Source organism: Lepidochelys kempii, chromosome 13 (assembly GCF_965140285.1).
Source record: "Lepidochelys kempii isolate rLepKem1 chromosome 13, rLepKem1.hap1, whole genome shotgun sequence".
In the NCBI taxonomy this organism is placed as follows: domain Eukaryota; kingdom Metazoa; phylum Chordata; order Testudines; family Cheloniidae; genus Lepidochelys; species Lepidochelys kempii.
The window spans coordinates 2,997,911-3,055,503 of NC_136392.1; the positions used below are offsets into that span (position 1 = coordinate 2,997,911).

Here is a 57,593-nt window from a genome sequence, read left to right on the forward strand (position 1 = left end):
GCTGCAGAGCCGGAGACAGAACGGTCCCTGGGGCATAACTCCTGCGCCCTCCTGTGGGCCAAACTCCCACTGACCCCAGCCGGAGTTTGCCTGAGTACCTGGGGAGTCGTGCTGTGGGGGGAGTTGAACAAAGAGGGGCTTCCCGGGCAGGGAACTGTCTAGGTACTGCTTGAGGCCTGGCTCTTTGGGTTCATCTCCTCACACCACAGTAAGGAGGGATTCAAAACTACATGAGAACTTTTGGCCCAGTGGGTAAAGTGCTCTGTGCTACCAGTCACCTACCACTGAGCACACAGTACTGCCATGCTAACGCCTCATGCTCACCTGGTTCTGACTCCTGCTGCATAACACAATGACCGCAACATGCCACTGTAATCCCGGGGGTGCTCTCCACCACTGGGAACCACAACAGAACAGCTGAGCCACCATGGGAAAAATGTAACGCGAAGACCAACACTCGGCACCTGCCATTCCAGCACAGACCAGTCGGGGGGAGGAGCATTGTCCCCGCTTTGAAAAAGAGACACAAAGGGGACAGGGACTTGCCCAAGGACCCCCCAGCGGGCCAGTGGCAGAGTTGGGATTCGAAGCCAGGCCTAGAATCTCAGCCAGTGCCTGCTCCCCCTGAGTTGCCAAGGGAAAGCTCTCCAGAAGCCAGGCCTTTCTGTACCTTCTCGCAGGCTGCCTGGGATTACGGGAGAATCTTCTGAAATCAGCCCTTCCCCAGCCCAGGCTCGGACTGCCTGGGCTGGAGAATCCTCCCCTGGTGGGGAGTCAGAGGCAATTCCCTTCGGCTCTCCCAGCCAGCCCTATTTCAGCTCCCCCACTTCCTTCCCTGGGCGTTTTTCAGGATGTATGAGGCAGATACAAGTATTTCTACTGCACATGGGAGCCAGAGACAGGAATGGGCGCCGTCATCCTGGGGCCTGTCCTGATGCTAAGGTTCTGCTTTCCCCACTGCAGCACTTTAAAGGCCGGGGACTCTGGAAGAATGTGGGGTGAGAACAGGGCGCGAGGGTCCGAACCATCACTCGTTGCATGAAGCAAGCAGGTGTTTGAGGTTCTCCAGGGTCCAGATGGGTTCTGTAGTTCCTTTTCCCTGTTCGGATTTGGGGCAGGGCAGTGCCAGGCAGGTACCAGGAGAAAGGCAGGTCTGTCTGTCCAGTGACATTGCACTTCTATTGTTATGCCTGCGTTTGCAGCATTTCTGCCCCCAGCTCTGGAAGCAGGAGCGCTGGCAATCTCACCCTCGCCCTGGGATGTGCCTGGCCCAGATTTACGGGGATGAGAGTAGGAGAGAGGGACCCTGAACAACCCCCTGCCAACCCAAACACCTCCAACGCCTGGAGGCATTTGGAGCCAAGCTCTGCGGCTGAGCCCTGGCTCTGTAACGGGCTGAAACAAACCAGGCTTCCGACGCAGATCTGGACCCGAACATTAGAATCATTTGCTCTGCCCAGAGTCAGGAGGCCAGACGCCCTGCACTGTACCGTGGCTGTCATGGACCCGTGACCATGACTGCGTCTGCGGCTACCCTAGGGGGCTTCCGGAATAGGGTGTTCAGGGGAGCGTAAGCAGTTACTAGGCACCCAAGCCTCAGGCTGGCAGTGGGCATTGCCCGGGCATGGAGGTCTGAAGGCTTGTGATGGGACAGCAGGCACTGCCAACCGCCTGATCTCTGGTGCCCCTTAGGCAGACATTTCCCACAACCCGCCTGTAATGGGAGATGGAAAAGCCTCAAAAGAGAGGTTTGCTCTGTGCCCCGTTGCCATTTCAGAATGGACATGGCACCACATCAAGGGGAACTAGTCAGCCCGTGGGTGGGTGAGTGTGAGCAGAGCGGGCGTTCAGGAACCAGCTGCTTCCTGACCTGATGGGCCCAAGGCCTCTCCTCTGGTCTATTGAGTGTCACTTCCAGGCCGCCGTGGCTGCAGGCAGCATTCTGGGACAGGCTGGTACTCTGCAGGCAGGGCTGAGCGGGGCGAGGCAGCCCTGAGAGCCCCACTCACTAGCCTGTATCTGGGCCCTGCTGGGGCTGGTATCAGCTCCGGGCATGTGGCATTAATGAGCCTTCTCTGCTCTCAGGCAGTGAGTGGGCCGGCCCTTCCTGTCTGGTGGGGAAGGGAAATGCCACAGACGTGCGCTCACACCGCATCTCCCCACCTAGTGCAAGCTGGACAGCTTCTAACTACACCAAACCCGTCTCCCCGCAGGGCTCAGCCCCCACCCTGTGTGCCCTGGATAATCCCTTCTGCTCAGGTCAGTCCAACAACGATCTTGCAGCATCCAGGGCAGGGCAGTGCTCAGAAATGCACGTGCTGGCAGCATTGCCTTGTGGGATGCCTCGGTTGCCTATGCCAGGGTGCCCAGCCTTGCTGCTGGGAGCGGGGGGTTTGGGGTAGTTTGCAAATCAGCAGCACTGCATTGTGGAATGGGGCTACGGGGAGCAGCTGAGCTGCTGAAACTGCAAAAGTTGTGGCTTCCCATCTGCACCAGGCGATCAGACGCTGTGCTGATAGGGCCTGTATACCGCTGTGAGAGGAGAGAGACGAGGCCATTGTCAGTGTCACTGGTTCTGCCACACCTGAGCTAGGACGATGGGATGGCAGACGGGTGGGCACATGGTGCCGTGCTGGAGCTGGAAGCTCAAGGCATTGCAGCCGGCAATTTGTGGCAGTGGCTTGTCTCCTGGGCCCTGGCTACACCCAGAGAGTCCAAACCAGAGCCTGCAGGAGCTGCCCAGGACAGAGCACGCTCGCTGGGAGGCCACAGAGCGACAGCAGTGGAGAGACCCTTCCTCGGTGGACACGGGACGGGGCGGAGCGGAGCCGAGCAGCAGGACTTTCTATTTCACCCGAAACGAGACGGGAGCCTGGACTTCCCCAGGGCTTAAGAAGCCGCATAGCCTCGGAGGCCATTTGGGGCCAAACCTGGCTGTGGTCCAGCCTAGACAGGGGTTGAGGAAGCAGAGGGGTTTTCCAGCTGCAGCCAGGCCCACCCTGGCAGCCGTCACTGCTTCCCCAAACAGGAGAGAGAGAGGAGAAGTCGCACCTCAGGCAGAACGCTCCCGTGCCTGGCAACGCACCAGGTGGGAGCTGCGTGGAGCACAGCCTCAACTCTTCTCGCGCTGCCTGGCGGCCTTCCGCAGTCGGACTCAGCCCTCCGCACTGGCCTGCGCTGAGCTGGGGCTGCACGGCCCCCCTGGAATCCCAGGCCTTCGATGCACTGTCTCCCACAGCAGCTAGAACAAGCGACGCTTCTGCGCTTTCCTGGAATCCAGCTGCTCAGAGGGCAAGTCTCCGTCACTGCCAGCTGCCCAGCCAGGATGGGCCTGGAGGCGCCTGCCCCGGCGTTCTCCTTGGCTGGATCGCTGTGCCCCGGCAGGCCAGAGGGCCAGAGCAGAGCAGGCAGATGTGCCCAGGGTCTGCCTGGGGCCCCTGGGAGCCGCATAGAAATATTGCGCCCTGCCCCATCCGCGTGGGCCCAGCACCTCGCTTTCCGCTCGCAGATGCTGCAGCAGCAGCAGGCTGTGGGAGGAGGCCAGAAACCCCGAGCCAAGCCCACGAGGACCGGGAACGCTGAGCACGGTTTGTGGTTTAGGGGGGGGAGGAGGGAGCCAGCCCAGCTCTGTCTCTCCTTTGTCAGGAAGGAGCCATCTGCTGCCTCCTGCCACCCCTCCCCAGTGGGATTCCCCTCCTGGAGGAATGATGACTTTCCCGCTGACAGCTCAGTTCCTGGTAACAGCCCTGATGAGGCCGTTTTCCAGTAAGGGCGAGAGGCAGCAAAAACGCTTTCTCTGATGGACATGGCAAAGAGAGCAAGAAATCAGTGGACATCCCGGGCACCTGAGACCGACTCCCTACCTGAGACACTCACTCTCCTGCCACATCCACCTGCCCCTTAACATGGGCAGTGGGGAGGGAAGGCCCAGACCAAAGCCCCAAATCAAGGCACCCTGAATCCTGGGGAAGACCCACATCTGGACGGCATGTCTGTTTTTAAAGGTCTCGCATGCACGGGAAGGCAGTAGAAAGACAGCGTAAGGGCGGGGGGTGGCGGGGACCTGAAGGAATCCAGTTGGTTTGGACTGTTCTGAGCTAGACTTCCTGAGACCTAGCATCCCTGTGCACCGTCAGTGAGCACTGGCTAGGCACCGCAGGCTGGCTTCCTGCTGATCTCACCCACTGCCCCACCTGACCTCTGCCTGGACCCCCCACCCCTGTGCTCTCCCAGCCCTCCTGGCTCCACAATGAGCCCGCAGCAGCTCCAGCCCATCCTGGGCAGCATAATGGGACTCGACTGATAAAGAGTTACAGGAGAGTAATGTAATTAATGCCAATCAACGTGGGGTTATGGAAAACAGCCTGTCAAACTCACTTCATATCTTTTTTGGTGCAGATTGCACATTTGGCTGACAAAAGGCATTGATGTAATAGACCTGTTTGACTTGGGACCACACAACATTTGGATTAAAAAACCCAAGTGTGATATAAAAATCAACATGGCGCATATGGACTGGATTGCTCACTCACAGGTCTCAAAATGTAACTGTAAATGGAGACTCATAGCAATGTCAGGCTGGAAGGGACCTCGAGAAGTCATCAAACCCAGCCCATGTGCTGCAGCAGGACCAAGCAAACCTAGATCATCCCTGACTGGAGTTTGTCCAACTTGTCTTTAAAAGTGCCAGTGACAGGAATTCCAAAGCCTCCCTCGGAAGCCTGTTCCAGAGCTTAACTGGCCTGAGAGTTAGAAAATTTTCCCCAATATCTCACCTGAAACTCTCATGCTGCAGATTAAGCCCATTACTTCTTGTCCTGCCTTCAGTGGACGTGGAGAACAATTCATCACCGTGCTCTCTAGAACGGCCCATAGCGGATGGGAAGGCTGTGATCAGGCTCCCCTCGGTCGTCTTTCCTCAAGACTAAACATGCTCAGGTTTTAACCTTTCCTCATCGGTCAGGTTCTTTAAACCTTTGATCGTTTTTGTTGCTCTCCTCTGGACTCTTTCCAATTTGTCCACATCCTTCGTATAGTGCGGTGCCCAAAACTGGATACAGGGCTCCAGCCGAGGCCTCCCCAGTGTGCGGTAGAGCAGGACAATGACCTCTGGTGTCTTCTGTGCAACACTGCTGTTAACACACCCCAGAATCATAGTAGCCTTTTTTGCAGCTGCATCACATTGACAGCTCCTAGTCAGGCTGTGGTCCACGATAACCGCCAGATCCTTTTCAGCAGTACAACCACCTAGCCAGTGATTCCCCATTTCGTAGTTACGCATTTGATCTTTCCTTCCTAAGTGAAGTGCTTTGTACTTGTCTCTACTGGATTTCATGTTGTTGGATTCTGACCAATTCTCCGATTTGTCAGGGTCATCAAGTGGGTGACAAAACCATCACTGATGACGTTTGCAATTGACACAAAAATTGGGGGGAGTGGTAAATAACAAAGAGGACAGGCCACTGACTCAGGCCTAGATGGCTTGGTAAGCTGGGTGCAAGCAAACAATATGCTTTTTAATGTGACTAAATGTAAATATGCACACCTAGGAACAAAGACTGCCAGCCGTACGTACATGAGGGGGGACTCTACCCTGGGAAGCAGTGACTGGAAATGATTTGGGGGTCCTGGTGGATAATCAGCTGAACATGAGCTCCCAGTGCGATACTGGGGCCAAAAGGGCTAATGCAGACCTGGGATGCGTAAACGGGGAATCTCAGGTAGGAGCAGAGAAGTTATTGCACCTCTATACAATAACAGCTGCTGGAATCCTGTGTCCAGCTCAGCTGCCCACAATTCAGGAAAGCTGTGGATAAATTGAAGCAGGTTCAGAGAAGACCACGAGAGTGATTAAAGGATTAGAAAACCTGCCTAACGGTGATAGATTCAAGGAGCTTTATCTGTTTAGCTTAAGAAAGTGACAATTAAGGGGTGACTTGATCACAGTCTATAAATACCTACATGGGAACAAATATTTGAGAATGGGCTCTTCGATCAAGCAGAGAAAGTTATAACACGATCCAATGGCTGGAAGCGGAAGCTAGACACATGCAGATGGGAAATAAGGAGTAAAATTTTTAACAGTGAGTAATTAACCTTCGGAACAATTTACCAAGGGTCATGGTAACACCAGCCTGGATGTTTTTCTAATAGATTTGCTCTAGGACTTATTTTGGGGAAGTTCTCTCGCTAAGGTCCCTTCTGACTTTGGAAATACTGGTCCTGTCCCAACGTGATGGCTCTCCCTCTTCTCAAGGGCTCCTTGCTGCTCATCTCCAGTTCCCTCTGTCCTACAGCCTGCAGGGCTTATCCAGGAAGATAGTAGCGAGCCCTGATAGACTGCCCTTCTGGGAGGGAAATCCGCTCCCTGCTGCATTGTGAGATTCCAAGTCTAGGGTTTGACTAGTTAGGGTTTGACTAGTTATCAGCTGAGTGCAGCCATGAGACTCCAACCACGAGCGGCTCGTCCCCAGGGCTCTCTGCTGCTGTCCTGCAGTCAAGTCCTCATTTTTGCTGTGAAGTCACCAGCACCAGCCCCTGCCCAACATGCTTTCAAGCCTCTGCAGAAGTTTCTCTCTGACTCACTACACCTGTTTGTTCTTCACCTGCAATACAGTGTCCCCCTCGCCCCTCACATGAGAGTAGGGATGGGCCCCAAACACCCCTGAAGCCTGGAGAGTCTAACCCCAAATCGGGAGGTGCTCAAAAGCCAGTTCTGGGTCCACTGTTCCCTCTAAACTGTGTGCATGTGCGCGCAAACAGATCCGAAACCCCACGCACATGGCAAAACACCGCGCGCACAGAAATTTGCACAGAAACATATCAATTAGCACAGAAGAAATTTTTTGCACACATGGCCTGTCAAAAATTAGAGGGAACATTGTCTGGTTCCATGTCTGGCAGCTTGGGCCCCATCAATGTGAAGTTTCAGCCCTACCATAGCATGGCAAGAACCTGCCTAAGAAGGGCCTGGTAAAGCCTCCTACAGCACCAGGCATCTACTGGCTTCTCCACTTACCAGTAACTCCAGCACTTAACAAAAGCTCTGGAGGAAACAAGCCCTTCCACTGGCATGGTCCAGCAAAGTGGGCAGGCAGGAGACCGGGCTTATCACGGGCTCCACCATTGACCCACAGGGTGGCCTGGGGCAAGTGGCTGCATTTTTCTGTGCCTCAGTTTCCACATCTGGACGTGGGGCTAGTCATGCACTTAGCAAGCCACCTTCGTAACGTGCACTGAGTCTATGGATGGAGAGTGCTAGCCCAGTACCATACTATTTACCTGAGCAGGACCCTTCAAGGAACAGCCCTGCTGAGCCGTGATCACCGGGATTTGGCTGCTAGGCCACGTGGGATAGTCAGAAGTTCCCACTGGCTATGTTTGCAGTGTAGCGAAATGCAGCTGACTTCTCAGGGCTTGAATCCTGGTGGGAGTTTTGCACCAGTAGAGGCTGGAAGCCACGGTGAATCGAGTAGTCACAAGCCCTGCTCGAGACCGAGGCAGTGCGTCTATATGGGGGAAGTGCCCTGGCATAACTATCCCGCTCCAAGCCCCAGCAGGCCCCCAGGGCTGAGAGAGCAACTGGGCGCAAATGCATTACTGGGCTCTGCTACCTTTCCATTCAAGTGCTCTGGCCAGCGATGACAGGTCTCACCCACTTCAGCCTAACGACCAACCATCCCAGGGCTTTAAAATACCTTGGCTGGACCAGTCGCCTTTGACAAAGCTGTAGTGGGAAGACAGAGGGGGAATCAAATGGGAAGCCATCCTCCCTCCCAGTCCCCATCCCCGGAAGGTCTGACAGCCATGGGATGGCAGGAAGGGGCCGGGCAGTGGGAGGAAAAGGGCTCTGTTTATCAAGTCACAGGGTGTGGCAGGTAGCCAGGAGCCTGTCTGAGCAGCACTCTTTCCTCTGACGAAGATGAACTGTCCGAGTTTCCCAACAGTGTCTGCTCCCAATCCCTGCTGGAGCTGGGCTAATCACTCGGCCAGCCCAGAGCGAGAGGGGGAGCCAGCTCTGACCCAGGGCTGCTCACTGTATCTTCATAAGGATCCACTCTGCCTCCAGTTCGCCTTCCTGGGGTGGTGGATTCCCTCTCGGAGGAGACTCTCCCAGCCAGAAGTGCCCTGAGAACAGCCTCGCGCTGACGACTGTGCCAGCTAAAAGGGGCATGGGCGCACAGTATCCGGGGTCAGAGGCAGCTCATGAGCCCAGACCCCGGTGACCCCGGGGGGTAGGGGTGAGGTGGCGCTGCACGGTACACAGCTGGGAGACTGGCTCCTGAAGCCTCATGACTAACCTGCCACACGCTGGGTTGTGCTGGGAGCCTGAGACCTCGAGCGCTGGAATGGCTGTATCCTTAGGCCTATTATTCCACAGGGTTGCTGTGGCGTAGGTGAAGGAGGATGGCACTGTCTGCCCCAGCACAGCGGCAGCCCTGTTCTTCCCATGGCAAGCAGCATGGTCTAGTGGACTGAGTATGGGTCTGGGAGCCAGGTACTTTCATAGCTCATCCCGGCTCAGCTACCAGCTGGGCTGGGGACAGGGCTCCCGGGTTCTGTTCCTGGCAAGTCACTTCCTGACTCTGTGCCTCCCTTTCCCCAGCTGTCCGATGGGCAAAGTGTCACTCCCCTTCTTCACTGAGTACTTCATTCGTGTACTGTGCCGAGTGTTGCTACTCCAATCCTGGGATGTGTTCGGCTCATTTGCCTTGGAGACTTAGCCAGATTGTTACTTATGACATTGCCTAGTGGTTAGAGCAGGTGAAAAGAAGACCTGGGTTCTATTCCTAGCTCTGCTGCTGACCACCTGTGCGAGCTTGGACACGTCCCTTTCTCGCCCCAGGCCTCAGTTTACCTAGTTGTAAAATGGGGATAGAAACTTCCTCATTGTAAAGTGCTTTGAAATCCTCCAAAGCCAGAGAACGGCAAATGTTAGTAAGGGATTGTGCTAAAATCCCCAAAGCTCCCACTGTAAGTATGTTCAGCTTTCAGCTGGTGACCAGCTCTAGCCAGATGATAATTTCTCTCATCCCTAGGAAAGCTGTTTGAGAGATTTCACCCTAGTTAGTGATCATGATCTATTCTCCATGTCATACCACACTTGACTCAAGCAGGACACTTTCCCTTAGACTTTAGTGCTTATATCTCCCACGTGCTTGTCCCCTAAGGCCAGGGGGCCGCATTACAGCACGACGCCCCTTTGCAACCCCACAGCAACTGCCCCGAGATAAGAGCTAAATCCACATGTCATTGGTTAACCGCTGGTGTCAGTCACTTATAGCAATAACAACGGGAATCTTGCCAAGCCTGTGCAGGACAAAGGCAAACGGGGGCCTGACGGGACGGGTGGTACTCACAGGGAGAGACAGGTGGGGGGGCCGAGCACCTGTGGTACTAAGCAATAAGCGCAAATAGGCGCACGAGCAGCAGGAGAGGGGACACTTTTGGGTTGTTGGGGTGGCACCTGGTGCCAAGGCCTCCAAAGCACTCATCTGTCAGCCAACCCCCCCCAAGCCTGGAATCTGCTCAGAGACCACAATGACAGGCACAGTGTAAGACAGACAGACACTGATGAGGTGTCTCTCAGAGACACCCCACAATTACCCCTGTCCCCCAAAGCGAGCTCCCCCAGGTCCCCAACCAGCCTCCAGCACCCACAGGCCGATCCATCCACCCTCCCCTAGAGACATCCCTGAACTGAGCAGGCTGCCTTTTGTATGGCAGGGCCGTGGCCATGTGCTGCCCTGCTCCTTAAAGGCCCACGTGGCATCTGTTGCTCTTTGCACAACCAAATCAATATGGAGAACCCACCAGGGCGCAGCTGGGTCCCAAATAACTGGGTTCACTAAATATATGCAAATGGACATCCTGCTGTCTGCCTGGTTTCTGGAGGCTCCAAAACAAAAGAACACAGTGAGGGCCACTAGAAGGCTCGCCAACTATTTAAAGGGATACTGCCCAATTCTTATACACTCCAGTATGTACCCTCTCTTTTAAAGATGAATCTCCCTCAGTTCTTTCCTACCTCACTGGGAATATGCTGGCTCCTTTCCTGTTCCTCTGGAACTCACCACCTTCTTGGATCTTGTCTAAGCTAAATAATTTTGGGTCATCTGCATATGTTGCCACCACATTGCTCTCCCCTTTCCCATTTCATTAACAAACACCCTAACCAACACCAGTCCTAGTAGGAAACCTGGTGGCACTTTGATCATGATGGAGACTGACCCCTGCACTGAAACAGTCTAAGGGTCTGTTGCCCAATGGAGCATTTGCAACCAGGGCTCGGGGCTCCCCAAAGCCCTGACTCCAGGATCAGCTCAGCTCTTGCTAATTATGCTTGCTATTTTTCAGCGTGTATTCCACGGAAAATTTCCGGAAGGAAACAGAGCCATTTGCTGCTGCTCATCACAACAAACCATACAGGATGGAGGCAAAATTCCTCTGAAAGGAACTGCACGATACAGGAAACGCTCAAAGATCATATGGCCCCCACGTCAGGGAAGTGCCTTGCACAGCTCTTCCATTGTGGGTATTTTAAATCTACCCTGGAAGGTTTTTCCATAAAGTTGGCAGGGATTTGTGGACCCCCTGCTTTGCACTCTCTATATGCACAGCACCGCAGCCCCCAAAACCAGGAGCCTGGGATGGGGCTCCCTTGGGAACCCAGCAGTGTCATGCTGTAACCGACTGGCATGGTTGCTGAGATGCGCTCTCTCTCCCCATCTGCCCCTAGCTCCTGCTGTCCCAGGGACTAAGTGAATGGGACTGGGAAACAAAGATGGGGTCTCCCTCCCATTGTGGCACAGTCAGAATGAAACCTACAAAGATCTATTCTGCACAATGAAAGGAAATGCTTCCTCTGTCTCCTCATCCGCAGGGCTGACTGGGTAGGTCTCATCCTGCTTTGTCTGTGATTCCATGATCGCAGCAAATGCTTTCAGCTAGATTCCACCTGGTGTCCAGGGCCTGCCGACACTCACCCACAGCGTCCTCCGGAGCGCTTGGATGGGCTGGTCAGCTCTGGGCTGGGTCCAAGTGCCTTGCATTTACTTGGCTTTGGAGCGGAGCCCGGAGCTGGAGCAGGAGCAGAGCCGGAGCACAGCTCCAAAGCCCTGCTTGGCATTCTACAAATAAAGATCATAACAACGCTCATCCTATAACGCAAGTGCAGCAGCCTCTGAGAACTAGCTACCAGTTCCTTCCCTGTGAGTGACTTCATGGCAGGGTGCCCGGTAACAGACCTAACAGCTTCGCCTTGGCATGCGATATCAAAAGAGAAACAAGGTTGCTGTCAGCAGAGGATAGGAGTCTCTCCTTCCGCCAATTCAGTTTGATCTTGCCTTGACATGAGATGTAAACCCAAGGCGCTGAGCACTTAGGGTTCTTAAAAATCCCTCCCAACAAGACTCTCAGCGAAACTTAGAGGGTTTGCTCTGGCATTCTGGCCAGATTCCAATCCGGGTCGATGCATTCTGCCTCAGCTGGACCCCTGTCTACAGCCTTGGGCCCCCATGTTCAAGCAAGACGAATTCAGACTGGGGCAGGTGCTCCTGGGATGGTCAGGGGATTGGAGGCCTATGGTCTGAGAGAAGACTAAGAGCTTGGCTTGGTTCGCCTAGCAAAATGAAGGCCGAGCGGGGATCTGACCGTTCTCTACAAATACATCCGGCCTGAACACCAGGAGTGTGAAGAGCCATTTAAGCTAAAGGGCAAAGCTGGCACAAGAACAACCGGGATAAACGGGCCATGAACAAGTTTCAGCAACCTATGCCCTAGGGTAGTGCCATAAACAGTGACTTGCACCACTGCCGGGCCGGCTCGCCATGGGGATTACGGCATGTCAGCACAACTAAAGCGGAAGGCTGGGATCTGGGAGGCTGGCTGGGAGCAGAAGCTCGGGGCTCCGGTGGCTTTGCCAGGTGGCAAGCCTGGAAAATGATTAGAAAGGGAAAGACGGGGCCTGGTGGGATGTGCCTGCTCTGATTCTCCTTCAGCTGCTCCGCGCTGGGGCATGAATTGGGCAGCTCCTTGGAGCCAGGCCTCCCCTTCCCCCGATATGCAGCGCTTGTCAGCCAGGTGCGCTGCTGGCCGGATAACGCCACTGCTCACACCCTTCCCTGCTTCACCTGCGGGGGTGGCATGAGCAGCCCCTGAGTCCGCCCTGCCAACATCCAGTGGCTAGGGGTAGGCAGAGGAGGTGCAAGGGGCAGGGGCAGGCCAGTGCACGGCCTCCAGGGGCCCAGGACCCGCTTTCCGGGTTGCAGCTGGAGAATCACAGGCCCAGTTTGGCGCACACGTTTAGCACGGTGGTGAGGGGGGCACAATCAGGATAACCGGACGTGCAAATGGACTCGGAGACCCCTCAGGTGCAGGACTATTATCTGCTGCTGCATGGAAGCGTCTCACGAGACCTGTCTCCTCACTGCCCTTGGCTTTGGGGAGTCAGTTCCACAAGTGGGTGCAGGCCGACCAGCAGTCCGCCATTGCTGTTCGCACTGGTGCAAGGCTACTGTGCCAAGTGCAGGGCAATGGGGAAGGGGGGGGGGCATTCACATTTAAGCTCATTTTGCATAGGTGCAGAAGGAGGGGCAGGGAGGGGATTACTTCTGAATTTCTGGGCTGGAATATACTGAGTCTGCCTGTATATAGGGCAGTGCTGTGGGCCCACATGGCCCTGTCTCCCCCCGGCACAGAGTTTTCTGGAGGCCCCGACTCGCACCATCCCAGACATTTTGCTTTGAAACCAGCCTCCAATCCGCTGCTCGAACAGCTGGCGGCCCGCGGTGCTAGATACACAAACCGGGCCACACAGCAGGCCGGGAACACGCTAGCCAGAGCTGGGGGTGCCCCTCCGATTCCAGGAGCCGGGGGGAGCCGCCAGGGCCTGTGTAATCAGAGTGCAATCCGGACGCGGGTTTGAGTAATTCGAGCCTGGGAGTGGCGCAATTCCACCCGGCGGAGGGCTGAGTGCGAGTGTGAACCTCCGCGTGTCGTCACGGCAGGGAAAGCGGAGGGGCGGGCCTGCGGCCGGGGCATGTTGCAATCCGGAGTGAGTTCAGCATCAGCCGCGCCGGGAGCAGGAGGGAGCCGGAGGGAAGGCGCCGGGAGAGGAGCGCGGCAGCGCGGCACGGGGGCGGGTGGGGGAAGCTAAGATTAGCTCTGGTTTACATCACCCGCCGGGATCTGGGACTCGGAGCCAGGGGGCCGGGCGATGTGAGCCTCCCCGGCGCAATCGGAGCGAGTCCCGCGAACAAAGCGCCCGCCGCAGCCGCACGGAGACTAGCCGCTGGCCATCGATCGCCCCCCGGCCGGGGCTCGGGGCAGGACCCCCGGAGCAGAGCAGCCCGGGACAATGGCGGATCGGGGCGTCTGAGACTCCGGGAGCAGGATCCTCCGGGATCGGCCTGCGGGGATCGCTCCCGACCGGCAGCCAGTCCCGAGCCTCTCCCCCGCCCGCCCCCCGAAGGTACGGCGCCCTGCTCCCCGGGGCGGGGGTCCCCCTCGGGGCGCGCTCCGGTTCCACTCGGCCGGGCTTTGCGGGGAGCCGCCCCGGGTGCCCCTGGCCTCGGGGCAGCGCGCACGGGGTAGGAGCGAGGGTGTGTTTGGCTGGCCTGGGCCGGGGGGGGGGCGACTGCCCGGTGTTGGGGAGCAGGGGGGTGCCCGGCTCGGGGTGCCCGGCTCGGGATGCCCAGTGTTATGGGTGTGTGTGCCTGGTGTTGCCGGGAAGGGGGGTGCCCGGTGTAGGGGGATATGTGTGTCCAGTGTTGTGTGGGGGGGTGCCCGGCGCTGCGGGGAGGGGGGGTGCCCGGCGCTGCGGGGAAGGGGGGTGCCCGGCCCCCCGTCGGCAGCCGTGGGGTAGCAGTGACTAAGCGGCAGCCGCAGCAGGACTGTGCAGCGCTGGCTGGGAGGGTGGAGAACGGCGCCAGGCTGCCCCCTTGAGCAGGCAAGGCCCGGTGCAGGCTGCCGGGCTCGCCTGGCTGCTGGGGGGGGCTCACAGCTGGATGGGGGGGGCTTTCTTCAGGCTCACCCCCCACCATCAGCAGACACACACCACCATTGTTGTACTGTGAGACACACACAGGCTCGCTATCATGACACTGACATGCACTCACCACCGTTATCACATGGAGACACACACATGCACCCAGCCCCCTTATTGCCCTATTAAACACACACACTCATCCTGATTACACAGAGAGAGACATTGTCATGACTCTGACACACACACACACTCACCCGTCATTGTTACACTATGACACATGCACTCACTATTGTTACACTAGGGGAGAGACAAACCCATGCTATCATGACACACACTCACCATTATTACACTGTGAGACCGTATCATTACATCATCAGCCGTGAATGTATGCACACATCCTCCTCAGACACGTACCCGCTGGTGCTGGCTGGCTGGGGCCGTTACTGCTTTGGACAGGACGTCAGTGGGTGGCAAGTTTTCGACAGAAATACTTCTCCCTCGGCTTTGGGTGAACTCAGGCTTAACTTAGGGCTTTCTTCCATTCACTGTAGTAATTACAGTTAATCAGAGCCAGCTGTTCTGAATGCCTAGGCCTTCCTTGGGAGCAGGGAGGCACAAATGTCCTTCTCGGGGAGTTGAAGCAGGTGCTTCTGGCCCGGGTTTGTGCAGACTGTCGTACTAACGCTGCATCTGATTCCAGCGGAATACTTAAGGCTGTGAAACTGGAAACCAAGGGCTAACTACAGCGCATGGCACGTAGGAGCCCCACCCGGTAGATGTCTGTATGGACCAGGAGCTGGGGCTGCTCTCCGCATGCTGGAGAACAAACCTGAGCTGCCAGAGCAGCTCTGTACGAAGCAGATGGAGGTGCCGACAGAGCAGGGGTTTCCTGGCTTGTCTTTCTTGAAGCGACTGGTGTCGCACTGCAGCTGCATCTTGATGCAGCCCTTCCGTCGTCTCGTTCTGCAGATGAGTCGAAACGTTCAGGTGATCCCTGTGGCGTCTCCACTCAGGAAGAAACGGCTGGACTTCGAGGATACCCCTGACTCAGAGGCCTCAAAGCCCAAGCGTCCCCGGTTGGGTCCAGTGTCAGGACTCACCCCATGCCTGCAGCCCCTTGCACAGCCACCTTGTGCCGTGGACCAGGACTCCAGGGTCTTGCGGATTGGACCGTACATCCTTCTGGAGCCCAGGGAAGAGGGCCACTCTTACAGGGCTGTGCACACGCACACGGAGACGGAGTACAGCTGCAAGGTACAGCAGGGTTTCTGGTGCCAGTCTCTGCGAGGAAACGGAGCCCAGTATTCCTGGAGATTGTGCCCTGGGGAAGTCTGTGAGATTCAGATGGTTTCTGGGGAAATGCCGTGGCACTTCATGCGCTGGTGGAGATGCCTGCTGTGGGGACCCCCCTGGGGGCAGCTCTCTGGGGACACCTGTGCAGTGGTGTGCCAGGCTTTCTGGGGCCGCCTGTGCCAGCCCCTCTGGCACTGGTCTGTTCGACTGGTAAAGGGCAGGTGAGCCTCAGGGCCCGCATGGGCTCTGGCTGCAGAGAACAGCATTGGCAAGGGGTTTGTTTGGAAAGTTTCTCCATCCCCATCTGGGGTCCCCCTCAGGTTTATCAGCTCCCCCTTTCAGCCTGTTGGGCGTGGGAGAGAATTGGACTTCCACGAGTGGACAGGGGACGGACGGGCATGCGTCCTCTGATGCTGGGCAGGGAAGATATGAGACCCGAACAAGGGTAGTGGGTTCCTGGTCCATGCCTCCCCTCTCCTTGCTCCTCACATTCCTCCTAAGCAGTGCTGCCCCCTGGTGGCTACATTGTGAAATTTAAGAACCCTTTTCAGAGTAGCAGCCGTTTTAGTAGTCTGCATCCGATGAAGCGAGCTGTAGCTCGCGAAAGCTAATGCTCAAATAAATTGGTTAGTCTCTAAGGTGCCACAAGACCTCCTGTTCTTTTTAAGAACACTTGAACAGCATGGCACAGGAGAGTGAGGTATGGGCAGATCGGAGACCTCCTGCCCCCACTTAGACGGAGCCCTAGATCCCTTGTGGCAGCAGGACTGTAGACAGGAGGGAGCGATTGTCTTGAGGCCTGTGCACGGCCTGGCCCGCACCATCCCCTTGCCTTTCTTTCCGGGATGCTTTCCTCATGCCTAGTGTCGTTCCTCTTTTAGGTTTATCCGGCAAGGAGTTACCCAGAGACGATGGCCCCCTACGGGCACCTCTCGCCCCACCCCAACGTGGCCCAGGTTGCTGAGGTGATCCAAGGGGACCAGAATGTCTACATCTTCTTCCAGCCTGGCAGAGGTGACATGCACAGCCACGTCCGCTGCCGGAAGCGGCTACCCGAGAGAGAGGCCGCTGGGCTCTTCCAGCAGATGGCCGAAGCGGTCGCCCACTGCCATGACCATGGGGTCATCCTCCGAGACCTCAAACTCCGCAAGTTCCTCTTCGTGGACAGGGAGAGGTGAGGGCTGGCGTCCAGCTTAATTCTTCAGTATCAGGGGCCCCGCAGCGGGCTTGATTGGGAGCAGGACTCCTGGGTCCAATGCATGGGAGCCCAGTGCCATTTTCCTCGTCAATACGGTTGTTGTGCAGAGCCCAGCCAAAGCTCTGGAATGAGCTCTCCATGTGTGCGGCTGCAGCAGCCTTGCTGGGACGCCGGCTGTCTGACCCCAGGAAAGCCAGGGGAAGAGAGACAGCAGCTTATCAGTGCTAGTGGAGGGTGGGGTTCCTGAGCCCCACTTCCATTCGAAACCTGCTTCTTCAGCCAGGCTGAGCCCACGTACCCCCTGCACATTGCGGAAGCTCCTGGGGCCTTGTGTTTTGTGTCCACAGGGCCACTGATCACAGCGGCATGGCAGTGAGCTAACAGACCCCTAGGGTGTAGCTCAGGGTCATTCTGGCTTCAGCTTTCGTTCTGGGCCCTATTCCTTGCATAGCTCCACAGAGGTCTGCTTGTGCTGCAGGGAATTCAGACCTTTGCATCCTTGCAGAGTCGCCAGGGCTTAGCTCTAAAGCCTTCTCCGATTGCACCTCCCTCCAATCCCTCCCTGTCTTGGTCACTTAAGAAGTTAGTTCCCACCTAGTTCTCTGGGGCAGTACCATTGTCTCATGCTGAGAGCTGCTGTCTGGGAGTCCGGACTTCTGGGGTCTAGCTCTGTGGCCTACCTACCTAGCACAGTTGGATTGCAGCTGTTGATTTACTTGGAGCTTTCCCTCTTTCTCTGCAGGACAAAGCTGGTGCTGGAGAACCTGGAGGACGCCTGTCTTCTGAGCGGCCCAGATGACTCTCTGTCGGACAAGCATGGCTGCCCGGCATACGTGGGCCCGGAGATCCTCAGCTCCAAGAACTCTTACTCAGGGAAGGCGGCTGACGTGTGGAGCCTGGGTGTGGTGCTCTACACCATGCTGGTGGGGCGATACCCCTTCCAGGACACTGAGCCTGCCATGCTCTTCAGCAAGATCCGCCGGGGGGTCTTCTCCATCCCGGATGGCCTCTCCCCCAAGGCCAGGTGCCTTGTCCGATGCCTCCTGCGGAAGACCCCGTCTGAGAGACTGACGGCCCGTGAGATTTTGCTCCACCCCTGGCTAGCGAGCGGTGGTGCTGCCTCTGAGGACTCGTGCACAAACCCCTCTGGGGAGCAGGGGCTGGAGCAAGTTGTGCCAGACACCTGGAGTCAGGAGGAGGAGGAGGAGGAGGAGGAAGATCTGCACAGTTAAGCATTCAGAGGATCCCCAAGGATGCATTAGCGAAGGGGCCCTCCATGCCCCCAGGGAACCTTAGACTGTCGGATGCCCCAGGCGAGCTGGGGCTGGTGACTGTTTGTCTAAGGGGGGTTGCTGCTCAGATCCGGGTAACGCTGTGCCTTTGGCGGCCCCAGCAGGGCCCAGAGCCAAGACTTGCAAACCCAAGAGCCTCAGAGGGGGAGCTGCGGTTGTCCAGGCACGTGTCTGAATCCTGCAGAGCAGGAAAGTGCCTTAGCCTGACACGGCGATTCAGGGCAGACAGGACTAAATGGGAACAAGCTTCCAGCGTGCCCTGGTCTAGGGGGCTCCCGCTTCCAGCGTGCCCTGGTCTAGGGGGCTCCCACTTACTTGTGCCAAAGAACTTGTTCAGACTCTGATCACCAGCAGTGCCCTCCCAGAGGGATGGTGCGATTCCCATTCCCAGACATAGGGTTCCGGAGGCAGGGAGTGGCCAGGGAACTGAGGCAGGCCCTGGCGTCTCTGGGTTCTGCACCAGTCTTTGTGTCTGTGTAGGAGCAAGATGGGTGCAGAGGGGGCTGAGCTTTGATACCAGCTTCCTGAAGTGTGTGTGTGGGGGCCTTTCCCAGAGGGCAGCAGGACAGCAGGCATGGGAGGGCGTTTGAGGAGCTCCTTGTCTTGTGTCACCTGGGAACTGACCTTTGCAGCAGCCAGGGCCGTGGCTCCGTGGAGCTTGGAGGGTAGAGACGCTAATGGGCAGAGCAGAGAAGGGGCTGCCGTCTGGTGAGGTAGAGAGGGATGCCGCTGGGTGGGAGCGAGAACAAGACGGGGGTGGGGAGGGTTCCAAGGTCATGTCAGATCAGAGCCCAAGAGCTGGATGTAGCCTGTGGAGCCCTGTGGGGTGCCCACAGCCACCTCTCCTTCCCTGTGTAGCTGTAGCCCATGCAGACTACAAGTCCCAGCATGCAGTGCTCCCCCTGAAGCAGAGGGGCAGGGGGCACACTATGCTGGGGTGGGGCAGGGAGGGCGGCTACAGCCTGCCCCATTTGCCAGGCACAGCTCTTGGGCTCCTAGCAATGAGCAAATAAAGCCCCTGTCCAAGCAGTTCACTCCCCCCGGGGGGAGGGGGGGGGACAGAGAGTGAGCCCCGGCAGGGTGGGGGTGCTATGAGGTCTTTGCACTATTGTGCCATGCAGCCTGCCCCCCCTCACCCCAGTCTTGTCCTGTGACTGCAACAGGCTGACTTTGCTCTGTAACCTCCCCACTGGGGACCCTGTCCTGGATCAACCCTGCCCTTTGCTCCACCCCAGGAGCCTGTGGCAGGTCAGCCCTGCCCCATCCCCTTGGGCCAGGGGGTGGGGGGCTGGCAGCAGCCCAGAACTCTGACCATACGTATCTCAGGGAGTTGTGAGGCAACTGGTTTCTGGGGAGCGGCCGGCGTGCGCAGAATAGACCTGCCTGCTCCACCCGGCTTAGCCCAGCCGGGCACCTGCCGCTCTCCCAGCACAGACCCGGGGCCTCGCCTCTCCCGGGGCTGTGCATTCGTAGCGTGCGTGTTATACCCCGACCATGTGTTGACACGACAGGGCCCAGGCCAAGACTCGTTTGTACACAGCACCATGTGTCTATTTTTCTGTCTTTTGACAAATAAAAGGTTTGTAACACTGGCTCCTTCCTGTGTGCTGCTTGGAATTTCTGTGCCCCTGGTGCAGCAGAGATGGCCTCTGGTTTGGCTTTGCAAAGGCTCCTGATTCCGTGTGAACCAGCCCATGCAGATCATGGGGATTTGGATAAAGTGTTTCTGGTCTGGCACCACCTCTAGGACTTGTATTCAGATTAAGTCATCTATGTGGCCGGGATCCGAATTAATTGTATCTGCTCAGAAAAAAACCCTGGCCATCATTGTGACCGGGTCAGTAAAAACATCTGCTCAACAAATGACAGGGGCCAAAAAAGCAAACAAGACGTTTGAATGTAAGTTGAAAGGGAGTGAGAATAATCCTGCAAATATTGTAATGTCATTGTCCAAATCCTCCTGTCCAGGGCTGGCCTGCGCCATTCGGGTCACCTCCCTGCCTCTCTGTATCTCACATACGGTGCGGGCACACGTCTAGCATCTAGCGAACGGCAGCAGGAACAATCGGAAAGCTTTCTAAGGGAGGAGAAATTAGGAGTGTCATTTGAGAGAGGAGTTGAATAAGAAAGGAAATATCCAATAACGTACCAGGCTGAGAAGAGAAAGTGGATGCTTCTAGTTCTCCGACAGCACAGGGGAACAGGGGCTATCTGAATAAATAAGGTGACGCATTTCAAACAGCGAAAAGAAAATATTTTAAATACTATGTATGATTAGCATGCGGAACTCACTGCTACTAGACGGTTACTGAGTCCAAGGATTTCTCAGGACCTCAGAGAGGATAGCTATTCATAAGGGATATAAACCCTTGTGTTACAGGGCATATCAGCCCCAAAGTGGTAGAGCTCAGAAAGAAACTTCCCCAGAGACAGGATAGTCTGTAGCGCTCCATCACAGGAGGGCTGACCCCTTCCTCTAGCAGCTAGGACTGGCTGCTGCTGGAGAAAGGACCCAGTGGACCATTGTCCTGAGCCTGTGGCAATTCCGGTGCTCATAGTACGAGAGAGCATGTTCCTTCTGTCACGGAGTGTGGGGGAGTCCGGGCCCTGCACCCCTCTTCCTGGGATTCACTGAGACTCTCAGCCAGCCAGTAAAACAGAAGGTTTATTGGACAACAGGAACACAGTCCAAAACAGAGCTTGTGGGTACAACCCGGACCCCTCAGTCAAGTCCTTCTGGGGGAGCAGGGAGCTTAGACCCCAGCCCTGGGGTTCCCTGTGTTCCTCCACCCAGCCCCAAACTGAAACTAAACCCACCCAGCAGGGTCCCTGCTGCAGCCTCCGTCCACATTCCTGGGCAGAGGTGTTACCTCCCCCTCCCCCTCCTGGCTCAGGTGACAGGTTCTCAGGTCTCCCCTCCCCAGGGCACATTCCCAGGTCAACACTCCCCCCTCCCTGCTGAGTCACATCGTCACACCTTCCATCGCCAATCTAACACTCCCTCTTCAGTAGCAACAGAGCCAGCTGATCTCTGCCCAAGGTGACTAGCCAGCTCCTCCCCATGGAGCCAGGAGGAGAGGAATGCCCCCATGCCAGAAGAGACCTCTTTGTGAGTCTAACAACCTGCCCCCTGCCAACACCAGGCCTTACTGCTTCAGCAGGATGGCGTCTCCCTGGCATGTCTCGTCAGGCAGAGCTGGTTCTGGGTCCAGGCGCAGGAGGGCCCAGGGGGTGAGCGGAGGGCCGTGCAAAGGAAATCAGCCCAGTTTAGACCCCCTTGTTCTGCCGCGGAGCGTGGTTTTCCCCAGTTCACAGCAGGCAGCTCGGTCACTGGTTCTCACGATCTCCAGCGGGCTGTGAAAGCTGCAGAAGGGAATTCCACTCACCCCTTGGATGGTCTAATCCTTTCCCCAGAGAGATGAGGAGACGCTGCTTCCTGAGAGGCTGTTTCGTGCCAGTCCGGGGCCTGGATGCGCGGGGGTTGGAGAGGAGGCTGGGGATCGCTTCCAAGCCAAGCTTTGCCGCACTGGGGCTCTCTGGGCTTCCCGCCGAGAAGCAGAAGCACAAGCAGAGCGGAGGCACTAGGGGAGAGGTGCTGGGGTGAGAGGTACCGTGCAGTGGGGCTAGGTGCAGGACTGAACCACATCCTGCTCTCAGGGGCTCCCAGGAACAGACCCCAGTTGGGGCTGCAGGAGAGCAGAGTTTGGCCCACGGTACGGGGTGAGGGCTGAAGGTTCAGAGACTGGCCGTGCAGCTGAGCAGGAAGGGGAGATGGGCCGGGGTGCAGGACTGCAGAGCCCTCTCTCAGAATCGCTCACTGCTGAGCCGTAACCTCTCTCATTAGGGGAGGGCACAATGTCTCCTCTCCCTGCCGGGGGCACAGAGGAGCCCTGCTGCCCGGCTTCCCTGGGGCTGGTCCTGGGTTCACCCCTGTCCCCTTGCCTCACTCACACTTCCCTTTGTTCGCAGATAAATATACAGCCAGAGGGCTTCCTCCAGCAGTCAGCCAGCCCGCCCCTGGGGCTCCCCCTCATGCAGACAGACCCAGCCCGACCAGCCCGCAGTGTTGTCTTGCTAGCCACATCCCTGGGAGCTGGGACTGAACACACCAAGACTCAGTCAGGGCTTCTCCACCTGCCTGTCACTCCTGGCTCAGTGTGCATGGGGCTGGGGGCCCGGTACGGGAAAGGGAGAGAAGCCCTGACGTGAGGCCCAGCATAGAATCACAGAAATGTAGGGCTGGAAGGGACCCCGAGAGCTCATCCAGTCCAGCCCCTGCGCTGCGGCAGGACCAAGTAAACCTAGACCAGCCGTGACGGGTTTGCCCAAGGAAAGGGATTCCATAGCCTCCCACGGCTGTCTGTTCCAGAGCTTAAGCACCCTTAGAGTCCGAATGCTCCAGCCGTTTAACCTAAACCGCCCTTGCTGCAGCTGATGCCCCTTACTTTTTGTCCCGCCTTCAGTGGAGGTGGAGAACAACTGATCCATCCTCTTTATAAGGGCCCTTAACAGCTCTGAAGACTGATACCAGGTCGCTCATTCAGTCTCTTGTCTCTAGACGAAACATGCCCAGTGTATTTAACTCGTCCTCACAGGTCAGGTTTTCTAAACCTTTTACCATTTCTGTTGCTCTTCTCTGGACTCTCTCCAATTTGTCCACATCTCTCCCAAAGTGGGTGACCAGAACTGGGCACAGGACTCCAGCTGAGGCCTCACCAGTGCCGAGCAGAGCAGGACAATGACCTCCCGTGCCTTACGGGTGACACTCCTGTTAATACACCCCAGAAGGATTTTAGCCCTTTTCACAACTTCATCACATTGACTCATAGTCAGTTGGTGAGCCGCAGTGACCCCCGGCTCTTTTCCAGCAGCACCACCACCTAGGCCCCGTTTTGTAGGCGGGCATTTGATTTTTTCCTTCCAAAGTGTTACACCTGGCATTTGTCTTCACTGAATTTCCTCTTGTTGCAGCTCCATGGAAGGCGACCCTGGGGCTGGATGGCGCTGCAGATCTCACTAGACCTCCCAGAGTCCTGTCCCAGCCTGCCTCAACTCCCTGCCAACCCCTGGGACGGCGCCTTCAGGGCAGGCCTCCCCTTCCGTTGCTTCAAAGCCTGGCACGGCCCACCCCGGGTGGCTCACCAGTAAATGGGAGTCCCTAGGAGGCCGAGAGGGTCAGAGCCCCTGCTCCGCAGCCTGTGGGTCGGGGAGCACCTAGCGATTCCTCTCAGCAGGCCCTGCCGGGGGAGGGCTGGGGAGTTGCACTTTCGGTTTCTGAGTCCCCTGCAGCTGCTTCGTGAGGTTTTGTTGCTGCTGCTCTCAGCCCTGCCCTGTTTCAAGGCCTTGGCTCCACTTCCTCATCTCTCTGCTTCTGCTTTCGGTTTTCACTTCAGTCAGTGGTGAGCTCTCAGCTGACCCTGACCCCTGCCCAGCGCCGCGCTCTGGAATCCAGGCCCCTGGTGCAGGGCTCCGGGAGGTAAGTGAGCCAGGAAGGTGGGACGCACGGGGAGTGGCTTTTGCCCTCCAGCCTGACAGGGTGGTTTTTTTGTGCCCGCCGGGCTTCCCTGCTGCTGAGTTCCTCTTCCTGTTGCCATGTCTGTCAGGCCTGTGTGGGGCCACATGCAGGGATCGCTCGCTCATGTAGCCTCGGCTGACCGCCTTGTGAGAGGCACACGTGGAGTCTGGCTTCCTACTCCATGGGCCTGCGGGGGCTGGGATCGGGGCAGAGCCCTGGCTCAGCGAGCTGCCGGTGTTGACCCAGCTTGATCCCCGTGTGGCTGGCAAACATGGCAAGGGTTGGAAGGTAGCGGGGCAGGGATTGTGCCTGCTGGGGGTTGTACAGTGCCTAGCTCGCTGTCAGCGCTTTCCTGCTCTTGTCCGTCCAGGCTCCGGCAGTAACGGGGATCGGTGTCTGAGGCATGCAGGGCAGGGACTCACCCCAGCACAGGTGGGGCCTGCAAGACCCAGGATGGGCTGGAGGCACAATGTCCCGAAAGCACAGCCTGCCCCTGGGCTGATCCAGGGAAGAGCTAACGGGGCTGACTCCTGCAGGGAAACAAAGGTGCCCACATGCCCCCTGGGAAAGCACTTTTAAAAAGAGGGCCAGGCAGCCACCGTGCCTGTATGTCCGCGCTGGGACAGGCCTGCTGGGGTCCGTCCGCCTCGCTTTGTGAGCAGGGGCTGCTGGGCATCGCTCTAGCCCAGCGTAGCCTGGAAGTGGGATGGGCCAGGCGCAATGCGCGCTGGAGAACACAAGAGAGAGCTCCAGGGTGCGGGTGGGGAGAGTGAAGCAGGCATAGGCTGGTGCAGGGAGGGTGCAGCGTGGCCCTACCCGGCTCACTTGCCCTGGCCACACCAAGCCCAGCACAGAGCCCCAGGGAGCCCTAGGTGGTTGGGCTCTGGGGTCCCTGCCGGGGAGATGAAATGGCTGCACCGGACTCCCAGTGCCCCAGCCATCCAGCCCCGCTCCCCCAGCCCGGGTTTGACATGCTTCTGTTTGCCTTAAACAGCCCCGGGATTCTGCTGCGATGGGGACAAAATACACGGAGGAGATGACGAAGAAAGGTGGGGTCACTGGGGCATCCGAGGAAGCCCCTCCGTGTGGGGGCCTAGGGAAACGTCCACCGGTGCACAGCGGTTTGGCCTGTATGGCCCTAAGTGGGCATGCTGCAGGACACGCTGGTGGAGATGGAGGGTGGCGGGCAGAGAAATGTGTGTGGGGAAGGGAATTCATTGTTCTGCGAGGCAGCTCAGTTTGGGGCGGCAGTTTGTTGACGGGGGCCCCCAGAGCTGTGGAGGGACCTCTCTTAATCTTTGCATAAATCTAAATGATGATACTCATCTAAGGTAATTAGCAACTTGGGCAGCAAACAGCTCCCAGCAGCTCCCCTGCCAGGCCCTAGATGGAGCCCACAGGGCTCTTTGAACAGGTCCTGCCCTGGCCCCGAACCAGGAGACCCCCCAGTAGGGCCCAGCCCAGCCCAGCCTGGTCTCTTGTCTGTAGCAGAGGAGCTGGCCCTGAAGCTGGCTGAGGCCATCGAGGGAGGGGACAAGGAGCTGGCACTGGAGTGCGCTGGCTGGCTGGCCGAGCAGCGGGCGCCCGTGACGGTGCAGGTGAAGCCAGAGGCCTACCCCAAAAAGGAAATCAGGTGAGCATGTGCTGGGCAGCTTCTGCAGGGAGGGCACCCGTGTGGGTGCCGTCCATTGGCCTCAGGGGAATGGGGGTGGTGGCCAACCGTGGTCACTGTCCCTTTAAAAGGGGTGTTAGGACACTGCTCCGAGAGACTCCACTGCAGGAGATTTAGGGAGCAGGGGGCTGGGGCATGGCCGCTCTCTCCCCAGAATGGGTGGCTCCCCATTTGCAGCTCTTGGGTCTCCCTCCTGTGGCCCTGGCCTCCTTCACTCCATAAACCGCGGGCAGCTCCAGTGTGAGGTGTAGCCAGGCCAGGAGGGAATGGGGCTTAGCCCCCCTCTAGTGACTAGTCCACAGGAGACGCTGAAGACCTAGGGCTTTGGTTCCAGCAGGGGAGGCTGCACCTGTTGCACTGATGGTCCCTGGGTCAAAGCCCCTTGTCAGGTCTGCAGCCGTCTGGCACCAAGAGGTGGGCCAGCCCTGGGCTCAGTAGGGAAGAACGAGGCGACGGTGTTTCCCTTCCGAGCTCCTTCCCCAGACCAGCAGCCGGGGGGAGGCGACTTGGGCCACGTGAGCAGGAGGATGGGAAAGACAGAAAGCAGGAGCATGTGAGCTGGAGTCTGAGCGGCTGAGGCAGGTGCCGGGAGCCAGGCACGCACCTCGCGGTAGGACCTCGGGGAGGGCAGGAGGGACACCAGAACTGCTCTCACTGCCTCTCTTCTTTCAGCTTGTGGGTGGGAGTGGAGGACGCCCAGATGACCACAGTCCCCATCTACCTGAAAGTCAATCCTCATATGACTTTGGCTTCTCTGAAGGACATGGTACGGGCCTGTGGGCTGGAGCCGGGGGCACTGATGGCACAAAGAGTGGGGGAGACCGCGCACCGGCCTTGAAGGCGGCAGCCGCCTCGTGGGCAGCAAGTAGCCTGCCAGCTGGCTGCAGTATCTGTCGTTTTACTGACACCCCCCGCCTGTCCTTCCTGGGCTGCCCTCTGCTTGCCTTGCTTTGTGTGGCGTGATCTGCTGGCTCCCGCATGAGGCACCTATTGCCGGTGGGCGCCCACGTAAGGTCATTGAGCGACTGCCCTCAACAGCACCTGGTGGCCAGCTGGTTCTGAACGAGGCCCTCGGTGTCTCCTGGCCCAGGTATTCCTCCTCTACGGCTTCCCACCCAGCGTTCAGCAGTGGGTGGTGGGCAAGAGGCTCCCCGGAGACCAGGAGACCCTGCACTACAATGGCATCCAGCGAGACGGCGACATGGCCTATCTCTACCTCAGGTCTGCCAAAGAGGCCAAGCTCAGCAAAGAGACGTTCCAGAAGGAGCGGGAGCGCCGAGTCCTGACAGGTGAGGCTGGCGGAGCGGCCGAGGGGAGCCCCAAAGGCAGAGCCTGGCGCTGGGGAATTCCACTGGGCAGGAAGCAGCGGGGACTGCTGGACTTGGGGCTGAGGGCTAGCGCGGGTCTCAGGAGGAGACGTCCCTTGCAGGGCGACGGCAAGAAGCAGGCGCTGAAATCCGGGGCTGCACCAAGTGCTGGCTCCTGAGAGATGGCCAGAGCACGTGGGAGCAGCAGGGAGTTCCGTCTCCTGTCAGCAACTCGCTCCCTCTTACCTCTCTCTAGAATTGGGCTTCAGCGACATTCTCCTGCAGCCTCGCGGGAGCCAGGAACAGGTGGATGCGGGGCTCGGAGGGGCGCAGGACAGCCTGTGCATGGAGGAGCTGAGGCATGAGCTCTTGCAGGCGGAAGCCGCCCCTCCCCCTGAACCCCCCAAGGTAAGGGAGTCCCAGAAGCAGGGTGCCAACTCCCCCCTCTGGCTCATTTCTTTCACCTCCCATGTTCTCACCGGGGCTGTTCCTAGGTCGGCTGGGTCTGTCCGAGCTGCACCTATGTCAACAAGCCCACCCGCCCCGGCTGCGAGATCTGCTGCAAGGAGCGGCCTGAGGACTACATGGTGCCCGTGGCTTACCAGCCGGACGAGGAGGAGCTGGCGAGGATGAGGAATGAGGAGGAAGCCATGCGGCAGTACCAACAGGTTGGAGGCTGGGACGCTGGGGAGCTGTGGGTCAGATCCTGGGGCAGATCCTGCCTTGTGCACTGTTATCTAGAGGCAACCTCCTGCCATAAGCAAGCATTGTAATGCAGCTCCTGGTGCAGCACCCTGCCCTGGCTCCACTAGGCTGGTCCCTTGGGGTGTCTCTTGGCACAGGGCCCCGTGCGCAGAGACTGACCAGGAGGCGGGGATGGGGGTCACCGGTTCCTCTGGCCCAGCTGCACACCCGGCTAGCGCTGCTCAGCTGCACAGGGCTCCGGGGGTGGTTCCATGCTGCCAAGGGGGCGCTCGTCAGGGGAGCTGCCCTCATGCTACTCCAGTTCTCTCCGAGGCGGGTGGGGCTTGTCTAGCCTGTGCCAGGAGGACTCGGGAGCACAGAGTTATGCTGGCCTCACCCCTGCTGAGCTGGGAGGCACGGGGCGGCTAGCACCGGCCTCCGTTTGAGCTGGGAGGGGAGAGTCACGCTGGCTCGGGAGTGAGAGAGCGGGGCCTGCGAGGGGGGCCCGTTACTCCCAGCCTGCTCTGGCGAGGCAGGGGGCCCACCCCCTCTCCTGGCTCCAGGCAGGTCCAGGCGCTCGCGGTGCCTCATCTCCAGCAGTGGGGCCCGTCGCCCCGACCTTGCCGGGGCCAGCAGCGGAGCTGCGCTCTGCACCAGATCCAGAAGAGCCTCATTTCCAGGCTCTTTCCAGCCTTCACGCTATGCTGCCGAGGGGCCTGCCCCATTGTTAGCCACACAGAGCCAGTGCAGGGCAGGGAGGTGCAGCCTGCAGCGGCCAGCTGCAATGGACTCCGAAGGCTGCAGCTGCGTGTTGCTCCTGGTTTTAACGGAGCATCGTGGGGCGTGCTGGGCTGGGAAAGCTCCCGTCACAGGGTGGGCATGCAAGGGAGAGCTGGGGGCACCCAGTGATGGCAGAGGAGGCTGATTCCTTCCCGGAGTCCCTTCTCCCTCTCTTTATTTGCATGAAGCTTTTGCAATGACTCCGAAGGAGCAGGCCTGAGGGTCCAGGCCCTGTCACAGCCTCCCTGGGGGCAAGTCACTTATTGATTGGCTGAGGCGCCCAAATCTTTGGGTGATCTGGGCCTCAGTTCCCTTCTGGACAGCTCTGAAATCTATCAATGGCTGGAAGTCACTGCTGGGTTACTAATTACTTCCCCTCCCCCAGCTGACTGGCCAGGCTGGACAGGCTGGGGTGGGGCTGACCTTGGGCACCGTTTATCAGAGACAGACAGAGAGGGAGGGAGGCTGAAAGGACATTCTGAAAACAAGCCCTGGTTTGAGATAGGTTGGGGGAAACAGTAGCCCCCCAGCTCAGGGGGGTCTCTGAGCTGCCTGCCGCTGAATGGGGCTCTCCACCTAGCAGGTGAGCACTAGCTTATTGTTACCCAGCCAACAGACTTCACTAATTCCTGCCTTTGAGCCTCCAGACTCGTGGCATGGCCAAGGGGCTGGCTTGGTTCCTGGGGTAAGTCAGAGCAGCCCAGGGACTGCTCTAACTTACACCCAGGCTGTAACCGTCTCTAGGGGACAGACTGGCAGCCCAGAACAGCTGGAGCGCAAAGCAGGCTGGGGTGAGGTTCCTTCCCTTCCCTGGCCACTGCTCTGGGAGGCCCTTTCACTGTCCCTGCAACCCTGGACAGAGCTGCTGGGGTGGTGTAGAGAGGCCAGGGCACAGCCCCGTAGGGGTCAAGATTCCTAATAGCAAATGTAAGCGAAGTGCCCCACCCGCCAGCCCCTCCTGTTGACACTGGCTGTTCTCTCTGCCAAGGTGACAGAGCAGCAGAAGATTGAGAACTACCAGCACCTCCTGCAGCTGGACGGGCAGAGCCTGGTGCCCGCCGATGAAGTGATCGAATGTCCCATCTGCTTTGTGACCCTGCAGCCTGGAGAGGGGGTGACCCTGCGGGAGTGCCTGCACTCCTTCTGCAGGTGGGTCGGCCCTAACCCCGGCCCGCCTGCACCCGTGAGCCCCGGCCCCTCTCCCACCTGCCTAGCCTGCACCCGTGAGCCCTGGCCCCTCTCCTCCCCAGCCGGCTGGCCTCCACCCCAGCCCTTCTCCCACCCGGCCAGACTGCGTCCAGGAGCTCTGGTCCCTCTCCCACCCAGCTGGCCTCTGCCCCAGTTCCTCTCCCATCCGGTCTCCACCCCAGGAGCCCCGGCCCCTCTCCCGCCCAGCCATCCGGCCTCTGCCCCGGGAGCCCCGGCCCTTCTCCTGCCCGGCTGGCCTGTGCACAGGAGCCCCAGCCCCTTCCCTGTCTGGCCTCCACCCTGGGAGCCTTACCTGCCTCAGAACCTCCTAGGCTTTGCCAGCTGGTTTTTGTCTCTGGGTTAGAGCACCTGGTTGCACGTCCCCTGGCTGGAAGAGCTGCCCAACTGGGCAGCGCAAAGACAGACAGAGCGTTCCCCCGGCATACTTGCCAACAGGGCGTCGGCAGCGTGCCCCATATGGCTAAAGATTGGTAGCATGACAGGAACTAGCCTGGCTGAATCCTGTTAAGAGACTATGCTCTTGCTTTAGTCTTCTTAGCCTGGCCCTGCTGTGTAGGGTGGATGGACTGGCCTGGGCTACCCAAAAATCTATGGGGATCCCATCAGCTGTGGGGAGCCAGGGCTCTGCCAGACAGGAACCACTAGCAGGAAGGGAGGCAGGGAGGGAAAAGCAGTGTGTCAGGGCCCCTCCCCCACCAAGGTGTTCATCACATCTTAATCCACCCCCACGGGGCCCAGTCCCAGGTGGGATTGTGCTCCTGCTCGACCCAAAGGCTTCAAACTGGCCCCTGAGTAGGAGAAAATGGAACTGGAGACAGTGTGCTGTGCGCTGACAGGCCCCGTGCCAGAGCAGGGATGCAATCATCACTACCCTGCTCCATCTTCTCTGCTACCCCCCTTCCAAGCCCTCAGCCTGTGCCACCAATTAGCCACCTACCTGCAGGGGCTTTAACTCCAGCCCTGTGCCCTGCAGCTACTAACCTTCTGCATGACAAGCCCGCACCCAGAGTGATTGGAGATGGGCAGGCACTAGCTGGCTGGGCTGCCCAGCCAAAGGCTTCCGAGTCCCTGGCAGTGTCCCTCGATCAGCTGGCAGCTTGTTTCAGTGCAGCAGGGACCTGGTGAGGGAGCACTAGATTCCCTCCTAAGGATCTGCGAGTGGAGCCCCCTCCGGTGCTGTGTACCGTATAGATCTGTGTACAAGGGGAAGCTGATGGCTGGGCTGCTAGCTTATGTACAAGTCAGTCCCACTTGGGGTGCCAGTCTGCAGGTAGGTGGAAAGGAGCCAATTGCAAAATAAGCGGTCTCTGGGATAAGAGGGAAGATTCTCTCATGGATTGGTAACTGGTTAAAAGATAGGAAACACAGGGTAGGAATGGAGAGAGGTAAATAGTGGTATCCCCCAGGGGTCTGTTCTGGGCCCAGTCCTATTTAACATATTTATAAATGATCTGGAAAAAATGGTAAACAGTGAGGTGGCAAAATTTGCAGATGATACAAAACTACTCAAGATAGTTAAGTCCCAGGCAGTCTGCGAAGAGCTACAAAAAGATCTCACAAAACTGGGAGACTGGGCAACAAAATGACAGATGAAATTTAATGTTGATAAATACAAAGTAACGCACATTTGAAAACAATCCTAACTGTACATATACAATGATGGGGTCTAAATTAGCTGTTACCACTCAAGAAAGAGATCTTGGAGTCATTGTGGATAGTTCTCTGAAAGCATCCACTCAATGTGCAGCAGCAGACAGAATGCTGGGAATCATTAAGAAAGGGATAGATAATAAGAGAGAAAATATCATATTGCCTCTCTATAAATCCATGGTATGCCCACATCTTGAATACTGTGTGCAGATGTGGTCGCCCCATCTCAAAAAAGATATATTGGATTTGGAAAAGGTCCAGAAAAGGGCAACAAAAATTATTAGGGGTATAGAACAGCTTCCGTATGAGGAGAGATTAATAAGACCAGGACTTTTCAGCTTGGAAAAGAGGCGACTAAGGGGGGGATATGATAGAGGTCTATAAAATCATGAGTGGTATAGAGAAAGTAAATAAGGAAGTGTTATTTACTCCTTCTCATAATACAAGAACAAGGAACCACCAAATGAAGTTTATAGGTAGCAGGTTTAAAACAAACACAAGAAAATATTTTTTCATGCAATGCACAGTCAACGTCTGGAACTCCTTGCCAGAGGGTGTCGTGAAGGCCAATACTATAACAGGGTTCAAAAGGGAGCAAGATAGATTCGTGGAGGATAGGTCCATCAATGGCTATTAGCCAGGATGGGCAGAAATGGTGTCCCTTGCCTCTGTTTGCCAGAATCTGGGGTTGGATGACAGGGCATGGATCACTTGATAACCTGTCTGCTCATTCCCTTTGGGGCACCCGCCATTGGCCACTGTCAGAGGACAAGATACTGGGCTTGTGGACCTTTGGTCTGACCCAGTAGGGCTGTTCTTGTGCTGTTGTAATCCCCTCTGTACCCACCCAGGGACTGGGGGCCCCAGGCAGGCTGCGTATGCTGCCCTGGCCAGGTCTGCTGGAGGGATTTCCTCTCCTTACCTCAGGCCTGGCTCTGCTGCTGCCTAGGTTGGCCCCTAGGTGACCCCGTCCAGCTCAGTCTTCAAGCAGCTTGCCCCGTGCTTGTGTCTTGCTGGTGTCTCCTCTGACCCCTGGCTCCTCACAGGGACTGTCTGAAGGGGACGATACTGAATAGCCCGGAGCCCGAGGTGCCCTGTCCGTACATCGACGAGAAGTACTCCTGCCCAGGACAGCTGCTGGAACGGGAGATCAAAGCGGTACAGGCCAGGGCCCATGGGGCTGGAGTAGGAGGGGACAGAGTCAGGTGTGGGTTGGGAGCTGTAGGCACAGCGGAGACTGGATACAACCCAAAAAGCGATGGCATGCCAGCATGGCTGGGTCCTGTAGGCTGGGCTAGAGCAGGGGAATTGGGGCAGCTATTTTGCGAGGGAGCAGGGGGATGTGGGGCAGGGAGAAGAGGATGGGGCTGTTATCAGTGCACTGCCAGGGGACGGGGCAAGTGTCTTGGTGCTGATGGAGAGGGTTGGGTCCCACTCACAGCTCCTGAGCTCTGCTGAATATCAGCACTTCCTGGACCTGGGCGTCTCCATCGCTGAGAACCGCAGCCGGTCCAGCTACCACTGCAAGACCACGGACTGCCGGGGCTGGTGCATCTTCGAGGACGACGTGAACGAGTTTGCCTGCCCCGTGTGCCAGAAGGTGAACTGCTTGCTCTGCAAGGTGAGATGCCGCCTGCCTTCGCCCCAGCATCTTTGCAGCTTCCTAGGCCGAGAGGCCAGAACGGGGGAAGGGGAGTTCAGAGCCCACTGGGCTCTGCGAAGCCAGGTGCCATGGGGCATGGCTGTGTTCAGGAAAGGGGGGGATGCAGCCTTAAAGCATCTGGGGGCCTTTGAACTGTGTGTGGCAGCAGTGACCAAGCTCACGAGCCCTGCTCCATCCTAGCGCAGCATGGCCGCCCCTGGAACTGGCGAAGGCCTGCCCAGGGCTTTAGATGAGCCTGGCATCACGTCCATGCAGCCCTAGAGCCACGGTGTCACATACTGCCTGCCATGGTCCCTTGGCCTCTGTCTGGAACAGGTCAGTGCAAGGGACGAGTAGACAGAAAAGAGAACCGCATTCCTAGAGGGGAGCTAGAGCCTGCTAACAGGGCCATGGCCTTAGCTCTGCCAACAGCAGCCCGTCGCCACTGCCCTGCGCTCCATCCCTCTCCTGGAGCCAGCCCCAGCTCGCTCTGATCTTCCCCTCAACTCCGGTCATGTATCCTTGCCCCACAAAAAAGGCTTGGAATGCGTATGTGGGCCCTGCCCTGCGGTGTGAGGGGGGGCCCCGGGGTCCAGTCCGTCTCAGTGACCCCAGGGTTGTGTTGGAGGAGATGTGTTCCCCTAGGCACAGTTGATGTAGCTGGGGGGAGGTGACATGTGCTGGCCACTGAGCCTGGGAGTTCGGTACTATGGGGGGAGCAGCAGGTGGAAAACAAGGCCAGTCCGTAGCAGCTGCTGCGTGAGGCGTGCGAGAGCCTGGTGAGCTAGCAGGATGCTCTCCCCAGGCCATTCACGAGACCATGAACTGCAAGGAGTATCAGGACGACCTCAAGCTCCGGGCTCAGAACGACCAGGCTGCCAGGCAGACCACCGAGATGCTGACAGTAAGAGCCCACTCTGGCCTGGCCCTTTTGTGGGCAGAGCAATGTGTAGACAGCGGGGCACTGGGATGCCAGTGATACGGGTGTGTGTGGGGGGGAGAGATGGATGGACAGGAAGGGGCTGCAGGCTAGCACCGAACGTGGCCAGGGAGGCATTGCAGATTTAATGGTAAAGAAAGTCACGTGACCATTCTCAGCCATTGCTGCTGCTTTAGGAAATGCACTGACCAGACAGCGGGGCTTGATGCGGGCAGAAGGGGAGGGGGCTGTAGAGAGTGGGAGATAGGGGAACACCCAGTTTTCCACTGCCAGACCAGTGGAATGTGACTGCACCAATAGGCGCTCGCATGGCTCGGCTCCTGGGCATTCTGCTACCCTGTGGGTGCAATGGTCCAAAATGAGGGAGTATCGGCTTTAGAGAGCCAGGTAAAGCAAGCAGTCCACTGATTCTGAGCTCGGGGCAGCCCAGATGCTAGCCCCATCAGCTGCGAAGGGCAAATCCCACTGAGTGTCTTCGGTGGCATTGCTGGGGATCCAGGGTCGGAAAGGGAAGCCGGGGCCATCAGCTCCCCTGTGTGCGTTATCATTGCCCTCCTCTCCTTTCAGACGATGGTCCAGAAAGGGGAGGCCATGTACTGTCCTACCTGTAAGATCGTTGTCCAGAAGAAGGATGGCTGTGACTGGATCCGCTGCACTGTCTGTCACACGGAGATCTGCTGGGTGACCAAGGGGCCGCGCTGGGGGTCAGCGGTAGGTTTGGAGCATGAACCAGTGTGTGCGACTGTAGGTTCGACCTTGGGAATCCTTCCGTTCTGCAGAGTCGCTTGCCCCAGAATTGAAAAGACCTGCCAACACGAGCCCCTGCAGCTCTGCCTTCTCAAGTCTGCACACAGCCCAAACCACATGCTCGGAGAGGCATGAACCACTGGATGCACTAGGGTCGTTCACTCTGAAGCCTAATTGTGACCATTTAAATAACTAGCTGCTGCTGCACACAGCTGGCCCTCTGGATGCTGGAGTGGCTGGCGGGGGTGCAGGAACCAGCCAGGGCTGTCATGGCTCACAACTCAGCTGGCTGCCGGAGTGGGGAGTTAGTTCCAGTGCTCCCCCCATTATGTTTCCCCCCCCTCCAGTGCCAAGAGCCTTGCCTGCCTCCAGCCTGCCCCAAACTCAGCCCTGCCCGCACCTGTCCAGCAGCTTAGCCAACCGCCTCACTCCCAGGCCCACGTCCTGACTGCCTCTTACCCACCTGTCCACCATTTGACTCCAGTCCCTGTGTGTGCATCATCTCTCCTCTGCTCTCTCCCCAGGGCCCGGGCGACACCAGTGGTGGCTGCCGCTGCAGGCTGAACGGCGTTCCTTGCCATCCCCGCTGTCAGAACTGCCACTGAGCACGCAGGAGCCAAGAGGAAGGATGGGGTGGCTGCTTTCTACGCAGTGCCCCAGCCCCGTTGGGGGGGAACACAGCTCTCCTTGAGCCCCTGGCTACACTCCTCACCACACCACCAAAGCCGGGGGCTAGGCCTATAGGGTTCTGGCTCCCAGAGTCCACCACAGACCCACGTCTCCGCTAGGGGAAGGACTGTGCAGATCAGCAGCCGTGGGGCGAGCGGAGCGTTCCTGTTTCATGTATTGAAGGCGGACTTAGGAGAAGGCTGGGGGTTGACCTCCCCTGCTGGGAACCAAGTGCCCTGTGCAAGTTGTGGGGGGGCCTACCTCATGAGCTGCTCCCTTCACGTGTCCCTCTGCAGCAGCTGTGTAGAAGATGACCTGGCTGGGTTGGAACAGCAGGCTGGGAACACTCTGGCTCCTCTAGTTGATGGAGATAGCAGGTACGTTAGTGGCCCTCAGGTCTGAAGGAGCCCTTCCTCATCCCCTAGGGAAAACACGGTTCCCCCTATCCTACAGGTCACCAGTGCAGCCTTAGCCATTTTGCCAGCTAGTGAAAAAGGGTTTTGATGCTCCTCATCTCCCAAGTGGCCAAGCCAGAAAAAAGGTCCAGCCCATCAGAGAGAAGCAACATTGCTGAGTGCTCCAGGGGACTGCCTGGGCAACCACCTCTACACTTGGCTCGTTACAGCCTCCATCCTGCCCGCTGCAGCCCATTGGCACTTTAGTCAGCTGGTGCAGCAGGACCCAGCAACCTCCCAGCCCAGCTGGCGTGCACGAGGCATGGCACGCTCCAGGGCACCGGGGACAGACTGGGCAGGTGTTGGTTCTTAGCAGGCAGCTTTTGTTGCCCTCCGCCTGGATTTACAATAAAGGGCTGCAACTTTTGGTCCAGAAGTTTGTGTCAACCTATTGGTGCTGTGCCTGGTTATGCAGATATGGCATCTCCTGAGAGGCAGGGTTAGTCTGCCCCAGCACATTAGTGGGTCGTAGACGTAACTCCCAAACTAGGCCAAATGACTCCTGCTTTGGGGAATAAGTGTCTCGTTCGTACTGGGAGGGGCTGGTGTCTGTCAGCAATTCGTCTCACTGTGACAGAATCCCCGTCACATCCCCTGAGCTGCCAAATCAGCATCGCTTCATTGCCATCCATGCTGATTTACCCCAGCCTGCTGTCTAGGGCCTGAGCCATGCATGAGAGAGCCTGGGCTCCTGGTTATTCATGGGTAAATCCCACTTCCCTTTACACGATCTGGCCACCTGGCTTTTCCTTGGGTGTGAAGTCTGCCTCCCTTCCTGGCCTAAGCTGCTGGCTAGCAGAATGCTGGTAACTAGCTGCTCTTGTGCTTGGGGTGGGCTGCGTTTCACCCGCGGATGAAGTCATACGTCCACTATAACATTCCTACAACATAAAAAACTTTAAACGCTATTATGAAAATTACTTCTTGGAAGGAAGTCACAGCACGCTAAAAATAGCATCAGCCCACTCTAGTGAACAGTCACCTGCTACCACGTGCCTGCTACACGTCATGGAGCTGGGGAGAGGGACGCCGGCAGCGTCTGCAGGGCTGAACAGAGCGTGGAGGAGGGTTACTAATGAACTCAAACCCAGCTGCAGATGGTGCCTCCGGGCTGGGGTCAATGAGCGAGCTGCCCAAAGGACTGGATGGGTGCCACAGCCTCCTTTCGAGGTGGCTAAGAGTGACCTGGGCAACATGAGCAGCATCTCTGGCCATGGCACTAAGTGCATTTCAGCTTCTCCCTGCTCACCCACCCGTTCTCTCGTCCTTTCCCCTTCCTCAGTTCAGAAGTGAACCTGTGGCAAATAGGGAACTAGAAACAATGACGTTCCTTGAGCAGCGACACACCTGAGTTGGTGGCAGAGCTGGAAACAGAACCACTGGGTGACTCACTCACTGCAGAGCAAGGCCAGCTCCAGGCTCAGGGGGAGACAGAAAAACCAATTTGGCACCTCACAAGCTGCAAGCCACGTGCCTGGGCAGACAGAGCCACTAGCCCCGAGGCACAGTCACACTGGGGAAGGTATGTGGTAACCGGGTATTGCTCTTTATTTTACACAGTTCTGTACAAATCAGCATTTACACATGTATACAAGTCTTTGTACAGCATAAACCACCTGAAGAAAACAGTGTCTTTCAGGAGGGGCCATCCCGGCCTCCTCCGTGAAGGTGTAAAAAGAGAATGAAACTGGTACGTTCCTGGAGAGCCCGAGTGCAGTCCAGGGACCCTCAGCCACAGAAGGGTACTGAAGGTCCAGTAACCCCTCCACGCAGAAATGAGCTTACACATGGGCTGGAAACCACTCTGAGCGTGTAAGCCAGGGGTTCACGCTTAGGTGTGGGAGGTGTTTGACTAAATCCCCAAGCTGTACTGGTTTCTAGCAGCATCTCCAGGCTACCTGCTAGGCCTTTTGATCTGTACACGCAAGGGGAAATCACACTCAGTGCCACAGGAGGTCCCTGCAATGGCACCTTCTGTTGCTTTACTAGGCATACGGAAGGCAAGCAGGGATGTTTGTGTTTTTCCCTCAGGAGTCAGTAAGATCAAGTCTCCTCTTCCCTGCGTGTGCTGGAGGACCAGAGAGCTGGAACAGGCACTCTCGTATCCTGTTAACTGAAGCATGGATAGAGGATTTCAACCTTTAACAAAGATCTTTCCTGCCAACTGCGTCTGGTGCTGAAGCTAGAGGTGTTAACAGGAAAAACAATGTTAAAAGTTGACTATAACTCTCAACTACTCATTATTTGCTCCTCGATACTTGTGATATCAATCCTACCAGCTCTCTAGTTGCCCAGCATCTGATAAGCAAAGCAGGTGAGACAAGACCTGAATTTCTAATGTTTAAAAAACAAAAACAAAAAAACAGCAGAAAGATTTTCAGATTGGGGAGGGAACTCCTTTCCGGCTGCCTTTACACAACAGAAAAGGCCACATCCCCCCACACTGTATTTTAATTATACAGGTCAGGCAGGATTTGCAGAAGCCCCTGAATTAGGAGCATAAACCCCACTGAATGGGACTTATACTCCCAACTCACCTCAGTGCTTTGGAAAAATCCTCCCACACACTCCCTCTCTTCTTAATTCCCGGCCTGGGCCTATCACAAACCACATCAAGTTAAACACAGGCCAAACGCTGCAGAAGGGCTCATCTCTCTTGGTAGCTATATAGGAAGGTATCTTCTGTTTCAATGAGATCAACTACAAGCATCCAAGGTGCCCCTGATGGAACCAGGGTCCTGGGTTTGTATTTAGGCAAGGAAGGTAAACCATGTGAGAAAATAACCCCTGGGGGAGAGCACCCTCCTCTTCTAGGAGTGGATTTTTTTTATTTATTTTTTTTAATAAAGTGCTTCATTTAACAGCTCTTCCCATACCCGCAACTCCATTTATTGCAGAGGATATCACCAGCAACTTCCCATTGGTTGGGCAGCCCACTCCCATGCAGCCAGAAATTGACAATACCTTTTAAACCTGCAGCATGTTAGAAGACATGCCAGCAAAGGGGAGGAGTGATTGCTTGAGTGGAAACAACCTGATCACTGACTAGCCAGATGTCACTAGAAAGCAAGGTGCCCACAAAGAAGGGCCAACAACAGAAAGGGGAATTGTGCAAATTTCCTCCTTGCTGTTTTGTTTTTGTTTGTTGAATCAAAACATACCACAGACATCAGCAACTGCAGGAGCAAAGGGCAATTTTTTTGCTCAGAGCCCTGCTCCGATCCGATAAAGTTATGCTTGGATAAGGTGCACACTGCTATGCTATCTAGGCACTATTACTTCCTTACGCTGCAGTTCTGAATGGCATGGTGCCTTCAGGACTGAGGGCACAGTCAGAGTCCCTCAGATATAAAACTGACTATATTAAGAATAAAAGGCTCCAGATTACTGCAGAGCACAAAGCTTCTAGTATATTCAGATTTCCTTAACTCTTCAACCAACACCTAATTTCCATGTGTGTAACTGCTGGAAACGGGGGCAGACGGCATTAGGTGGGATGCAGTAGGGGACAATCAGTCACCTCAGAAGCTGTGGGGCAGGGTAAGGGCACTTGTGGGAGAGGTTAGCAGCAATGGAGGAGGAGGTAGAGATGTGTAGTGTCTATTGGCTTAGTTTAAGTTAGACAGTACTAGGTGCTTGGAGGTTTTGGGGCTGGGAGGAGGAGAAGCTGGCGGCAAATCTGGTGAGCAGCTGGGCTGTAAGCACCTGGGGTCAATTTCTGGAAAAGTCACTCACCTGCAGCATTTTAAGGGTTGATATGAAAGTCTGAACAGTTAGTTGGAGAGATTTTAAAGGGGCTTCCAGTGGCAATGGCTTCTGTCCTGCTGCAAGCTACTGTGGGAAGAATCTTTTAGTTTAAAGGCTGTGTTTAAAAGTTAGCAATTGAAATGGCTTCTCTTGGTGTAGTAACACTAGCTGGTATGGCCTGGCAAGTAACTGTTCTCACCTGAGGCAAATAATTCACACTCAGCCCTGTCTCATCTTGCTGAACGGAAAGAACCAACTACGCTTATTACCAGTCAAGTTGGTGTGGCTGGCTGAGAGCTGACCTCTCTCCAGCAGACCAGAAAAAGCCCATGGATGTTCCCTCCTGTAAACATACTAGACTGGGGAGATTAGGACACTAATGTAACTCATGCTGTTAGACAGTGGTGACAACCTTGAACCCTAATGTTGGTCTAGGTGGTCTATTCCCATGACAGGAATTTGCGAAACGGGTCTGTTCTACTAAAACGTTGCCTGCAGAGCAAGAAAAAGATCAGAGTGTTGATAAGTCCACGACTCTTTAGACAGCGGAGTGCTCTGGGGAGGCCAGAAAGGGGTGCCCTGGAACCAGAAAGCTACTTACATCATTCGTCAGGAGTCTAACCTCCCCCAACCCACTGAGTTCCCAGACTGATTGCTAGTGCAGATGTGACCGCTCATCTACCTGAAAATATTTCGTTGTTTCCTTTCCCATTACACTCTGGGGAGACTCTGCAGGTGTCCAGTCAGTGCGTGTGAAACCTGACCAGCCAGGCTGTTCCAGGCATTGCCAGCTCAGGAAGTGTTAGCTTCTAATTCCTCAGAGTAAGAGAGGAGGCGTTTCCTTGCTGCTCAGGGAGGCGAGAACAAGGTGAGCATCCTCACATGGTGAGCACTGCTGCTGGGCCAGTCCCCCCCTGACTCGGAGACAAAGGCAAGTTGTGTTATGGAGGGCAGCAGGACTAGAAAACTCTCTACACCAGTCATTTTTAGACAATCCTTTCAATAAAGGAAACACCGTCCTCTCCTGCTATGGCAAGACGTGATCTTTAAATTGACAGGGCACCATTCTCCCTCCATCAGGGGAAAATCTGCAGTTCAAACTTGGGTGCCCATTCTAGTGCACTCTTCACCACGGCAAGAGCAGCTGCCCCCAATGCCACCGTCAGCCCCATCACTGCCAGCTTGACAAAGCGGTTGGTCCTTGGTTTTGTCAAGAAGGATTTTGTCCGTTCCTCCACTCGGAGCCGGTCCCTGAAGCGCTGTCGCAGCACAGCGTCTGGTCTCTGCTGGGCTGAAGCCAACTCAAAGTCTTTAAAGGTGGACGCAGCGGTCCTGCAAGTGAAAGAGACCGAAATAAAGAGAAAAGGAGCTGAAGGGGTCCTTCTGCACCCAGACACCCTTAGCCCACAGAAAGCTGCTCTGAGCAGGATGAGCTTCCTCAATATACTCCACCCTGCTGGCTGAATGAGAGCGATGAAGGAGCAGGGGACTGCGGACCTACACTGTCCTGAAAGCAACTAACTGAAGTGCAAAGAGAAATGTTGGTAGAAACACCTGCTCCACAAGATACTCCCAAAGCCAGAGGGATAAAGCCAGAGGGTGAGTGACTGCAAAAGATGGAAACCGGTGTTCTAAAGAGAACCTGAAAGAGACCCTTGGCATGGAAAAGCAGCACTCTGGAGTAGTGAGGCCCTTTCAGCTTTGCTGGTTTGACTAGGCATTAACAGAGCATTGCTAACACTTAGTTCATGGAGGAGAGGTCCATCAATGGCTATGAGCCAGGATGGGCAGGGATGGTGTCCCTAACCTCTGTTGCCGGAAGCTGGGAATGGGCAACAGGGGATGGATCACTTGATGATGACCCTCTGGGGCACCTGGCATTGGTCACAGTCAGAAGACAGGATACTGGGTTAGATGGAGCTTTGGTCTGACCCACTCTGGCCGTTCTTATGTTAGTCAGTCCCTAAGTACTGTTCTGCTGGTGTTCTATCCACCAGCCCCAAGAACAGTCCATCCAACAAACAGTGTATCATCTTAATACCACACTGAAAGCTGAACAAAGCTCTGCCCGTTAACCCGACCAAGTGCTATGGGGTTTAGATTTGTGTGGGGACCAAATGGCAGACAGGCGCTTTCGCTTTTGGACCCAGAGACGAGGAATCCCAGCCCACAGAAGGAATGGATCCAGCAGGGAGGGGGCAGCATAAGGGAAGTCCCAAGGGAGCGAGGATGCTGTCACAGAGTTTGTGCAGAAAAGGAAAAGGCAGAGCCTGATGGAATGACCCAATCTGTATGGCTTGGCTTTCTTTTAAAGAGCTGTGACTAGGTGAAATGGAACATTCTGCCTGCCCAGGTCCGAAGCACGAGGATTTAAAGCAGATGATCTGATCCTAGTCATACTCCATTCCTGCGAGCACTTTCTGAGATGGACACTGGGCTTCCCTCCTGAACTGCGCCAATGCTGCGTGCTGGGAGTTGCACAGCAAAAATGCACGCCGTCCAGCACTCACCTCTCAACACGCTGCTGTGCTGCCTTCCTGGCAAGCTCTGATGGAGGAAACTGGACAAAGAGATCCCCAGCTCTGCTAATCAGGGTTTCGTAAGGAAGGTCCTGCGGGATCTGGGACAAGAGATGGTGGACGGAAGCCATGTCGCATTCGCAGTCCAGAACCTCCTGCTCCCGATACAACACGATCTGCAAAGGGAAGGAAGCAGCAGCTCAGTGCTCTGGGGTAGGCTGGTGCCCTTTCTGTTTTCATTCACTACTGCTGCCTCTAGGGCCTGGAAGGAACTTGGTCTGCCATGAAAAGCATCCCTCCACCCCTCAATTCTAATGAATTCCTTGATCCAGCCTGAAGGCGCATATTAGAACATCACATTCTTGAGTGAGGAGACATAGTAAGTTCCCCTAGCTGCTCTGAAGCCATGAAAAGCTCCTGCCGGAGGTGCTGTGGCTTTGAGAGCAGTCCAAGACTCCTGAGCCAGGCCCAGTCAGTATCTGAACAAGGCACCCTGGGGTGAAACTGCTTTGGAAGCGACATTTGTTTAGGTGGCACTCAGATAAATGGCACATGGACACAAATCAGAAACCTGCTTGCAACCAAGCCCTTACTGTAAATAATGCCTTGGTAAGTCTCCATCTCAAATTGCAGTGGCAATGCCAAGAAAAAGAATTCCAGTCAGTATTGAACCCAGGGTCTGCCCAACACATTCACTCATTTCTGTAGTATGAAACAATAGGCTTAAGCTTGTTGTATATCCTGCTTCCCTCTTGGCCACACAGTGCAGCCATGACGACTGCCCTGTATGGGAATAGCAGGAAGGTGCATACAGCTAGGATTCTACTCCCAGGGTTCAGAGATCAGGGCAGTGGGCAAAGAGAGACATGTGATGTTCTTCACTAAAAACACACTGAACTCACTAAATCCCATTTCCTTGGAAAGGGCCTCAGGTACACCTGACATTCTAGATGGAACAGGGTTAGAAACCAATGCTGAATTCATTAGCCCCATCTGTGTAACTGTTAATGGTACACACTGGTTTCATTCACTTACAAAGTCACAACACTGATACCTACCACAGCAGCAAAGTAAATGGGCATCAGCGGGTGGCATGCCAGGAAGAAGTCATACAATCGCACCACGTGTCGGAAGTCAGCCAGGACATGCCCAAACCAGGTTATGAGCCAACTGAGTGCAAAGATGGTCCCCACTTCAGCACTGTGCAAACAGAAAACACCCAATTAGACAGCTCATCTGCTGCCAGAATCTCCTCTGCCACACCTCTCCAGTGTGGATAAAAGTACCTTCTGGTGATCCCTTAATGGCAGGGGTTCCTCCATTTCTGGATGGGCCATTGACCACCAGTGATGGGAGATTAGGGCCCAGCCCACCACTGTAACTGTGCCTCCCTCCCTCTGACAGACAGATGCTACCACCATGGAAACGCCCAGTACTGCACCACATACACTCAGGTGCATCTTGGAACGTCACATGTATCCGAAGATTCCCTCAGTTCCCAGATCACCACCGCGTGGAAGCGGTTCATTCAGAAAGGGGACAGTTCAATCACAAAGGTCGGGAGTTTGACCCTGGAGTCTCTCTTCAGAAGCGTTTTAAAGAGAGTGATGTATGCTGCACTCGTGTATAGCACACTGCACGCTATGTGTTACAAACCCTCCAGCCGGGCTCCCCACTCTGAGATGGACACTGGGCTTCCCTCTGGGAGTCAGCCGTCAACCTCATCACTACAGACATATTGCTTGCACAGTGGACAGCGCAGCCGTGGGTCTAGTGGGCAAGGGACTCTGAACAGAAGTTTGCCACTTCTGCTTTTCCCTGGACAGGTCCCCCCTTTCCCCGATTTCAACCCACCGCCATTTTTGAAAGAGGCCCCAATTATCCTCAGGGCCAATGATAAACTGCAGAAGGCCCCCAGAGGAGATGTCTCACGCCCACAAAACTATACAAACGAGGCAATCAGAACTGACTAATTAGAATTATGTTCCACACCAGCTGCTAATCATTTTGTCATGCAAGCACAGATGACAAGGAGCCAGGGTGGTGATGCCACAGTATGAACCAGCCCTCAAGACGCAGTGTAATGGCTTCAGAAGCAAGGGGCAGTGGGGCTGCTGGAAAACCAAGGGCCACAGGGGTTTCCGCATTTATCAGTGGTGGGGCCACCCCTCCATTTTGAGGAAAGCACCGCTGTGCTGTGCAGGCCCTGACCCAGCTGAGCCACACAGTGCCTTGGAATAACACCATGAGAACGGCAGGGCTTGGCTGGGAGCTGCTGCTGAGCCCCGTGAGAAAGGGAAAGGGTTGGTGAACCCTGACATACCTTTGCATGAAGTCATGGAGTTCAGGGTTCACCTGGTCTATAATGGGCATCAGGTAATTTAAAATGTGCTTGGTGTTGTCCATAGTTGGGTCCATAAAATCCCTGTCATGAGACAAACAAAAGCTCCATCAGGCTACAGTGTCATTCCGGTCCTGTTCACCACGGCGACTGCACAACACACAGAGCCAATCAGTAGTGAAGACACACTTGCAACCCAGTTGACCCCGGGGTGGGGCTGTCCCTACAACTGCATCTCGGAGCGCTGACCCTGTTGCATTCCACCCCTTCCAGAGGTCCAGTCTCACAACAAGGAGTCAGAAAAGAGCCAGGGACTCTGCCCTAGCACACCCTCTTCCCTGGAACAGCCACCTACCACTAGCAGTAAGAACTAACAGTGGGTCTACACATAACCTTGCACTGAAATTACAGCACTGATTTTATTCACACCTTTTGCTACGTCTGTGCACGCCTGAGTGCAGACAGGCCCAGAGTTAGGAAAATAATGTGAGCACAATCCTAATGCCTTCCCAGTGCCAAGGGTTGTAGCCAACAGCTCCCCAATGGGGGACGGGAGAAGACTCCCTTCAGAACCAGTCCAGAGGCCGACTTCCAGCCTGGCTGACACACACAACTCACTCAGATTCTCCCACGGTACCTGACCGTGCTCACCGCTGACCAGGTCCAGGACAGCCTACTGCACTGCGTGAAAAGTGAGCCATTGTCCTAGGCCACCCTGGGGGAAGCCATGGAAGTGAGAATGGAACAGGTGGTCACATGTGGGGCTATGAAGTGGGTTTTTAATGTACAGAGGCAGTGCATTCCACAATAGAACAACCAGCCCTCACTTCAGCTTTCCCCTCAGCATGGCTCTCTGTGAAGTCATTTGCTATTCACATCATTACCACAGCAGTTTCATAGCACCCCTGGCCTTGTTAGCACTGTCGGCTGAAAGCAGCCAGTCTGTTCATGCTTTGCTTTTCGGACTTATGGGGCCTTTTTGTTTTCCCTACATTTCCAGACTCTTCCCTATGTGAATGGCAGGTAAGGCTTCTCCACAACATGGGGCTTCTGACAGGGAAGGTGGGCAGGAAGCTCCTCGTCACCCCACTCTGCAGGAGACGTGCCACACGTGCCCAGCTGAAGTACCTGAGGTGGTGGGTCGAAAGCTTTTCCACAAGAGCAGTCGCCAGTCTCTCTCCCACGACCAGCAGAAAAGTGACCACAATGTCATGATAGCCCTGGTAGTAGTGCAGCTGGGGGTTGCGCTGTAAAACCTGCAGGATGATGTCGATCAGTTCTTCCTGGAGCCCTTCCCTCTGCTCATCTGGCATCCCTGTGGGGACAGCAGCAGATGGGCCTAGTGCAAGGCTGAGTCAGAGACCTGACAAGGTACCTGCCATGTACTGTGTCAGTCACCCACAGAATCCCAGGAGCAGTCTAACCAGCTCTACCATGCAGAGACAATCTCAATGTCCTGACAACTGTCAACCAACCCTATCTGAGCATGGGACTAGAAACTAACAACTCCTGGGTTCTAATCCTGGTTCTGGCAACTTCTGCAATGGCCTTTCGCAAGTTGCTTATCCCTTTGTGTTGCAGTTTTGTCATCTGTAAAATGGGAATATTAATATTCGCTTTGCAAGGATGGGGAGGATTTACTAGTGTTTGTAAAACATTTTGAAGGCTAAATTACACTCCATGCTTGTATATGCTGAGGATTTTAATTATTTTTAATATTCCAGAAGTCTGAATTAAACTAATCCACTTTCATGGAAACTGTGCTGGATTTGCAAAGCTCATAGAAGTGATCACACTGCCCACCTATAGACAGGGTTCTGCCCACTGACAGAAAGCATCTTTGGAACAGAACGCCATGTGTAGAGAAAACTGTAATCCACCTTTTGCCAGGACCCATATAAGTAGATACAGTGCCCCACAGCAGAACAAGCTTCACAAAATCCCAAGCAAGGTTTTGACAAGACAAAGATCTCCTTTTTTTGGTCTATTATGAATTCTAAGCATTGTCCAAATATGGCCATTCAAAAGGAATATGGTGTTAGCAGAACCTTGAGCAACAGGGATCTGCATGGTATCCACAATATACTGATGATCTGAATATACTAACTGTTTATACAAAGAAAAAAAGCAGGCAGTGAAAAGCAGTTTCTGCCCAGGAGCAACAAACAGCTGCTCTGCAAAGTCAGGTAACTGCTAGTACAAAAGGGTCTGTAAAGAGCACCAAGCACCAACCAACCATACGAACTAAGGAAAAGCAAGAAGGTTTTGTTATTAAATGTTGAGAGTTGAATAGGTTGGTGCATGACAGTCACTGGAAGGAACACGCTTTAGCAATGATTAAAAAAAACCAAAATCTACATAAATCGTTAGTGAACTCAGGCTCCAAACCCAGATATGTTTCAGCCCAAGATACATGTAGGAAAATGGTAAACCCCTCAATCACCGTACACGACTCTGTTGCATCCTATGAACAACAGCAGAATGGCCAGGGATGGTTATATCTGAGTCAGGCCTCTCTAGATATAGGGTGAGTTATAACTGTACCAGATGGGCTGGCTGAATGAGTCAGCAAGTTAAGGGTGAGAATTTAGTGTAGAAAGAACATGCTGACAAACAGCTGCAGTGCAAGGAAAAGCCTGAGGAAGCCTGCAGCCATATCTGAAATGGGTGTTGTGGCAAACAGATCGAAAAGGCCTTTCCAGAAGACTCCACTTCATTGGGCCCCTGGAGTGTTGCTCCTGCAGATCTACTCTGGCCCCAGAAGTGAGATGCATCACACGGAGGTGTGGGGACAGGGAGCTCCTGGTGCACATGGAGCTTCCCTGCTATAAACAGGAAGACCATCTCACCAGGTGGGAAGCGGCGCAGGGATCGCCTCACATCCAGTAACACCTGCTGGTAGTCTTCATTGTCCTCTCGCAGCTCCTTTCCTGATGGAGAAAGAAGAGCATTACAAACCCACCCAGGTCACTGAGTAGCATACAGAGAGCATTAGAGGGAGCTGGTTCAGAGAAGGACCCTGCATAAGTTAAGGACATGAAATTTAGGCTCCAAACTGTTCAAGTCCTCAATTTTAGATCCCCATTTTCACTTGTTACACATGAGTCCAGTACTGCTATACATTCTGGCACTGTCAATACCAATTTATGACATTTCAGTGCCAGAAATCAGGACACTAATTTCCTTGGTACAAACATCTTTTTAAGATCCTTACATCATCATCTTTCTTTGTCTTCGGCATAAGTCTTTGCCACATCACCATGCCACTGGAGTAAGGCAGAATATAGCTCTAAGACATTACATAGGGGTAGAGGCAACACCACACAGTTTAATAAACAGAAATTGAGTGAAATTAAGCATGGGTAGCTAAGATATTTAAAACACCGTAAGTGGAAGAAATAATTAGCGTGCCATAAGCCATGCACGCAGCTGTGTGGAGCTGAACATTAGTCCCCAGTCTCCTGCAGCTCTGCATTTTTAATTCAACCCTAGCTACTCAAGGGCAACCAGGAATGCACACTTTTGAACAGATATTTCCGCTCATAAAAACCCATCTTACACTCTGGGGGCTGTGGAAGTAAAAACCACTGCATATGGAACTCCTCCAGGTCTGTGTGTCACTAGAAAGCAAACTTTCCCTGCCTCAGATATGACTTACTTTATGTACAAGCTTCAATTTACATAAATTTGGCTACTGATTCACCCATGCCTAGGACAGGAACCTCCATTTAGTATTCAATAAAGCCAAGCTCCCATTCACGATAAAGGTAATTAAACTAGGTATGTTTGCAACATTGCAGCTTTTTGCTACTGGTTTAACGTGCATTTTGCAAGCTAATTACACCAGACCACATCAGCTGTGTTCCAAACACGCTTACTTCAATCAATGTGGCCAAACCGTAAAAGGGCTCTTACAGTGCAATGGAAAAATAAAAAATTCAGCTCGTTCCTGGATCTTCTATTCATATAATTAAATATGTAACGCAGGTGAAACCATGGGAATCATTCCGCGCCACAAGTATGATTCTCAAGCAAGTGCAATGGAAAAGGCATCTCAATTTACATGAAGAAAATGCAAGTTAAAAACAGCACAATTCAAACCCCAAGTATGTACAAAGATCACTAGAGTTTTTCCCAAAGCAGCAAAGAAAGGGCTTCTCAGTACCTGGAGCAGGAGGCAGATCATCTGTCTTCACATTGAGAAGCTTTGGCCATACTTTGCAACGAATCTCATCTGTCAGGAGACCCCCTTCACTGATTGCCATTCGTCTGAGTGCAGCCACATCAATGGGATCGCTGTTCAGGGCCTGATAAATCTCCGCTACTTTCCTTTTCTTCTTAGAATTATACTCTGCAAGAGGAACAAAAAATAAAGTGTCACGGTTACAGCTATAGTCCAGCATGCAAAACAAAGGCACATGCTCACAGATGCAAAGACCATGTAAAAAAATTGATCGAAAAAACATCTTGTGTCACCCCGGCTAGAGATGGGAGAGGCACAGGAGATAATTCACTCTGCTTCCCCTGCAAGGGCAGATTATGTGTGACCTATCATCAATGGATACCAAGAATCTTCACCAAAGGCCAAGCACAAGAATGGCACTTTCACCACTTAAAGTGCCAAGTCCGCTACCCTGCTACCGGCTCCGCAGGTCCTTCACACCTTGTGAGATCTCACTGGAATATGTGCCACTGTTCTTCAGATGACATATGCCTTCCGAAGCATCAGAGAAGCAATCACCAGTGTTCTACAGGGTCCTTTGTCCTTCCGTTCTAACACGACCTCAACAGAACTGCCATTGCACCTGATCCAGTAGTTACTACTCAAAGCCACTTGGCATCCAGTGCCGGGATGGCTCACCGTCCAGCTGAGGCGTTGAGGGTTTCATAAGATGGGTACGCTGCGGTCCTACTGTCTGGCAGCTAGACTCTAGTATTGTTGAGCTGAGCTTAACCCAAATCAGTACCGAGAAATATCACGTAACTGAACATTTCCCCAATGCTGCCATATGTGCACAGGAGTATTCACATTAGAATTATACTCACTTTCCATACAGATCACACCGACCCACCCCTCCGGAGCGTGGGGAGGATTTGTCAATTAATATTTGTAAAGTGATATGTCAGGGCTAAGTACTATCAAGCAAATATACCATGATGCCTTTATAGGACATTTGATTTTTAGGGACATCAGGTGGGGAAAAGAATGACACACACAATGCACGTAGTGAACTGCTTATTAACAGATTAAAGGCATTATACAGGATACAGAAATATTTCCTTACAGCAGATTCCAGCGTGGCCATATTTGCAGCGGGTTACTTGCCAGCACTGTGCTCTACGTGGGGAAAAACAGAAAGGCAGCTGAGAACCAGCTGATTTCCATACCCTTTGGCAGCAAAATCCTTCAGTATGTCTGAAGGTTTTGGTTGACAGCCATAGTTCCAATGAGTAAAATGAGAGAGCACATCTAGCCTGCCTTCAAAAGCTTTTCCAACAAGATCATGTTTGTGTGGCTTCCAGTCTAAACGCCACTCTCACCATCCATTATATAGCCCTTTTGATTTGGACTGCATTAATTTGGTACTAAGTCAGTCTGGATGAGATTTTTTGAGGAGGTAGGGGGGCAGGGAAGGAATGGACTAAAACTGGCCTAATGGAGAAAATTGTTGGTTTTCCCACCACACTTTCACGCACTGTAGTTTACAGCAGCCCTTTGAATATTTGATATCAGAAGTGTGTTTCCTCCCCACTGCTCTTGCACACTTGTCTGCTATGAGCGAGTTGCTCCTGAGTGCTCAGTTTATAGCGTTATGTTCTGAAGTGTCTGAATGAGAGAAATGGACAGGATGACAGGCTTTGCAAACACCTACAAACAAGTCAGTAACTCAAGTGGTGGATGGTACCCATCTAAACAGCATCCCTTTCAAAACTCATTGTGTATAGCTTGTTTTTCAATCAAGATGCAGTTCTGTTTAGTTTTTGAGAGGTCTGTAGCTCCCCTGTAAGGAACAAGTCACCTGATGCCAGTAAACAGAGAAAGTTATCAAAACCTCACCCAGTAATTCTACTATCCCTGTATTTCCTTTCTCCTCCCCGCTGCACACCAAGGTGTTAGTAAAAAGAAAAGGAGTACCTGTGGCACCTTAGAGACTAACCAATTTATTTAAGCATAAGCTTTCGTGAGCTACAGCTCACTTCATCGGATGCAAGCTTATGCTCAAATAAATTGGTTAGTCTCTAAGGTGCCACAAGTCCTCCTTTTCTTTTTGAGAATACAGACTAACACGGCTGTTACTCTGCAAGGCGTTAGTGTGTGAACAGAAGTTACCTCCTTTCTACTCAGCTACTGCCTACTGAAATCAAGCTTAAATGTCAACACTGGGCTTGCACATAGTGAATGAATCAGGAAGGAGGAGAGAAAACTTATAAAAAAGAAAGCTCAAAGAATTTAGGAAGCAACACCCAGAAAAGAAAATATATGCTGCACTGACCTCCCCAACAGTAAATTATTTTTAAAGTTTACTGGCGTGAAAACAGAGACCTGTTGTGTGGGGGTGGAAAGAACGCATGTTTTCAAACATGTTATTGATCCACCAACCATTTCTACTCAAGTCCCTAGGAAGTATCAATCACCACCATCTTGTCTGAGAGAAATGTGCAGCCAAAGGGATGAGGTAGGTTTTGCTATACAAGTAATTCCAGGTCCTCCATAAAATAAGGCTCAGCTGGCTGGTTTAAGTGGATTTTGTTTATGTCCAGGACTAAAGATGGAGCTCAGAGCCTGGGACTGGTGCTCTTTTACACAGTTGTACAAATAGAAAGCTAAATAAATAAATAAATCAAAGATGCCGATGATCACCTAGGCTGCTAAAGAGCTATATAGAGATGGTTACATGTACCAGTGTCTGATTTCAGTAATTATGCTGAGAGAACTCTACAATTCCAGTGGTACGCGGAAACAGAAAGCATTGGCACCGCACTGAAAATATTTAACACCTAGATAACACTTTGTAAAGATTGCAGCACTCCTATGATGGCAGCAAGTATTCCCTCATTTTACAGATGAGGAAATTGTCCATTGCTGCACGGGGAATGGAACTTCCAGCTCTACGTTCAAGCCACAGTCACTGAGCCCGTTAATCTCTCAGGCAACGGAAGAACAATTATATTCTGCTTGTCAAGACACAAAACTAAGACTGCCCTATTTGACTTGCCTTTTCCCCTAAATAGTCACTGGTTTCAGAGTAGCAGCCGTGTTAGTCTGTATCCGCAAAAAGAACAGGAGGTCTTGTGGCACCTTAGAGACTAACAAATTTATTAGAGCATAAGCTTTTGTGGGCTACAGCTCACTTCATCGGATGCGTAGAATGGATTCTAAGGTGCCACAAGTACTCCTGTTCTTTTTTTAAGTAGTCATTGGGATTACTCGTGCTTAAAGGTAAGCATGTGCACATTTGCAGGACTGGGGCCAATGTCACAAATAAGAAGAGAGTGGGTGTATTTGTATTTCCGAAGCACACCTGATTAGGGCTCTATGGCGGTAGTTGGTGCACAAACACAAGAAACAGTGCCCCCAAGAGCCTGGTTCAAGGGAAACAAAAGGTAACAGACAACAGGAAGGAAGGGGGATGAATGGCCGAAGGTAGCAGGACTGAAACCACACACTTACACTATCTGGGTTACTTTTTATAAATACTCTTGGAGGGTAACAAACCCTTTGCCTGTGTGTCATCAGTGGTCTGAACCCGGGCCGGGCTAGGGAGGGGGTGGGTGCGGGGCAGGGCGAGGCAGCAGGGGCCAGGCTGGGTTCGGTGCGGGGGCCGGGTCGGAGGAGGCAGCAGGGGCCGGTTTAGGGGGTGGGTGCGGGGCCGGGCTTGGTGCGGGGGGTGGGTGTGGGACCGGGCGAGGCAGCGGGGGCCGGGGCTAGGTATGGGGCCAGGCCAGGTGCGGGACTAGGAACGGGGGCGAGGCAGCGGGGGCTGGGTTGGGGCCGGGAGAGGCAGTGGGGCAGGGCCGGGGCCGGGCTAGGTGCGGGGGCGGGAAAGGCAGCGGGGATGGGGTGGGTGCGGGCCCAAGCTCAGTGCGGGAGGTGGTGCAGGGCCGGGAGAGGGAGCAGGTGCGGGGCCGGGCAGTGGGGGTTCGGTGCGGGACTGAGCTTGGTGCGGGGGGGTGGGTTGGGGGGGGGTGCGGGGGCAGGAGAGGCAGCGGGGGCGGGGTGGGTGGGGGGCCGGGCCCGGTGCGGGGGCTGGGCTGGGGGCTAGGTGCGGGGCGGGGTCAGGCAGTGGGGGCGGGACTTAGGAGCAGGAGCAGGGGCAGGGGCAGGGGCGGGGGGGGGGGTGGGTGCGGACCCAGGCTCGGTGCGGGGGGTGGGTGCGGGGCCGAGAGAGGGAGTAGGTGCGGGGCCGGGCTGGGTGCGGGGCCCAGACAGGCAGCGGGGGGTGGGGTGGGTGCGGGGCCAGGGCCGGCGAGGCAGCAGGGGCCGGGTTAGGGGGTGGGTGCGGGGGCGCGAGAGGCGGCGGGGTGGGTGCGGGGCCGGGCCGGGCGAGGCAGCGGGGGCGGGGCTGGGGCCGGGCTCGGTGCGGGGGGGGGGTACGGGGCCGGGGCCAGGGCCGGGCCGGGAGGTGGGGGCGGGGCCGGGCTCAGTGCGGGGGGGCCGGGGCCAGGGCCGGGCTCGGGCTCGGTGCGGGGGGGCCGGGGCCAGGGCCGGGCCGCGAGGTGGGGGCGGGGCCGGGCTCGGTGCGGGGGGGCCGGGGCCAGGGCCGGGCCGGGAGGTGGGGGCGGGGCCGGGCTCGGTGCGGGGGGTGGGGCCGGGGCCAGGGCCGGGCTCGGCAGCGGGGGCCGGGGCCGGGGCCGGGCTCGGCGCGGGGGGGTGACGGGCGGGCCCCCCGAGCGACGGCGGGGGAGAAGGGCCGCTGAGGCGCGAGCGGGGCCCGGCCCGAGCGCGGGGGCAGCTGGGACACGGGGGCTCCGGAGGGGCGGGGCCTGCAGACACCCTCCCCGCAGGCCGCGGCCGCGCGCGGGGCCCAGCCCCCCCCCGTACCGTGCGGCGCGGTACCGTCCGGCGGCGGCCTGCGCAGCAGGGACATGGTCTCCGGGCGCCGAAGCGCATCCCGGGCGGGCGGGGCCCGGCTCCGCTTCCTCTGCTAGCTCCGCCCACCGCGGCGCGCGCCCTGGCACGTCACCGCGCCGAGCGCGTGCGCCTGAGGCTCCCGTCCTACAGCCCGGGCGGAAGCGGCCAGTAGAAGCCACTGCGCCTGCGCCTCCGAGTGACACAGCTCCCGGAGCGTCCTGGCGCGTGCGCGGTCTCTCGCGCTTGCTGCACGGGGCAGGGGCGGCCCCCAGCCCTGCCAGCAAATCGGTGCAGGGCGCGGGTCCGTTCCTGCACCGCACGTGGGGGGCTGGGTGCAACCGCGTCAGACCTCAAAGCAAAGCGGTGCAAACCTGTCCCTCCTCCCCCTGCAAACTCGCTCCCGTCCTTACGCGGAGCCGTGGGGGGGACCTGCCCCTGCCCAATTTTCTGCGCTGAGAACTGGCCCTGGGTAAAGGATAAACCAAGGGTGCACCCAGGGAAAATACGCACTGGCCAGCCAGTAAAGCGACTGGAAACGACCAGAAAGATGCAGAGGTAGCTTGCACTAGGTGGTAGAATGGGGACACGTACAAAGCTAGCACTTGTGTCCCAGAGCTAGGGAGGTCTACCTGTGGATAGAAAAGGAGGACGTGTGGCACCTTAGAGACTAACAAATTTATGGGAGCATAAGCTTTCGTGGGCTACAGCTCGCTTCATCGGATGCATTCAGGGGATAGGGCCACAGGCATCGAGTTATCTAGGGAGTGAGTAATCCTAGTGCATAAAACAAAATTTTCTACAGGAGCCTTTGTGGTGTGGAGCAGGCTTGAAGAAAAGCTCTTCATATAAGAAACATGAGGGGCAGGTAGTCAAATACACAAGGAAGCCCCTGTCCTGAAAAAGCCCTTGGTCTAGGCTAGATGAGTAATGAAAATCAGATTTTAGGAGGCAAGAACAGTACACAAAACTAAAACAGACCAAATCAGTTACATTATATGACAATCAGCTTGACCTCCTTGAAATCAGTCAGTACAGTTGATTTACTCTGGGTACGTAGATGACAGACATGAAGCTAGTGTGTATCAATCAATGTTAATGGTGAATGATATAGGACAGGCACTTAGGCTATAGAACTCAGTCAATGAAACAAGTGCCACTCACTTTCATGTTAAATTCTCCAGCCCAACACTCAAACAATGTTACAAACCAGCCAACAACCATCCAGAGAAGGGAAAAGATGCTTTTTATGATTTGTCACAGGATGTGTTAGACACTTATGTTTTGGGATCTTGGTTACGGATAATTTTAACACACAGGGTGGACGTAACAATAATGGGTTAGATTAAGTTATGGGCATATACAGCAGGGGTGTAGAGATGAAGTGAAATGGTGAATGAGTAGCAGAAATTCATATTGAACAACCTAGTGACAGATGGAACAATATTCCCTCAAAGAAATTCATAAAGTGACAGCACCCCAGAAGGTACTATGAAGGACCAGGTAGATCACACCTGCATTTCAAAGAAATTCTAGTTTGTTGGCAGACAGAGAGGAACAGATGGGGGCAGTAGCCATAACCTTAGTATCATTAAATTCAAGTTCAAGAGGATGAAGGTGGTTAGAAGACAGCACACTATTAAAAGACTCCGACACTAAGTACACTTCAGTTTGTTGAAATCAGTTTTCAGTTTATTGTAGTAGAGTCAACTGAAGAAAATCAAGACCGATGCTCTGCAGGAAGACATCAGACTGTACTACCTAGAAACGGCAAAGACAGTCCTAACAGCAACAGAATCTAGAAGCGGACAAATGGATTAATGGAAAAGAAACTAAAGCAAAATCTCTTAAATGCTAAGACGAAGACATGAGCAAGTGGAAGAGGAGAGCTCTAGCCAGAGAGATAAAAAGGAGTGCTAGAGCAGATAAAAGGGCATATACTGATAAAACAGGTCAAGAGGCTGACCATGCTAGCCAAAGAGTGACCTTACAACCTTGTATAAGGATCAAATATCAAAGGAAACTTTAGCAATAGTGGAAGCCCTATTAAAGATGCAAATAGAAAAGATTTCTAGTGCAGAAGAACAAAGGAAAAGATGGGGAAAACATTTTCAGGCTGTTTTAAACAGACCAAGACCAAGCAAAATTACTAGACATTTGTGACAAAGACCTACCATCCAAGTTTGGTATCAGTTTAGGAGATATTACAGTGGATGTTAGAAAAGCCATCAGTAACCTTAAAAGTGGCAAAGCACCTGGAGAGGATACTACTGGAAAGACACTTAAAGCAAGTGTTGAAACAGCCCGCAGACTTTCCTGGGGTTTTGGGATAAAATATGGATAGAAGAAAAGAATCCATTCCAGTGAAAGAAGCCTTTTAGTAAAATTGCCAAAGAAAGGTGACCTTATCAACTGCCATAGCTGGAGAGGAATTATTACTCAGTGCCTAGGAAATAATGCATCCTGGAATGTATCAAGAAGAAAATACATCTCCAACTTAACCTGCTTGTTCCTCTCTTTCACTGAGATCATGTGCAGACCATATTGTTATTCTCAGAACAAAGTATGGAGTGGCAAGCACCCTGTGTAAGTTTTATTGATTGCACACACAGAAACAGCCTTTGTAAAATTATGTATGCTACGGAATACCAGCAAAAGTAATTTGAATAATTAAGGATCTATATGAAAAAAAGAACAGGAGTACTTGTGGCACCTTAGAGACTAACAAATTTATCAGAGCATAAGCTTTCATGGGCTACAGCCCACTTCATCGGATGCAAAAGGATCTATAGGATAATTCTGAACATGTAGCCAGAGATGGTGACAATAGCCAATAGTTTGTACCAACAACTGGAGTAAGGCAAGGGTGTATTATGTCCTCACTATTGTTTGCATTCATCATTTGCTATGTCATGAGGAAAGTAACCACAGAAGGCAACCAAGGAATTTTATGGACAAATGATCACAACTGGATGACGTTTTTCGTGATGACGTCGTCTTGCTTAGTTCAACGCATAATTTAATGGAAGAAAACATCATGCTTTTGGCACACACAACAAAAGATGTATGTTCATTAACAGGAAGACAAAATATACGACTACTAATATCCTCAAAGCATCCATGAGAGTAAAAGTAGTAAGTCACTTTACCTTCCCAGGGAAGAGATGTGCAATGTTGGTGACACCATAGTAAATGTCAAGCAATGAATATCAAAAGCAAACAACTTTCATAAACTTGAAGATTTGGAAAAATGGCAAGATTGGCACCAACAAAAATACAAATATTTAACACCAGCATCAAGTCTGTCCTTTATGGAGCAGAGTCATGGAAATCTAAAAAAATCGTAAGATTACTTCATTCCAAAGTAAATGCCTGTGAAAGTTCAGAGTTTCTTGGAAAGAGTTTCTGCAACATCAGAAGTTTTAAGGAGAGCAAACCAACCTAAAGCATCAAATATGGTAAGATGACAAAGATGATCACATTTAGGACATCCTTTACTTGATGTGGAAGTCATATTGGTGGCATCCTTCAAGTCCACATGGATGCCACCTGGAAAGAGAGAGGGTGACCCAGAGAAACATGGAGAACAGAGAAAGAAGCCAAATCCATCAACTGACACTCAGAAAGGCTCCTCTCTCCAGTGCAAACGAAGATGAAAATAAGCAAATTGACCACCAATGAGACTGGTCACTCAATAACAGACCTAAAAGTGGCAATTCTTCAACAAAAAACTTCAAAAACAGACTCCAACCTGAAACTGCAGAACTGGAATTAAATTTGCAAACTGGACACCATCACATTAGGCCTGAATAAAGACTGGGAGTGGCTGGGTCATTACAAGACCTAAACCTAATTTCCCGCATACTAATCTCCCCCTACTGTTACTCATACCTTCTTGTCAACTGTTTGAAATGGGCCACTCTCATTACCACTACAAAAGTTTTTCCTCCTTTGGTATCCTACTGTAAATTGAATTGTCTTGTTAGACTGACCTCACACTTGGTAAGGCAACTCCCATCTTTTAATGTATTTATACCTGTTCTTGTATTTTCTACTCCATGCATCTGATGAAGTGGGTTCTAGCCCATGAAAGCTTATGCCCAAATAAATTTGTTAGTCTCTAAGGTGCCACAAGGACTCCTCGTCGCTTGTACCAAAACAGATATCACAAGTAGTTGTACTAAGATCTTGTCTGAGAGACCATTATAGCAGAGCTAGCCAGAATTATTTTACTTCTAAATTTGCTTTATTTTTCCCTCCCTTCTCACATTTTTCCTCTCTACATTTCAGGCCCAGTTTAATAGTATCATGTATTTACATAGCACCTCATCCACTACCACCACTTTACAAAAAATGATAGGGAGTTCTTGCAGGTATGGACTTTCTTCAGTGTGTATTTGTACAGCTTCTGGCACAATGAGGCCCTGATCCTCACTGGGGCTTCTTGGTGTTAAAGACAACTTGGAGATTGCATCACTTGCCATTTAAATGCATCCACCTCTAGGTTGTAATGTGGCAACTATTTAGCAGCAGAGCAGTAGTTTAGGCCAGGAATTAAATACCAGATCACCAGAAGCTCAACATTTGCTTTGCAAGACATAGATCCCTTTTCAGTTAACTACATATCCTCCTTCATCGCATTGCTTGTGTTCCTGAAATTTCATTCCATGGATTAAGAGGAAGGGCTCCACATACTCCTAAACGCAGAATTTGAGAGTCACTGCCTTAATCCAGCTCAAACTGCAGGGGCAATTTGGGTGCAAATATAATTACTCAAATTAGCCCCACTCTCCTACACAAAATCTAATACTTTTGAAGACCAACATAAGGTTTTTAGTGACCACAAATGACCAAGACATTTGTTTTCATCCTTCAT

General features: G+C 54.3%; 3 protein-coding genes across 7 annotated transcripts; 2 read left to right on the forward strand and 1 right to left on the reverse strand.

Annotated features, from left to right (window-relative positions):
* Positions 1 to 13,014: 13,014 nt before the first annotated feature.
* On the forward strand, positions 13,015 to 19,364 carry TRIB3 (tribbles pseudokinase 3). 2 transcript variants are annotated; one of them, XM_073308745.2, is made up of 4 exons: positions 13,015 to 13,471; positions 14,688 to 15,241; positions 16,162 to 16,454; positions 17,221 to 19,364. In XM_073308745.2, the coding sequence occupies exons 2-4, from the start codon at positions 14,801 to 14,803 to the stop codon at positions 17,708 to 17,710; spliced, it is 1,224 nt and encodes a 407-aa protein (XP_073164846.1). In that variant the 5' UTR covers positions 13,015 to 13,471; positions 14,688 to 14,800; the 3' UTR covers positions 17,711 to 19,364. The 2 variants fall into 2 exon arrangements, with proteins under 2 accessions (XP_073164846.1, XP_073164847.1); XM_073308746.2 differs by having other exon boundaries at positions 13,018 to 13,471; positions 14,957 to 15,241.
* A 3,388-nt stretch (positions 19,365 to 22,752) lies between these two features.
* On the forward strand, positions 22,753 to 35,407 carry RBCK1 (RANBP2-type and C3HC4-type zinc finger containing 1). 2 transcript variants are annotated; one of them, XM_073308744.2, is made up of 13 exons: positions 22,753 to 23,246; positions 24,280 to 24,334; positions 24,774 to 24,918; positions 25,630 to 25,723; positions 26,048 to 26,246; positions 26,521 to 26,672; positions 26,759 to 26,932; positions 28,717 to 28,877; positions 31,634 to 31,745; positions 32,029 to 32,208; positions 33,035 to 33,133; positions 33,737 to 33,880; positions 34,441 to 35,407. In XM_073308744.2, the coding sequence occupies exons 2-13, from the start codon at positions 24,298 to 24,300 to the stop codon at positions 34,519 to 34,521; spliced, it is 1,578 nt and encodes a 525-aa protein (XP_073164845.1). In that variant the 5' UTR covers positions 22,753 to 23,246; positions 24,280 to 24,297; the 3' UTR covers positions 34,522 to 35,407. The 2 variants fall into 2 exon arrangements, with proteins under 2 accessions (XP_073164845.1, XP_073164844.1); XM_073308743.2 differs by lacking the exon at positions 22,753 to 23,246 and adding an exon at positions 23,728 to 23,831.
* Positions 35,408 to 36,565: 1,158 nt separating this feature from the next.
* Positions 36,566 to 52,843, reverse strand: TBC1D20 (TBC1 domain family member 20). 3 transcript variants are annotated; one of them, XR_012154606.2, is made up of 9 exons: positions 52,691 to 52,843; positions 47,813 to 47,998; positions 46,497 to 46,577; positions 44,776 to 44,986; positions 43,630 to 43,731; positions 42,365 to 42,506; positions 41,298 to 41,482; positions 39,470 to 40,119; positions 36,566 to 37,222 (listed from the first exon to the last, which is right to left on the reverse strand). XR_012154606.2 is itself a non-coding variant. In XM_073308747.2 (8 exons), exons 1-8 carry the CDS (start codon positions 52,734 to 52,736, stop codon positions 39,864 to 39,866), a joined length of 1,209 nt encoding a protein of 402 aa, XP_073164848.1. In that variant the 5' UTR covers positions 52,737 to 52,843; the 3' UTR covers positions 36,566 to 39,863. The 3 variants fall into 3 exon arrangements, 2 of the variants coding, with proteins under 2 accessions (XP_073164848.1, XP_073164849.1); XM_073308747.2 differs by having other exon boundaries at positions 36,566 to 40,119; XM_073308748.1 differs by having other exon boundaries at positions 36,566 to 40,119; positions 44,776 to 44,962; positions 52,691 to 52,841.
* Between the last annotated feature and the right edge of the window lie 4,750 nt (positions 52,844 to 57,593).

Excerpts from the sequence above, each read along its gene's own strand:
- RBCK1 (XM_073308743.2), top strand. The coding sequence starts at position 23,739 with ATGGGCTGGAGGCACAATGTCCCGAAAGCACAGCCTGCCCCTGGGCTG. Across the intron at positions 24,919-25,629 it reads TACCCCAAAAAGGAAATCAG|CTTGTGGGTGGGAGTGGAGG; the intron begins GTGAGCATGTGC and ends CTCTTCTTTCAG. Across the intron at positions 32,209-33,034 it reads TGAACTGCTTGCTCTGCAAG|GCCATTCACGAGACCATGAA; the intron begins GTGAGATGCCGC and ends TGCTCTCCCCAG.
- TBC1D20 (XM_073308747.2), bottom strand. The coding sequence starts at position 52,736 with ATGTCCCTGCTGCGCAGGCCGCCGCCGGACGGTACCGCGCCGCACG. Across the intron at positions 44,987-46,496 it reads CCTGCGCCGCTTCCCACCTG|GCCCATCTGCTGCTGTCCCC; the intron begins GTGAGATGGTCT and ends GCCTTGCACTAG. Across the intron at positions 42,507-43,629 it reads CTCCATGACTTCATGCAAAG|TGCTGAAGTGGGGACCATCT; the intron begins GTATGTCAGGGT and ends CTGTTTGCACAG.
- TRIB3 (XM_073308745.2), top strand. The coding sequence starts at position 14,801 with ATGCTGGAGAACAAACCTGAGCTGCCAGAGCAGCTCTGTACGAAGCAG. Across the intron at positions 15,242-16,161 it reads AGACGGAGTACAGCTGCAAG|GTTTATCCGGCAAGGAGTTA; the intron begins GTACAGCAGGGT and ends TTCCTCTTTTAG. Across the intron at positions 16,455-17,220 it reads CTCTTCGTGGACAGGGAGAG|GACAAAGCTGGTGCTGGAGA; the intron begins GTGAGGGCTGGC and ends CTTTCTCTGCAG.